The sequence below is a fragment of the Lampetra planeri genome, chromosome 78 (assembly GCF_965212315.1).
Source record: "Lampetra planeri chromosome 78, kcLamPlan1.2.h2, whole genome shotgun sequence".
NCBI lineage: Eukaryota > Metazoa > Chordata > Hyperoartia > Petromyzontiformes > Petromyzontidae > Lampetra > Lampetra planeri.
In genome coordinates, this window is record NC_136183.1 from 1,190,482 (window position 1) to 1,262,570 (window position 72,089).

Genomic DNA, 72,089 nt, shown 5'->3' on the forward strand with positions numbered 1-72,089 from the left:
CATTAAATGGCACTATTAGAAGAATTCGCATTGTTGTCGTCAAGGGACCATTCCCTACTGGTCCACTATGATATGTATGCTCATGATGTGGTAATGGCTACTCACTGGAGTGTGCTACTAAGAGGTGGGACCTTTAATGTTCGACTTAAACAGAACATCTGCCTTGGTATTTCATGTCATTCAACACTCCACCACCTCAACTTTTCATGAGTAATCGGGTAGTTCTGCAGGTAGTGTAGAAGCTCCCATTGTTGGCTACTGTGCTCATGATCAGCTCTGGCTTGGCCACCAAAGACTAATTTCTAATTAGTCGAGGAAAATTACACTGTCTAACAATTTTTTTTTGCTCCTGGGTAGTAAAAATATGCCTCAAAAGTACAGAAAATGGCTATTATTCCCCACAAACTTTGCGTTTGTGACCAGGACAGTGATATTTAGAAATTGACCTATTTTCCAGAACATTCCAGATAGATTACGTGCCGAGTAAACTTGGAGTAACTTGGAAGTGTAAAAGGATGGGAAGCTACCATTCCTGGATGTTTTGATAGAGAAGAGACCTGATGGCTCGTTGGGACATTCGGTCTACAGGAAAGCCACCCAAACGGATGCCTATCTAAAGCTGGACTCCCACCACCATCCAGCCCAGAAGAATTTCCTCATCAAAACACTACACCATAGGGCCCGTTGCATCTCCAACCAGCACCACCTAGCTAGTGAGTTGGAACACGTACACCAAGCCCTCAGGATGAACGGATACTCGGACCGTACAATCTGTAAAGCTGCTTCCCCAGCCATGGGGAGACAACCTTCTGAGGATCCAACCAAAACCATCACTTTGCAATACATAGCAGGGGTTACCAAAAAGATTTCCAAAATCTTAAACAAACACAGGATCCAGGTTCCTTTCAACACAGTACACAAGATCCGTGATTTAATCCCATCTGTAAAGGATGTGATTCCTGATATGCAATACCCTGGTGTCTACAAACTGAGGTGTGGCTGCGGCAGCAGTTACATTGGGGAAACGAAACGATATGTCTCGGACCGCGTTCGTGAACACAAGGCGGATTTGAAACACGATAGGACTAATACCTCTGCCATTGCTGATCATTGTTTTAACGCTGTGGGCTCACACGAAATAGATTTTTCTAAGACGGAGGTACTTTGCAAACCTCCCGACTACCTTCAGAGATTTGTTCATGAAGCCATCCAGATACATAAACACAGACACAACTTCAACCGAGAAGATGGGTACAAACTGAGCAATCACTGGAAGGACGTTATTAACCAGGTAAAGTCTTAACTGACTGATGTTTCCATCCTACCTGCCTACGTCAGCTGTTATTTCCGACTCTCTGTCTCTCTCTCTCTCTTTGGATTGCACTCTCATGGTGCTAATCTCTCATTAACACTGCTGTTTTGCGCATATGCGGGCATGATACTCTTATGCGGTGACTGAAGCTTATTCATGCTAATCTCCCTCTCTCTGTAATCCCTCTCTCCATAAACCCCCATTAACACAACTGAGGTGCTTGCGTCCGGGGTGGAATTCCTTTCCAGCTCAGACCCCGCTTGCTTGCCCATCGTCACATATATAACCTTGTTGTAACTGCTCTCTCGCTAGTTCAGCAGTTCCACTGCTGGATTATATTTTTTCTGCCTGAGGACGACCGCTTGTGTTGTAATGGAAACGTCGTGATTTATTTTATTTTATACCTACGTGACTTTACCAAAAGAACCAAAGAGTATGGATTCCTGCAGTCACGAAAGCTTCAAATCAAGATTGGAGTAACTTCTAGAACATTCTAAAACTTTCCAGTAATATGAATAGCAGTATAAAAACAGGGACCTTAAGCCCACCAGTTCAGTTAAGTTCCAGCTGCCTTAATGGATATATCTGCATTTTTTTAGATGGCATCAAGAGGCTGCAAGCATCCAGCAGACGCATTTTACTATGTCTGCGACCAATTTATCAAGACAAGAGCGAAAACTTACTCTTTGGAAACATCTGCTAAGATGTGTGAGGCTTACATGGCATATTTCTGCATGACTGTTGGGGATTAAGACAAACCCTGGGCACCTCATTTCACCTGCGAGCAATGCAAAAAAACTCTGGAAGGTAAGATGGACAATTGTTGCTTAGAATTTTGTTATAAAATTTGTAAAACAATTTAAAATTGTTAAAGTTTGAATTTTTTTAAATATTTTACAATTTTAATATTGAAAAAATACATCATCTTTGAAAAATGTTGCGAGAATCTCTTTCACATTAGTCATGGGGGAAATAAATGTATTATTGTAGGATGTTACAGAGGGGAAAAGAGAGCCGTGAAGTTCGCTATCCCAAGAATTTGGCAGGAACCCACTGACCTCTCAAGCAACTGTTACGTCTGCATGGTGGACCCTTACAAACGTCGGGCTGGAAAAAATGCACCTGCTACCACGTATCCTTCATCCATCGCCCGGTGCCACACTGCCATGAGCTCCCTGTACCCACTCCTCCGGACATAGAGCAGCCATCTTTACAAGAGAGCAGCAAGTCAGAGAGAAAGCAAGACGTAGATCCAGATGACAATTTTAGAGGTGGAGCTGACGAGAGAAACTACCTCAACCAAAAATACCTCAACGACTTGATCAGAGATCTTGGTCTCACCAAGTCCAATGCCGAGCTTTTGAAGTCTAAGCTCAAGCAGTGGAACTTGTTGGATGAAAGTGTGCAAGTCGCAGATGAGAGGAAGCGTCATCAACCTTTTTGCAGCTTCTTCACCCGTCAATATGGGCTCTGCTTCTGCCACAATGTGACTAGTCTATTCGAAGCAATCCGAGGTCATCGGAGACTTCGCAATGGTGGCATTCCTGATGGGTCTCCAAGGCAGTTTTACCAAGTTTCCCTGCTATCTTTGCCGTTGAGACAGCAGGGACACAAAGGCGCACTACCACAAGCAGGACTGGCCACAGCAGACCGAGTTCTCTGTGGAGAAAAACAACGTCAAGTGGGAGCCACTGGTGGACCCCCGGAAGGTGCTGATGCCACCACTGCACGTCAAATTGGGCCTTATAACAATTTGTCAGAGCTGTAGATAAGGAATTGGCAGCCTTGAAGTACCTTCAAGACTTATTCCCTAAGCTGTCTGAAGCAAATGTCAACACTGGTGTCTTTGTCGAACCAAAGATAAAGAAGATCCTGTAGTGCAATAAATTCTCCAAGAAGCTCACTGGTAACGAGAAAGCTTCTTGGGATAGCTTTGTCGCAGTGGTTCGCGACTTCCTGTGCAATCACAAGGTCGAAAACTACGTGGAGCTGGTTGAGACTGGTGAAAAACTACGGCACAATGGGCTGTAGGATGTCCCTCAAAGTCTATATCCTTGATGCTCATCTTGATAAATTGAAGGAGAACATGGGAGCGTACTCGGAGGGGTAAGGCAACGCTTCCACCAGGATATACTGGACTTTAAACGCCGCTACCAAGGACAGTATGACGAGAATGATGGGAGACTACATTTGGGGGCTGATTCGTAAAAGTGATTTACAATATAATCGTAAATCTCGAAAAACGAATCACTTCTAAATCTTTTGTAGACATTTTTGTAGTACTTTAGTATAAATACCTGTTAATTTTCATTCATATGTTTTTTTCTGACTTTACGTGAACGAAAATACACAAATTAGCTCGTTTTCTCAATGAAGATGGGTACATTTCTAAATATCACTGTCATGGTCACAAAAGCAAAGTTTGTGGGGAATAATAGCCATTTTCTATACTTTTTAGGCACAAGTATTTATGATAAACACTTACTACCCTGAAACAACTTGTGTTACATCGTGTTATCTTTGAGTTGTCTGCATCACACCATTTGGAATATTCCTGAACTGTTGGTCCATACCAAGCTCTGAGTCGTCTTGGCTAGTTGTCTTACCTTGCTTTATGAATGCGAAAGTAGACTGCTTTACATGAGCATTTGGGTTTACTTGGAAAAATAAGACTGGCTTGCCTACAATTCACCCTGGCTTTAACCAGGCTGGTTTGATCAGGTGCTTACAGATCCCTAAAGAGATGAAGACAAATACCCATCAGCCTCTCTGACACGCGGTACTGCGTTGACTGGGTCACGAAGCCTGCATACCAAGATACAGCATGCTCAAGCAGAATCTTTTCATCTAGATAAGCAGTGGCTAAATGAGCGCAGAAACATGAAGAGAATATCTGTGCTAATGCCGTACATGAAACTTTGTAGCAGAGTCTACTTGCCCATGACTGGTATCAGAAGTGTAAACATTTGCCTCTGGTGGAGCCTAATAAAAGATGCTACAGGACAGTTGGAGATATTCACCCTGCCGCAACTATGAGGATGGAGGAGCGATGTTCACATCAATTAGTCGAGCGACTGAGCTAAAGTGCAGTGAGGTGGCACAGTAGGGAGCACAAGTGGTGCATCAGCCAGACATCTCGGTCAGTCAATCCGTAACACCTAGGTCTGTCCAATGACTAGCTGACAAGTGTTAAAACACTTACATGGCCTCAATTTGCACCTACCCTGACACAAGCATTGTGATGTCACCACCTATTAGTGGAATGATGACTGTTATATTTGTTATGTCACTAACCGATGTGAAATGCCTATGTAAGAGTAAGTATGGATGGGGAGCAGTGATGCAGTTGTTAGTGGACTGCATCATGAACCGAATAATTAGTTTTATTATTGCCGACAACAAACCAGACGTGATAGCTAAAAATATTGTGGGCCTTTGCTAGGTTAATTCATCCTCCAACGAATTGGTGACGTGCAGGAACATTAGTTTTGAGCAGATGAAGGTGCCAGTATGTGACAATGTATAGTTGTTTTATTCTAATACGAATATTTTATCATAACCATTTCGCTTTTTGCCTCCCTGGCACTTTTTATCAGCATGGAAACAGTCAGGATAGGAACATGGCACATACCTAGCTGAAGTTACATCTGTTCCTCCGAGCATTCAAACAATTCTAAACCTAGCTTCACACACAAGTTGCGATTGAACATGAATTTGTACATTTCGCAAAATGTGTGCACAGTACTAATAGTTTTATTTTCAACACCCTTTGCTATGTAAGCTGAATTTGGCTTAAATTAACATTCCTTTCATAGCCAGACAACCGAAGTTATATGCTTGGAGTTTTTGGTTCACATAAATATTGAAGATACTAGGGCTACCAGGCATATTTCTCGCCACTTGCCTTCCCATTGTGTGCCTGAACAGCAAGTGTGATAAATTAGGGAAGCTTTTTCAAAATATCATGAATGTATGAATACGTATAGACGTGTAAGTCATGTGTGACTGTGTATATATGCATGCCATGCGTGCTGCTATGCTGACGGAGATGGTGTGGATATTGAAATTATATATACAGTTGATTCTTCCTGTGCCACTTTACTCTGCGGAATTGGTCTGATAGAGGAAAGACACTCAGCACAGCCCAGTACAATAAACAACCAGTGCGACCAGTGTCCTTAAAGCACGGATCACACTGGAAACTTGAAGCAGAACCAGAGAACACACACAGGAGAGAAACCCTTCAAGTGCACTGTGTGCGGCAAGGCGTTTGCATGGCCATCTGTTCTTCAGAGCCACCAGAGAACACACACCGGAGAAAAATTCTTCAAGTGCACTGTGCGGGAAGGCATTTGGACAGTCATCAATTCTTCAGACCCACCAGATAACACACACAGGAAATAAACCCTTCAATTGCAGTGTGTGTGGGAAGTATTTTCAACTTCATCTATTCTTAAACAACACCAGAAAACACACACAGGAGAGAAACATTTCAAGTGCACTGTGTGTGAGAAGGGATTTGCACGGTCATCAGTTTTTCAGAGGTACCAGAGGAGAACACACACAGGAGAGAAACCCTTCAAGTGCACTCAGTGCGGAAAGGCGTTTGCACATCCATCATCACATCTTCAAAGACACCAGAAAACACACAGGCATCAGAAGATCCCCAATGAGCGGAGTCTCAAATCGGCTTATCAAAGTCAAAGGTATCAAGGTGAAATATAATGAGACAAAGGTGAAATGTGAAGTGACAGTGAAGAGCGAAAATGTGAAGGTAAAATGTGAAGATGAAGGTTCAACTACAAAATTAGATCTTCACATCGATGGAGGCAACGTGAAACAAGAGGAGAATTCTTACTCTGAGGCAGAGCGAGGCAACTTCCAGCAGTTTGTGGATGTGGAGGTGTGAGTGGACTTCTTAAGACAATACAAAGTCAAGTGGAGACCCAGTAGATGCGTAATCTCCAATAGATTCACCTTTTTCACAGGCCTTTAATGAAAATAATGTGAAGTTGAAAACTCATTTCCTAGGGTCAACCTGCAGAGTAAGAGCGGCCAGTATTTGTGGACCTATGGGTTGGGTACATGCCTAACCAGGAGCGAGAACCAATAAGCTCCCAAGCATTCACTAAGTTATAAATATAATATTAGCATTTATATGGTGCTAGCTTAATTGCCTCAGCAACTCGGAGTTGGTTATCATATCTCATCACATACACTCGAAGAGCACCCCCAATTGGCAGCTGCCCCTGTGTGGCATAATGTGGCCCTGTACCAGCCTGCATCTGGCCATAAGTCTGTCAGTAGGGGTGACTTTACCGAAAGAACCAAGAAGATGAATCCCTGCAGTCACGAAAGCTTTAAATCGAAATTTACCTATGCATTTTAAATGCCACAATAGTATGTTTTACATCCACTGTTAAACAGACTGCATATTTTGGTTAATGTTACTGGAGTAACCAGGTGTGCCTGTTTGTTTTTAACCTTTAAACTCTGCAATAAATAGAGAATACGCTATCACTTGGCTTCCTTCAATCTGTAGGCTTGCCAGCCTAAATGTTTCGAACCAGTGAAGATGTTCCATTCGTGGGGTCCACGTTTCGCAAGCATAAAGAAGGGAGGGAATGACTCTTGCCGAGACGATCCGAAGCTCCATGCAGAGCAACAGACCAGGTAGTTTCCACACAGCGTTACGCAACCAATGAAAAGACTGATTCGGAGTGACACCTCTGCTGTCAAACCGGAGCCAGTCATGAGCACACTGCCCAGGTATGGGAAACTCCACAACTGCCCCATCACCAATTGGGAGTTGTGTGGGTGGAATGTCCGATGGTACAAAATACCCAGGCAAGTGCTTAGTCTTGGTGGGGCTGATGGTAAGGCCCCACCTCTTCGTGGCAAGCTCCAGGTTCAGCAGCAGCGCCTCCAACTCCTCCTCTGAGTGAGCAGCAATTACCAGATCATCGGCATATATAACATGCTTGATCAATAGGGAGCCATCCCTTGACCGCACCGGGCATCGATCAACCTCCCATTGTATCTGTACTAGATGTAAATTACCCTGGTATAACTATTGAAGGCTTCACGAACTACGTGGTCGAAATAGATGTTAAATAATGTGGGAGCCAGAGATCGGGGACTCCGAAAGCACGAAGAACAATCCAGAGACCATGCCTACTGATGGTATCATAGGCCTTGACCAGGTCAATAAATCAGAGATGTAAACACACACAGTGTACACATACACAGAGTGTACACACACAGTTTTAGGCAAAGGGATCCCAAGACTAGCTGAACACTGTTAAAAGAACACTTACTTATTGTGGCAAGGTGACTTCTATAAACAAAAGGAAGAAGAAGCAATGGGCTCTCCTTTGTCTCCTGTGATAACGGATTTGTACATGGAAGACTTTGAAACAAAAGCAATTGCTTCAATTCTAGATTTGAAGCTTTCGTGACTGCAAGGATTCATACTCTTAGGTTTTTCGGTATAGTCACGTAGGTAAAAAATTAAAATTAATAAAAGTAAAATAAAATAAAAATCACGACGTTTCGGAGGCAACGAAGACAGAGGCTTGTGTTGCCTCCGAAACGTCGTGATTTTTATTTTATTTTTTATTAATTTTAATTTTTTACCTACGTGAGTATACCGAAAAACCTAAGAGTATCAATTGCTTCAAGCACACTAAAACCATCTGCTTGGTTTAGATATATGGATGACACATTGGTGGTCTGGCTACACGGCAAAGATACACTGAACGCATTTCTAAATCATCTCAACTCGCAAAACCTATCCATCCTATTCACCATGGAAGTGGAAGCTGACAGAACTCCACCATTTCTGGATATTCTGCTCCGACAGGGTCGAAATGGTAAAATAACACAGTGTTTACCGAAATAAAACACATACTGACGCCTATCTGAATGCAGTCACACCATCACCCCGCACATAAATCTTCTCTTATCGAGACGCTCATTCATCGAGCTAAGAAAGTGTCAGATGGTGACAGTCTGAGAAGTGAAATTCAACATGTTAAAGCGCTGCAAATTAACGTTTACAATTATGCACAACTCAACAGGGCATTGAATTCCAAAACCAAATCAAATAATAAGAGCATTGAAACTGCTCAAGTAATTAAAACGATAAAAGACCGTATATTGCACGAGTAACTGATAAACTAGCCAGATGTTTGGAAAAACAAAACATCCGAGTCAGATTTGGCACGGTACATAAAATACAGAAATTTATATCTGGTACAAAAAATTTATTATCGAAGCTATCTACAGAAGATGTGCACAGGATTAACTGCACGTGTGGTAAATGTTATGCTGGGCAAACAGGACGAATGATCAGCACGAGACTAAAAGAACATGAGAGACTCTATAAAATTATTCCAAATACAACTGTCAGTAGTAGCAGAACACGCTTGCCAACAAGGACACTCAATTGATTTTCATAAAGTTTAAATTTTGTGCAAAACTAGCTACTACTGGCCAAGACTATTTAGAAAATCTATCTAAATTGAAGGAAATAAAAATAACTTTAACCGTTTGGATAGCTACCGCCTTAGCGCTGCGTGGAAGCGAATCATCAAATAATACATTATCTAAATGCATGCCTACAAAGGGCAGTGTACTTCAATAGGGAATACCGTTGGTAGGGCTATTTTAATAAACACAATAGAAAGGAAGGACAAGTTCAAATTGCTCACATAATGAGCATGCATAATGTACCTTGCCTCAGTAATCCCCCCCTCCCCACATTGTGCAAGAGCGCAAAAGCGTGTCCACCACATCTACGCCTCTATTTAAGGAACTAAACAGTAAGACTTCTCCACAAATCTGGCTGTCGCCTGATGAAGCTACTTGTAATTACTGGCGAAACATCGTATTCAGATTTTAAATGTGACTTGGCTCTCCAACACACCGATGTGCTGTGTGGGGGCCGGCGTCCACCCCACCCCCTCGCTGGGCAGGTGGGGGGCGACGTCCGCCCCATCCACTCCCTCCTCCACCGTGTCGATCAGCTCCCGCCGGGGCCCCGCCGACCGGATGATCGGCCACCCCGCGCTAGCACCCTCTCTAATCCACACGGGATTACTCCACACAAGTCCGCGTACACACCACCACTAATGCTAACGCGGCAGCGAGCACGCGCGCGCACCTGCAGGCGATTATACCCTACCACGCACACACACCACAGCGCTCAAGCAGGGGTTGCGAACACGCCCTCCTGCTGGCAATTATATCTTACCACGCACACATACCACAGTTAATGCTCAAGCAACTAAATTCTAATATTATATTGGATTCTTTCGGTAAAGTCACGTCGGTATAAAATAAAATAAATCACTAAGTTTCAGGCGCAACACAAGCGTCCCTCATCAGGTGGGAAAGCAAGGTCTGCTGCTGGGCAGACTGTTTTAAAAAGGTTTGAAATGGGTGTAGCCTAAGAGTCATAAAGAAGTGACGGGGCTAGTTATGTTAATGTGAGAAATTAGCATGTAACTGTAAGATAGGAGAGCGGCCTCCTAGACGAGGGCACGGAAGTGGCTATGTTAATGTGAGAGATTAGCATATTAATGTAAAATCAAAGAGTGGGGCAATCCAAAGGCATGAGTGCAACCCAACGGGTGCAATCCAAAGGGCATGTGAGTATGAGAGTGCAATCCAAAGGACATGTGAGCATGAGAGTGAAATCCAAAGGCATGAGAGTGCAATGCAATGGACATGTGAGCATGAGAGAGGCATCGAGAAAGAGACACATAGAGTCGAAATAACAGCTGACATGGGCAGGTAGGATGGAAACATCACAATCAGTTAAGACTTTACCTGGTTAATAACGTCCTTCCAATGATTGCTCAGTTTATACCCATCCTCTCGGTTGAAGTTGTGTCTGTGTTTATATATCTGGATGGATTCATGAACAAATCTCTGAAGGTAGCCGGTAGGTTACAGAGTACCTCCGTCTAAGAAAAATACATTTCATGTGAGCCCACAGTGTTAAAACAATGATCGGCAATGGCAAATGTATTGGTCCTACCGTGTTTCAGATCTGCCTTGTGTTCACGGATGCGGTCTGACACATGCCGCAACCACAGCTCAGTTTGTAGACACCAGGGAATTGCATGTCAGGAATCGCATCTTTTACAGCTGGGATTAAATCACAGATTTTGTGTACTGTATTGAAACGAACCTGGATATTGTGTTTGTTTAAGATTTTGGATATCTTTTTGGTAACCCCTGCTATGTACGGTAAAGTGATGGTTTTGGTTGGATCCTCAGAATGTTGTCTCCGCATGGTTGGGTATACAGCTTTGCGTATTGTACGGTCCGAGTATCCGTTCATCCTGAGGGTTTGGTGTACGTGCTCCAACTAACTGGCTAGGTGGTGCTGGTCGGAGATGCAATGGGCCCTATGGTGTAGTGTTTTGATGAGGGAATTATTCTTGGCTGGATGGTGGTGGGAGTCAGGCTTTAGATAGGCATCTGTGTGGGTGGCTTTCCTGTAGACCGAATGTCCCAACGAGCCATCAAGTTTCTTCTCGATCAAAACATCCAGGAATGGTAGCTTGCTATCCTTTTCCACTTCCATGGTGAATTTAATAGACGGGTGTATGGAATTGATGTGGTTGAAAAATTGGTTCAGTGCTGGCAGACCATGTGGCCAGATGACAAACGTGTCATCTACGTATCTCTTCCACAAGGAAGGACGTTGGGTGGATGTCTGGATGGCATCTGTCTCAAATTTCTCCATGAAAACATTCTGTAGAAGGTACCATTCCAGGTGAAGTATGTGTTGGTAAGACAGTGCCTTACCAAAGTTGGTATATCTGGATTCAGTCTTTGTTGGACCAAGTCTTCAATGATTGCAATGGTGCCAAGTACAGGTACATTGGTGAACAGAGAGAGTACATAAAAACTGACAAGCAAATCATCCGGAGACAGTGAGATGTCCTTGATTAAAGAAACCAAGTGAGCTGAGTTAAGTACAGTTGAGGTGGTCTTGCCCGTGAAAGGAAGCAGGGTCTCAGACAGAAATCGGGCCAGTTTGTAGGTGGGTGAGTTAATGGATTTGAATACGGCAAAACTAACTCCTCAGCCGTTGCCGACCATTGCTATAATGCTGTGGGCTCTCGTGATATTGTTTTTTCCGAGACCAAGATGCTCTGCAAACCTTCTGGCTACTATGAAACGTTTGTTCATGAAGCCATCCAGATATATAAACATAACTTCAACTGAGAAGATGGATACAAATTGAGCAACCACTGGAATGATGTTATCAACCAGGTAAAGCCTTAACTGGTCGTGATTATTTCCAAGTTAAATGTCTTTACATTAGCAGACTATATCCCTCTGGCTAGCTCTCCCGTCGCCGCCGCAGATCTTACTCTGCCCCACCCCATCTCTAGCCCCGCCCATGTACCCTACCTATATAGTCTACTAGCAGGAAGTACCAGGCATTGCCCGGGGGAAAATATATTTCAAAACCTCTCTTAAAAACCTTACATATACATACACAGATACTAAGGTATTGTGAAAGCCCGGTGGGCCGTTTGTCCATTTCTCCACCAACAAAATTATAAGAGGCTTGCACAAGTCCAAAAAATTATTGAAAGTGTGGGGTAAATAGTTGATGTAAAAGGTTTCCAAAAATTATGGACCCCCTGCCTCAAAAAAGTATCTTTACCCCCGCGTAGGTATATATACCTACACACCCTACATACAACAGAGGAATTAGTATCTACTGACTCTGTAGTTGTATCTATGGACTGTGCAGTAGTATCTACTGAGCCAGTAGTAGCTACAGACTGTGTAGTAGTATTTAGTGACTGTAGTAACTACTGGCCGTAGTCGTATCTACTGGCCCTACAGTCGTATCTACCGACTCGATAGTAGTGTAATAAAGGACTTTGCTGACACACTGCTTGGTCTCCATTACTCTTTATTCTGGTTGACACTCGCACCCCGCTGGACCCGACAGCGGACCAGTTGCTCTTCGCGTGCGCCCCGCATGCGCTCTCCCGTCAGTGGCTCCGCTCCTCCGCCCCGCACACCGCTGGCCAACGGTGTGCCCGAAGCTCCTCCAGCCACGTGGCTGATGGCGCGGATCCCCTCCGGCCACCCAACGTGGTCCAGCTTCGTGACTCTACCAACTGACCCGGAGCCCTTCCGGGCTCCCACCTATATTCCCTTCACCACGTGATCCTGTCTCCTCCCAGATCCGGCCTCTGCATAGCGCCTTGCTGGCTCCGCCTTTAGGTTGGCCTCTGCTCACCTCGCATCTGATTGGACCCGAGGTGAGCGACGGACCTTCACATACGCCCCCATACTGGGCCCAGCCCCCCAATACCCTGGGCCGTATGATTGGCCCAGAGCCGAGCAGCGAGCCCCGCTTACGCTCGCATTACAATAGTAACGACTAACTGTAAAGTAGTATCTGCTGACTCTATAGTAGTATCCACTGACTATAGTAGTAACTACTAACTCTATAGCAGTATCTACTCACTCTATAGTAGTATCTACTGACTCTAGTAGCTACTCACCGTAGTAGTATGTACTGACTGTATAGTACTATATACTGACTGTAGCAGTATTGACTGACTGTAGTGGTATATACTGACTGTTTTAGTATCTACTAACTCTATATAGCAGTATCTAACAACTCGATAGCAGTATCTACTATCACTGCAGCAGTGCATACCGACTGAGGTGGTACCTGCTATCACTACAACAGTGCATACTGACAGTGGTGGCACCTGCTATGACTACAGCAGTGCATACCGACTTTGGTGGTACCTGCTTTCACTACAGCAGTGCATACTGACTGTGGTGGTACATGCTATGATAACAGCAGTGCATACTGTGGTGGAACCTGCTTTCACTACAGCAGTGTATACTGTGGTGGTACCTGCTATGATTACAGCAGTGGATACTGACTGTGGTGGTATCCTATGACTACCGCTGTGCATACTGACTGTGGTGGTACCTGCTTTCACGAAAGCAGTGCATACTGACTGTGGTGGTTCCTGCTATGATTACAACAGTGCATCTTCTGGTGGTACCTGCCAAGATTACAGCAGTGCATATTGTGGTGGTACCTGCTATGATTACAACAGTGCATACTGCTGTGGTGGTATGTTGTATATGTTGTAATTATTAAGTCCGAAAAATGCGCAAATCGCATGAATGATGTTAATGTATGTAATTATATGCATACATTATGATAATCACGGAGATAATTGTAGTAATTTATGCGGATGCTTGCGATTATGTTAATGTGTGCAGTTATGATAATTAGGCTTAGCTTCGTTATCCAGAGTTGTATCAATCGGGATAAAACGATTATCTTTGATTGAACATTTACTGATTATCTTAGTGTGTTTATGTAATGTTAGGTCTCTAATTTCATATCTCATCGCAGGATACAGTTCTTAGGAATAAGACAGTTTTGCATGGACTGGGAAAGAAGCACTCGAACACTTGGTGTTAAGCAATTTTTATTCTAAACAAACATATGACCTCTAAGATGCAAAGGCAAAGTATACGTCAGTAGATTCATCGGCAAGATTATGCAATTAACGAAAATAAATGACTAAAACATTTCTTATTCCTGTAACTCGACGGCAGCAACTGCTTTGCACGATCAGTTGATTATTGAACGCACCACCTTGAAATGGCAACCCTTTTTGAAACGCAAGATAACTTTTTGAAAGTCTTATTCGTGTGCGTGTTGTGTATGCGTTGTCCCTTTGTAAAATTAATTACATTTTTCTTAGAGCCGGGAGTTATGTCTTTAGCTTGTGGGGTGGGGGAGATACAACCAGCTCTTTAGAGGTTCCTCTCGCTTGGGCGTGGCCACAGCGAGCCCGTGCTGTCTCCCTTTCTCCACTGCTCGATTGAGCGGCGTTGGCACGATGTCCGCCATCGTGGTGCGCGATGATTCCGTAGTCGGATAGCGCGCAGCTCCTCCACGAGTCGGCACGACGCTTGATGACGCCCGAGTCGTGCTGCTCGTGCGCTTTCTCTCTCTCTACTGCTAGATGAGTGGCGTCGCACGATGCTCGCCGTCGTGGTGCGCGATGATATCGTCGTCACTCTCTCCTTGATCGCTGCCCGCTTCACACGGACACTCGCCCTTACTTCAGGCTGTGTTGGCTCAGGCTCTGGACGACGCGGCTGTGCGTGCTCACTGGCTTGGAGCGCTCTGGCGATGAACGATGGCTCTTGTTGCTCATCCGCTGCTGCTCGTCCTTTGCGATGCTCGCTTGGTTGACGCTTGGCGATCTCCGCCCTTTGTACAGGTTGTTCGCTGGTCGTCACTCTGGCGATGAACGATGCTTCGTTCATTGTTGGGTGGACGTTGGGTGTCTTTGTTGGCTCGAGAGTGATAGCTGGAATCTCCGTCAGCTTCACTCGCAGCTCGGCGACTCAGGGTAGCAATTCTTCTTAGGTGGTGCAGACCTCAGCTTGTCGATGCACGTCGCTACCCCACGAACATCGTCATTCTGGATGACGGAAGAGCTTCTTCATTGTCGGCGTTGAGATGAGATGGGGCCGTAGCCCTGGAGATCTCTGGTGGGGGCCGTAGCCCCGGAGACGAGATGTCTTGAATGGATTTTGCCTCGGCTTATATTGAGAAAATCCACTCGGTTTCCCGAGTTGTTCAAAGGCCGGGTCATATATCTTTTGTGGGGGCGAACACATCTGCGTCCGTGTGTGTCGTGTGCGTGTCCGTCCGTATGTGTTGCGTGTGTTTATTAGCTTTAAAGACACAGCTGTGTAATCATTCTGGAAGGAGGGGTGGGGGCTTCTTCACGAACTGGTGCCCCACACGAGTTATCCATTAAACCAGACCGACGATTCGCGTTCGCACCGAGGTTACATCATCACAATCATAATACACGTTTTTGATTGTGAATAATATTTGTCGCGAAAACCTACGCGTTAAGCGAGCTTAATGATCCCCTCCCTCGCTCTGGGCGTTATATCCTTTGTCTCACACAGCTTAAGTTGTTTTTGGTTTGGAAGTTAAAATGCGACTCATTTGGCTGTTTAGTATTATTGTGATTTGATTGTAAGTGACTCAAGGCGTGCCGTAACCGTGTTCACTGTATTTCATCGTGGTTTGATCTCCCTACGGGGAAGTGTTATTTGCTCGCGTGTGTTTAACTCAAAAACGTGAACACCCTCTCCTCTCTCAGCGTCTCTTGTGAGAGGAAAAACAAACAAGAGAAACAGATGCCCTAGGAATGTCAGGCACAGACCCCCCCCCTCGCGACCCTTTGACTCCCTCCTTGCTCCCCCTGCGTGGGTCATCCCGAGGCCAGACCCCGCCATACGTACTTTATGGCATGCGTGTGTTTGTGCCAAACCGCGTTTAATGGCCCTCCCCGTTTCACAGATTCCTGGTGTGCTTGTGAGGAGTAGTGGGTTGTTTTCATTATTTAATTTAAATATATATAGATATAAAAAAAAACATTTTTTTATTGTTCTTAATATTAATAAAAAAAAGGGGTATAGACACAACAGGTACCTGCTATTATAGCAGTGCATACTGTTGTGGTGGTACCTGCTATGATTACAGCAGTGCATAGTGCTGTGGTGGTACCTGCTATTACAGCTGTGCATATTGTGGTGGTACTTGCTTTCACTACAGCAGTGCATACCGACTGTGGTGGGACCTGGTTTCACTACAGCAGTGCATACCGACTGTGGCGGTACCTGCTATGATTACAGCAGTGCATATTGTGGTGGTACCTGCTATGATATGTACTGACTTATAGTAGTATATACTGACTGTAGCAGTATAGACTGACTGTAGTGGTATATACTGACTGTTTTAGTATCTACTAACTCTATATAACAGTATCTACCAACTCGATAGCAGTATCTACTATCACTACAGCAGTGCATACCCACTGAGGTGGTATCTGCTATCACTACAGCAGTGTATACTGACAGTGGTGGCACCTGTTATGACTACAGCAGTGCATAACGACTTTGGTGGTACCTGCTTTCACAACAGCAGTGCATACTGACTGTGGTGGTACGTGCTATGATAACAGCAGTGCATACTGTGGTGGAACCTGCTTTCACTACAGCAGTGTATACTGTGGTGGTACGTGCTATGATTACAGCAGTGCATACTGACTGGTGGTACCTGCTATGATTACAGCAGTGCATACTGACTGTGGTGATATCCTATGACTACCGCTGTGCATACTGACTGTGGTGGTACCTGCTTTCACGACAGCAGTGCATACTGACTGTGGTGGTTCCTGTTATGATTACAGCAGTGCATATTGTGGTGGTACCTGCTATGATGACAACAGTGCATACTGTTGTGGTGGTACCTGCTATGATTACAGCAGTGCATACTGACTGTGGTGGTACCTGCTATGATTACAGCAGTGCATATTGTGGTGGTACCTGCAATGATTACAGCAGTGGATACCGACTGTGGTGGTACCTGCTTACACTACAGTAGTACATCCTGACTCTATCTATCTTATACATAAAAGGCAAATTTTTAAATGTGTGTTTGTTCGAAATGTTTAGCATACCGTGATGGCGGGTTGAGGCCGTGATGGCGTGGAGGATGCCGTGATACACTCACGCATCTTACACTGACTCACTCACACATCATACACTGACTCACTCACACATCATACACTCACTCACACATCATACACTTACTCACTCATCATACGCTGACTCACTCACTCATCATACACTCACTCACACAACCACTGACCCATTGACTCATCATACTCACTCATCATACGCTGACTCACTCATCATACACTGAGTCACTCACACATCATACACTCACTCACTCACACATCATACACGGACTCACTCATCATACGCTGACTCACTCACACATCATACACTCACACAACCACTGACCCATTCACTCATCATATACAAATTCATTCATCATACACTAACTCATCATACGTTGACTCACTCGTCATACGCTGACCCATTCACTCATCATACACTAATTCACTCATCATACGCTGACTGACTCATACTTAAACTCTTATCCCGCTCTCTGACGTCACCACTGCATTACCTAATCGGCGTTAGACTCGAGGGGGAGGTGTACCCCGCTAGTGACTTCATGTCACCTGCTGCTGCCGCGTGACGTCATGAGATACCAGGAAGCTGCCGATCCTCGCGCGCGCTCACTGAGATCCGAGGTGAGAAGTTCACATCGTGATTGTTGTCGTGGTGGTTGTTGTTGTTTACCCAGGTAGAGCCTCGCTCCTTCTCCCCCTTGTAGGGATATCAATTGAGTAGCAGCGAGTATGGAAACCATGTCCAGGTTGGAACATTACGACGCGGGGCCTAGCCATGCGGGGCCTTGCCTCCTGCTTTCGCCTGATTGAATTTGCTTTAATTCTCGGCTTAAGTTTAATTTGTCTTCACCTGGCTCACTACTTTGAAACTTTTTTTCTTTAAAATATTAATAAAATTTGTTTTATCTTACCAGGCAAAGCCCACTTGAGCTACACCGCTCTTTTTCAGAAGCGACCTGCCCACAACAAAGTGGCTTATCAACGTGTGGAAATGTATATCCGTCAAATACTCTAAACGCGTGGTGATGTTGACTCTAAATGTGGAGGGAAAAACCGGAAGACCCAGAAGAAAATCCACGCGACCACGGGGAGAAAGACACGCAAACTATAAATATACATCCTTAATTCAGGTTTGTTTGGGTTAGATCGCGTACATATATAAAGTTAAATCTGCCACCACCCAACAGAGCCAATTAGTAAGGTTTGTTAAGTAAACAACGTGGCCAAATCGTCACTAGTACAGCACACCGGTTGTGTGTTGGAGAGCCAAGCCACAACATTACAATCTGAGTAAGACGTTGGCCAGTATTTACAACCAGCTTTATCAGGCGACAGCCAAATGTTGTGGCTTGGCTCTGGGAATATAAATCAGGTCGCTGGGTTTATAGTGCAGCACGCGAACCATTGCACTGCCACTTTTCACTCATGCACAAACATCATCGGAAGTATTGTATTCAGTAATAACTAAGTTACCCGGCTTCGCACAAGTCTGAGTAATTAAACGTTACGAGTAATGTTTTGCAATGCTGGCTTTGTTAGAATTATTGGAATATGCCAATGAGGTCTGTAAATATGTGTATTGTCACGGTGTTTTGGTTGTGTTATACAATCGCAGGGCTTGTTTGTTTAATAATTAAGACAGCTTTTAAATTCGTTGCCCTTGAAGAGCTTCAGGATAGACAATGTTGGATGTTTTGCCATCTAGTGGGTTTAATCGAATGAAGCTTCTATTTTGGCATAAATGTCGACAGAAAATTGGTGGAAGAGCTCTTTGCATCTTAAGAAGAGATTGAAGCTGCCTTTTCGCACCATGATCCTGAAGGCAAAGAAGTCTCTATATAAGGAACGAAACAGTAAGATTCTTGATTTGAAGCTTTCGTGAATGCAGGCATCCATACTCTTTGGTTCTTTTGGTAAAGTCACGTATGTGAACCAAAGAGTATGAAACAGTAAGACTTCACCACAAATCTGGCTGTCGCCTGATGAAGCTAGTTGTAATTACTGGCGAAATGTCGTACTCAGTTGGTAAATGTTGTGGCTTGGCTCTCCAACACACAACCGGTGTGCTGTACTAGTGAGGAATTGGCCACGTTCTGTTTACGTGACAAACCTTACTAGATGGCTACGTCGGGTGGTGGCGGGTTTTAACGACGCATATTTACGCGATCTAACCCAAAAACCTCTTATGAACGAAGTAATTGTTTGTAGCGCTTGATGTAGGTATTCATAGTATGTGAGTGGTGGTGCGTGTACTTGTATAATTATTTTAACGCTAGTGCGTGTATTTTCATGCTTTTTATTCCTTACCAGGCGATGTAGATTTGATGTATTTAGTCGTAGCTGTTGTTTCGCATCTATGTTGTGTCGAAGGAGGTCTGTAGTGATAGTAGGTTTTTACCCTTTTAACTGGTACAAAACTGACACCTTTATTCAAGGCATCATGTTTGCAATGACCACAACACAAGTAGTCAAAAAAGCAAACAAAAAGAAGCAACTCTGATAAGGATGATAATATGCACTGTCCTTGAAGTTGATTGGCCCACACCCGAGACGGCTTTCTTTAGAGCCTAGTCCCCATTGGTGTAGGGCCAGATGACACCAGAAGGCGTACAACTCAAACACAGTGCAATATCAGAGTATTGAGAGCTCGGGGCAAGCATTTACACTATGAGATCTCTTTTACCAGTGGCAAAATATAATAGTAGGTTTTTACCCTTTTAACTGGTACAAAACTGACACCTTTATTCAAGGCATCATGTTTGCAATGACCACAACACAAGTAGTCAAAAAAGCAAACAAAAAGAAGCAACTCTGATAAGGATGATAATATGCACTGTCCTTGAAGTTGATTGGCCCACACCCGAGACGGCTTTCTTTAGAGCCTAGTCCCCATTGGTGTAGGGCCAGATGACACCAGAAGGCGTACAACTCAAACACAGTGCAATATCAGAGTATTGAGAGCTCGGGGTAAGCATTTACACTATGAGATCTCTTTTACCAGTGGCAAAATATAATAGTAGGTTTTTACCCTTTTAACTGGTACAAAACTGACACCTTTATTCAAGGCATCATGTTTGCAATGACCACAACACAAGTAGTCAAAAAAGCAAACAAAAAGAAGCAACTCTGATAAGGATGATAATATGCACTGTCCTTGAAGTTGATTGGCCCACACCCGAGACGGCTTTCTTTAGAGCCTAGTCCCCATTGGTGTAGGGCCAGATGACACCAGAAGGCGTACAACTCAAACACAGTGCAATATCAGAGTATTGAGAGCTCGGGGTAAGCATTTACACTATGAGATCTCTTTTACCAGTGGCAAAATATAATAGTAGGTTTTTACCCATTTAACTGGTACAAAACTGACACCTTTATTCAAGGCATCATGTTTGCAATGACCACAACACAAGTAGTCAAAAAAGCAAACAAAAAGAAGCAACTCTGATAAGGATAATATGCACTGTCCTTGAAGTTGATTGGCCCACACCCGAGACGGCTTTCTTTAGAGCCTAGTCCCCATTGGTGTAGGGCCAGATGACACCAGAAGGCGTACAACTCAAACACAGTGCAATATCAGAGTATTGAGAGCTCGGGGTAAGCATTTACACTATGAGATCTCTTTTACCAGTGGCAAAATATAAGGGTAAAAACCTACTATTATATTTTGCCACTGGTAAAAGAGATCTCATAGTGTAAATGCTTACCCCGAGCTCTCAATACTCTGATATTGCACTGTGTTTGAGTTGTACGCCTTCTGGTGTCATCTGGCCCTACACCAATGGGGACTAGGCTCTAAAGAAAGCCGTCTCGGGTGTGGGCCAATCAACTTCAAGGACAGTGCATATTATCATCCTTATCAGAGTTGCTTCTTTTTGTTTGCTTTTTTGACTACTTGTGTTGTGGTCATTGCAAACATGATGCCTTGAATAAAGGTGTCAGTTTTGTACCAGTTAAAAGGGTAAAAACCTACTATTATATTTTGCCACTGGTAAAAGAGATCTCATAGTGTAAATGCTTACCCCGAGCTCTCAATACTCTGATATTGCACTGTGTTTGAGTTGTACGCCTTCTGGTGTCATCTGGCCCTACACCAATGGGGACTAGGCTCTAAAGAAAGCCGTCTCGGGTGTGGGCCAATCAACTTCAAGGACAGTGCATATTATCATCCTTATCAGAGTTGCTTCTTTTTGTTTGCTTTTTTGACTACTTGTGTTGTGGTCATTGCAAACATGATGCCTTGAATAAAGGTGTCAGTTTTGTACCAGTTAAAAGGGTAAAAACCTACTATTATATTTTGCCACTGGTAAAAGAGATCTCATAGTGTGAGGTCTGTAGTGTTGGCACATAGATGTAAACATTTTAGAATAGTACGTTTTTTATAAAAATATTGCTGTGTGTTAGAGATGAGCCGTGCACGTGCAGAGAGGACAGTAAGAAGCCAGAAGGGGATGAATTTGGCGGCAAAAACGCAGGGCTGATAATAGGGAAGGATAACCTGGTAAATATGAGATCAAGTATAGCAGTGCAGTGGAGACACTCATGTTATGGTGAGTGCTTGGAATTGTAGTATATGAAATGTCATAATGTGTTTACATGTGTGGCAAACCGGAAGTAGTGAGAATGTCCAGGGGAGGTGAGGAGCGTGGGGTGTGTGCAGGTGGTACAGATGTAGGTGTTTAGTTAAGATTAAAATTAGTGTGAACAACACACTAACACACCCGTGAGTATGCATGGAAAGTTTGGAGTGTGTTAGCACAATTTGGTTCGCTAAAAAATATACACAAGCGCCAAGTCTGCTTTATCTTTATAGATTTATACTATTTTTTGTCTGGGAATATTTTTTGTGTTTGGTTTCTCCATGTTTATTTCAATTTTTAGTTTATTTGGAATACAGTACAGTACTTATTTCAATTGTGATGTTGTAAATTTTAGTTGACGTTTACCCAACACCATTACTTAGGAAAGGCTTAAGTATTGAATATCGCGCTTTTAGCTTTCGCGCGGCAATTTCCAAGAATGTACCCTCCGCGATATGCAAGCAGCTGCTGTATTTTTTGTCTATTGACTACAGCAGAGGCGTATGTATTTTCAACAGAAATTAGATCTCTGCATTCTTGATTTAATTAAGCCCTATAGTACCATGAAGAGGCTTGGGGCTTTGGATTGTTATTTGTTTTCAAATCTATGCCTCTTCTCACATTATTTGAGGATTTGTATGATTTTGGGCAGGATGATCTTAAGCTGTGTGACCAGGAGTCGGAGCCATATCCTGTTCATCTTGGCTTGTGACCGAAATTCACTCTGGCCCCATGCATTACATTACATAGCATCTTCAATAAATATGTAGTTTGAGAAGCTCCCAATGGTCATATAAAAACTATTGCATTTGTTACGGTTACAATGATACGCTAATTGATGCCTGGTTATAGTTCAAGGATCGTTCCATGCTGGTCGACCATGTTACATCTGCTGATGATCTGGTAATGGCTACTTAAGGAGATGGAATTAGGGAATCTTGTTCTGTGGCTTGATAATTCCAATCATGAAATGGGGCCTTGAAAATGTTCCACAAAAATAAATCACCTGCCTGGGAATTTAATGTCATACAACACTGCACCTGCTCAACTCTCCATGAATAATAAGGCAGTTCTACAAGTGGTGGAGGAGCTCCCATACCTGTTTAATTAATTCATGACCAGCTCTGGTTTGGCAGCCAAAATCTCACTTAAAATTAGTCGGGCAGCATTCCTTCATTAGACTGTGTAACTCTGTGTGCAAGGTGCCTGGACTTTTGCTCTATACAAAGCTGTGAGTGTCCATCGCGTAGGTCGAGTCCATATGAGACCATCCCTCTCCCTGCCATACTGGCATCGCACCCGCCCCTCACCCTTAATCCTGCGGATGTTCAGTGCACAGGATGGTACCACGTAGCCATTTCGAGCTGGCCCGACTGGGTTACATGGGTCACGCGGCCACGAGTCGCTTGTTGGCAAACACAACCCCTGGACCTGGCTCTAGCGGTGATATCAATATAGAATATATGTAAGGATGCACCCCAATAGACTCCCCCTGGAACTGTACCATGCACGTCCCACTGGGCAAAGACCTTGGGGCTGGCCCAAGACACGTTGGCCTGTGAACGCTTTGGAATTCCCCAGGTTGAGCTAGTCTGTCGCCAGGGAAAGGGAGGCCTGGACCGCCCGAATCTGTGTGCTGCCCCCACGAGCATCACCAGGACAAGCGTTTTTAGAAACGAACGAACAAACCTGTGATTCTTCTTGGCCACAGATATTACTCTGTGGATGCAAAATATGAACTTATTTAAATGACCATCTGTGCTGGCTTCTACAATGAAGGCTGGCCTGCCTATGATTCATCCTTAATTCAACCAGACTATTTTGTATTCGAAGCTCTACAGATCCTTAATATATCAATATAGAATACTAGCTGCACTACCCGGCTTCGCCCGGGACTTGTATCCACCACGCCCGGCCGCCTTTGTCTCCCCAGTGGCGATGTTAATACGCCACACCAGTTACTCGTTTTGAGGCTGAATCCCTCCCTCACCACTCTCCCTCCCTCACCACTCTCCCTCCTTCACCACTCTCCCTCCCTCACCACTCTCCCTCCCTCACCACTCTCCCTCCCTCACCACTCTCCCTCCCTCACCACTCTCCCTCCCTCACCACTCTCCCTCCCTCAGCACTCTCCCTCCCTCAGCACTCTCCCTCCCTCAGCACTCTCCCTCCCTCACCACTCTCCCTCCCTCACCACTCTCCCTCCCTCACCACTCTCCCTCCCTCACCACTCTCCCTCCCTCAGCACTCTCCCTCAGCACTCTCCCTCCCTCACCACTCTCCCTCCCTCACCACTCTCCCTCCCTCAGCACTCTCCCTCCCTCAGCACTCTCCCTCCCTCAGCACTCTCCCTCCCTCAGCACTCTCCCTCCCTCACCACTCTCCCTCCCTCACCACTCTCCCTCCCTCACCACTCTCCCTCCCTCACCACTCTCCTTCCCTCAGCACTCTCCCTCCCTCAGCACTCTCCCTCCCTCACCACTCTCCCTCCCTCACCACTCTCCCTCCCTCAGCACTCTCCCTCCCTCACCACTCTCCCTCCCTCACCACTCTCCCTCCCTCACCACTCTCCCTCCCTCACCACTCTCCCTCCCTCACCACTCTCCCTCCCTCACCACTCTGTAGAGGACGTGAAACTTTGATGAATTTACCTCAGAGTCGCGTGGTGGGTGTCGAGGCCTAGTACCGTGCAGAGCCTCCGGCCTCGCCTGATTTTCCCACCCGGCTGACGCTGGGTACGGGTGCCGTTTCCCCCCCCGCGCTACAATAATACTGTCTAATCGCTATAATTTTATAATCGACCGACGCTATAATAGTAATTGCACACATTGTGGTGGGGGGGGGGGAGTGAAGAGGACTTGAAACTTTGATGAATTTACCTCAGAGTCGCGTGTTAATGCGTGCGCCTATTTTTAACGGGAATTAAAAATGGCGTCCACCCCGCCGGGAAGGCGTCGCTACCCGTTGCAAGGGGGCAACCGCCGTCCAATGAAAGCGGCGAAGGCGTCGCTACCCGTTGCCAGGGGCAACCGCCGTCCAATGAAACTGCGTATGGTCCGGCGACCCACAGACAGACAGACAGACAGATTCGCGATTTTATATATATAGATAATGAGTCTCTTTGACAGGCGAGGCTGCATTGGTTCATTCGTGAATCCTGCATTTCCAGTTACCACATGCTCAGGCAGCTTCTGTTAGTCCAGATATTAGGGGCTAAACAGGTGTGGCATTGGCGAGAGAAGAGATTGTAGGATGTGGCGGTGATCGTCACGGCCGATGACTGGTATAAGTAGTGTCAATATTGGCCTCTCGAGGAGGCCCGTTATCTATGCTGCAGGGCATTTAAGAGATTATTGCTCTGGAACAACGATTAGGTCAGAGGAGCGACACTCACATGAATGGGTGGAATGCTGGGTTCCTAAAACCCAGTAAGACAGTGGGGTGTGCAGCTGGTTCATCTGTCAGTCATCCCTTGACACCTGGATCATTCCCAATACATTCTGACAAGGAATCCACACGTACATGGCCTGGAATTGCAGCTATCATGGCATTACCACTGCGATAAGGTTACTTCCAATTCGTCATGAATGGTGGATGTTTTGTTTATACAATGTTAATGATCCTTGTGAAATGTATGTGTATTTAAGAGTTTATCTTTGTGGGGAGCTGTGGCGTAGTTATTTCACTGCATTTTGAACTCAACAATTAGTTTGATTATTGCCGACAGCAAACATGATTGATAAATGAAAGCTGAACTTATTGTGGGCCTCTGCTATGTTGATTGATCTTAAATGAATTACATGGTGAAGTGAGGAAGCATTAATACTGAGCAGATGAAGGTGGCCAGGCATGGTTCTGGACACACCACCACCACCTTTATACCATGCGGGTGTGTGACAGTGTCATGTTTGTATTTTCAGTAAAGCATATTAACAATTGAACATGGAGGTTAAATCAAAACAATAGTTTATTTTAGTTTTCCTCTGGAACTTTTTATAAGAATGGAAACAGTAAGGAAAGCATCTCAACACATGCAGCTGAAGTTAGATCTGTTCATCCGAGCATTCAAGCAAATCAGAGCCTGGCTTCACTTGTAAGTTTTGATCTTGATTTGAAGCTTTCGTGACTGCAGGAATCCATACTCTTTGGTTCTTTTGGTAAAGTCAAGTAGGTATAAAATAAAATAAATCACGACGTTTCCATTACAACACAAGCGGTCGTCCTCAGGCAGAAAAAATATAATCCAGCAGTGCTTTATTTAATTTTATACCTTCGTGACTTTACCGAAAAAACCAAAGAGTATCTAAGTTTTCATTGAACATTAATGTATGCATTTCTGCATAATACAAATAGTATATTCAACACACTTTGCTATGTTGGCTGAATTTTACTGAAATAAATATTCCTTTCATACCTAAACAGCCGAAAGTGTGTGCTTGGAGTTTTGGTTAAACATTAATTTTGAAGATACTAGGGAATCCATTCATATTTTTGACCATTTGCCCTCTCATTGTGTGGCTTAACAGCCCGTGTGCTGAATTGGGGAATCTTTTTCACTATATCTTGAATATATGAATAAGTATAGACGTGTAAGTCATGTGTGACTGCGTATATATTCATTCTTCTGTGCCTCGATACTGACGTAGATGGTGTGGATATGTTTTTCTGTCTGCAGCTGATGCTTCCGCTGACGCTTTCTCTGCAGAATTGGTCTGATGGAGCAAAGGCACTCAGCGCAGCTCGGTACAAAAATGAAACAATGCGACCATTATGCAAACAGCACGGATCGTACTGGAAATTTGACACAGCACCAGAGAACGCAAACAGGAGAGAAACCCTTCAAGTGCACTGTATGTGAGAAGGCATTTGCATGGTCATCATATCTTAAAAAACACCAGAGAACGCACACAGGAGAGAAACCTTTCAAGTGCACTGTGTGTGAGAAGGCATTTGCACAGTCATCAGATCTTCAGAACCACCAGAGAACACACACGGGAGAGAAACCCTTCAGGTGCCCTCTGTGCGGGAAGGCATTTGCACAGTCATCAGATCTTCAGAGCCACCAGAGAACACACACGGGAGAGAAACCCTTCAAGTGCAGTGTGTGTGAAAAGGCATTTGCACAGTCATCAAATCTTAAAAAACACCAGAGAACACACATGGGAGAGACACCCTTCAAGTGCAGTGTGTGTGCAAAGGCATTTGCACAGTCAGCAAATCTTAAAAAACACCAGAGAACACACAGGAGAGAAACCTTTCAAGTGCACTGTGTGTGAGAAGGCATTTGCACAGTCATCACATCTTAAAAAAACACCAGAGAACGCACACAGGAGACAAACCCTTCAAGTGCAGTGTGTGCGGGAAGGCATTTTCAAGTGCATTTTATCTTAAAATACACCAGAGAACACACACAGGAGAGAAACCTTTCAAGTGTACTGTGTGCGGGAAGGCCTTTGCACGGTCATCACTTCTTCAAAAGCACCAGAGAAAACATACAGGAGAGAAACCCTTCAAGTGCACTGTGTGTGGGAAGGCATTTGCACAGTCACCATATCTTCATAGACACCAGAGAACACACAGGCATCAGAAGATCCCCAAGGAGTGTAGTCTGAAATCGACTTGTGGAAGTCAAAGTGCTGTAATGAGCTTATGCCTCCTGAAAAAAGAGCCAGAAGTAAATTCCAGCTTGGACACTACGAAATGTATCAAAGTGAAATGTGAAGAGGTGAAAGTGAAATTTGAAGAGGCGACAGTGAAGAGCAAAGAAGTGAAGGTAAAATGTGAAGATGAAGATTCAACTACAAAATCGAACCTTCACATCAGTGGAGGAAACGTGAAGCAGGAGGACAATTCTGACTATGAGGCAGAGCGAGGCAACTCCCAGAAGTTTGTTGAAGTGGAGGTGTGGGTGGACTTCTTAAACAATACAAAGTCAAATAGAGACCCGGTAGATGTGTAGGCTTGAGATGGTGAAGCTCCATTATTAAAGGCCTGTAACACAGGTCTTGTATCTATACCCTTTTTTTATTCATATTAAGAATAATTCTGCCAATACTATATTTCTTTTTAACAGCCACCGGTGGCAACTTGGGAGCAAACAAAGACGAGCGAAAAACCCGTTTCCCAAATCCACAGCAGATGCGTGCACACCTCGCTTCAAAGGCCAGAAAGCATGAAAGAGACAGCCATCAAATGTCATAAAACCTCCCCGACTTTCACACGAGAGGAAAAGGGGGGGGGTCGCAAGAGGGTGTTAGAATAACACCAACACTTCCAAAAGCCCCCCTCACAATACAAGAACAGGCGCCACGAGCAATATATAATTATATTCTTGACGGCTAAAAAAAATATAGAATTAGGCCGTAAGGTGAACAAGGAAAAAGTGGCTAGAAAATGATTTTCGTTCCCACACCTGGGAACTACTTTTTAAATGAATTTTTTCATAGACAAAACCATTTTCGACTTTATGTTAAAAGTTCTCCACAAAATACCCTGCAGTTTTTTTTCAAAATCCATAAATGTATATAATTGTGAATTGGAAAAAACGAAAATCTTATGCTGCTGGTTTTGTTTGTAACTTTATATACATTTTAGCAACACCAAATATCTCTCAAACTGACACTTATACATGTACCTAAACACTTGAGACAGGTTTTGGTGCATTATATACTTATGTGTGAATGTAGACCATGAAATATGGCAAATTTGTAGAAAATATGCTTCAACTTCACAGATTGGCACTAAGCAAAATTAAACAAACATTTTAAATTTAGCAAAACTGTGATGTTTTGTACATCAAAATTTTCAGTAGGTACTGTGTAATCACAGAAAGATACAAATATAAGCACACTTTGGCCCAAGTTGGCTGAAATGACTCGAAATGCTACACTGTCCCCTTGTTTTGGAATGCTGCCAAAAAAAATTACAATTCTACCACAGATTCTTTACAGCTCAAAATCACATTAAATTATAACACAGCGCATATTTACTCATCGGTATCATCCCTATCACTATCAGAGCCATCATCCCATGTAGGTCTTCTGTTTCCTGTGAAACATTTGCACAATTTTGGCACCGACATAAATCAGTACAAGACAGTCTTGCAGACATACAGGAACATCTTCCAGTCTCACATTTGCTATGCTTGCAACTGCAGTGGACTGCCTGCAACACACTTTCAGGGGCAGGATTTCTAGTCATCCAGGTAACTGTTAACTCACCATCCTCGAGGTGCCATCCATTGCCGACGGGTGAAGGGGCACACATTATACCTTTCAGAGAATGTCTCATTATGGCTGCTTGGTAGTTTGCCCTTTTGCAGTGTTGGTACAGGGCGTCACTTGTAAGGGGCATGGATAGTTCTGGAAAAGCTGACCATGCCATACAGAATGCTTTGTATCTTGTATCGTTCACATTTTCGGCAGATGACTGGCCATACAGGTGGCACACATATGTGCAAAGTAGCTCAAAGGTAGACTGGTCTAGGTTAAAACTGCTACCCAGATTTGTAAAAGCAGTCATATATTCCTCTTTCTCACAAGCAACAGAAAATGCCTTTCTTTTGCCTTTGCCATAAAAGGCACTTGTAAAGTCACAACCTGAGAAGGTATGGATCCCAATAAGTGCCAAACAGACACTTGTGCCAAGAGCTGACGACACCTTAGCTAAGTCAATGAGCCTTGTTTTGTTGCCAACCCCCGTGAAAAAATACAACCTACATGGTAAATCTGGCTGCAGACTTAAAGCAATCACTGCCACATCAGTATCAGGGATCTTGATGACTACAGTTTGATGTTCCTGTGCAGCATGTTGTGCATGTAAAAACACCCTGGTGTCACATTCCTCATGATCACATGTCAGATCTTCAACAGCACTGAGAGTATGTAAATCCTCCATTACAGTCACGCAGTGACACAGGTCTCCATGTGCTATGTACAAGCTTAAGTCCTTTCCCACAGTGGTAAGATCAGCCTCTCGCCACACAACATAGAGGAATTCTGCCAGTGCTTCTTTGTTTGTTCCATCTGATATACACTTTTTCCATTGTGTTGATGTCTTATGATCCTGTCCATAAATTTTCACCAGTTGTGTACCACCACCAGCTCTACGTGACCGTTCTAGGTTTTTAATACTCATTTTTGGATACTGGTCAATCACAAAGTCTATCCGTGTACAGTTTGTTTCAGAGAAAGTTTGACTATGTACTGCAGTATGGTCTCTGCCAGCTCTCCAAAGGTACTTGGTATTGACCGAATGGCTTGAATGACTGCCATGCCATCAAAGAAAATAGCTCTACTGATCACTCCATTGATGGATCCTGGGGCAACAACTTTGGACTCGATGAGTATGTCTTGCAGTCCTGCATCTCCAAACCTTTTTCCTAGAATGCTCAGGTAGGACATGCATGTGTGAAATTCACCTAGTCTAATCACTTTACGCTGAGTAAAGTCATCATCTTTCCAGCAGATTTGCTGAGCTTTGGCATATATAGCTTTGTCAAAAACTAACACTATATGGTCCAGTTCTAACTGATTATGAATTTGGACACTTCGCTTCAGAATTGTGTTTACTGTTGACATCTCTGTCGGTGAAGCCTCAATGACTGGAAGATAATACAGTGCTGACTTTTGCAGAGTGCCATCACCTTGAAGTAATGTATGTAAACCTGTCCAGCTTGGTATTGTGCATCTTTCAGCATCTATGGACTTTACAAAAACATATGCCAGTTCAGTTTGTACAGCAGACACCGTGTTCAATTTGTATGTGTCCGCCTGTAATGGAACACTTTCCTGATGAAACAAGTTATGTGGTCCTTGTCTATTAGACTGATGGTACTGTTCGACAGGGATGCTAGGGGGTACTTTCAATGAGGTTTTTCCCTTCTGTAGTGGTTGTCTGTTTGTTGTTGACACAGGTTCAACTACAGAACTTTTCAGCATAATCCCATTTGTGTGGTGGGTAGTTCTACGACCTGACTGTCTCCTCCCCAAAGTCAATATTGTCCCACACAAGTACTGTAGGAACCTTCTTTGAGAATCCCTTTGGTATTTTGTCTCTGCCCTCTATTAGTTGAAGTTGGGCAAGGCTAGTGTCTAGACTGACAACTGTGTCCCATGCTGCACAATGTCCTAGTCTATTTAGAAGTGACACAATTTGTGATGAACCTGTTAAATGGCGAACCGTTAGACCAAGACAATGATTTAGGGGTCTGCCCCCAACCCTTAGATGCAAGATACACAATGTCTTGACAGATACATATCACTTTTAGGTTCAAATCATCTGGAATATCAACATAATGGGCCAGTGTTGGTTCCTCAGTTGCACCAATAATCCAGGAAATCGGATTGTACAGTTCAATTGGAACGACAGATTTTGCCTCGCTCACATTTAGATCATCTGATGTGGGTGGCCACGGGCATTTCATACCGGGAGAGTCACACAGAAGCATATTTAATATTAATGCCGCACTGTAAAGTGTCCTCGTGTCCTCTGAAATATTGTTGGAGGCCATTGAACTTGGTCTTTGTGGACCAGCTTTTGCACTAGCCCTGTTTTCACAGTCACTTTCGCTAGTTACCTCAGTTGACTGTTGTTTCTGTACCTGATGGATGAGGTAGCCTGTCTATCAGCTTATCTGCAGACAATGTCTCAACGAAAACCATCTCACTTATGTTGCGCTTCTTGGGGTAGTGAAACACCAGCTGGGGGAAATTACGGGCCAACCTCCTACTTTTGAAATGTGAAAATGTGAGGGAATTATTAATTAATATTTATTAATATAAAATATTGCTAACTCACTGTTCTTCTGAGGTCACAGTAACTGATGCACTAGACTTTGTCAAGAACCTGGTGTACTGTCTATAACAGGCCTTGTGGTATCGCACCTCCAGAGACAGTCTTTCTCTCGAATATGCACAAGAATGCTAGTGTCTTCCTTCATCTCAGCAGCTTTCAGCAAATTGCCTGTAAATAAATAAATACTAATTAAACTAATAAAAAACTGTGTTAAGAGTTAAACAATAATGAGTGTTCTGGCTGTAGCTGTATGCAAAACAATGCAAATCTGTCTCTGACTAAAATAAACATTACATAAATTATGTAATTGTAATTGAAAGTTAGCCATGGTACCCAGCATAAGGGAATACAAGTTCAAACGTGTGTGTTTGTGTGTGTTTTGTTTTTACCTACGTGCTGACGTTTCTGCCTGTGAAAGATGGTCCTTCTGGCGTTTGCCTCCCACAGTAATGTACTTGTCCGTTTTCTTACAAATTATGCACAAGGCAGAAAGCACAGGACCAGCAGAAGCTACTGGCAGGCCGGTCCTGGACCTAAGTTTTTTTGCGGGACAATCAACTGCAGCGATACTAACGTTACTACCCGATGGCACAGACTGGCCTTGATCTTGAGCTTCAGGACGCTGTGGCCCGTTTCTCGGCCGCATCCAAGCGCTTTTTAAATCCTTTATATTAAGTTCGCTTGCTTGCTTGCGTGCGTGCTTGCTTGCTTTCTTAGGACCGTGCAAATCTTTCGGTCGTTTTTTAACCCACTTCCCGTGATCCAATCAAGCTGACATTTTCCACACAGACTCGTTGTGCCAGACAATTATTGTTCGTGAAAAAAAATTCCCAAAATTTTACACTTTTTAGGCAAAAAAATGTATTTTACATATATTCAAATAGAACTCATTCATGGCTTTGGCTGAACGTCAGAGTGTAAGAGCCCAGAGCGTAACCTCTCCACAAGCCGTGGCGGAGTAGCGCAGTTGGAGCGCCCTCGCTTCCCATGCCAAAGGTCGCGGGATCGATCCCCGCGTCCTCCACAGGCGAATATATTTTTAAATCCTTTATATTAAGTTTGCTTGCTTGCTTAGGACCGTGCAAATCTTTCGCTCGTTTTTAACCCACTTCTCTTGATCCAATCGAGCTGACATTTTCCACACAGACTCGTTGTGTGTGACAATTAATTTTCGTGAAAAAAAAATCCCAAATTTTACACTGTTTAGGGAAAACAAATTAAATATTTAATTACCAATTGCTTAATGGTGGCAGACAATCATCTGACCCATAGGTGGCAGCCATCTCAAGCCAGAGGACGAGAGGACTCTAGCCGCCACGCATATAAAGGATTTATAGTGAAAACTTTGTTTTTACGGGTTTACTTGTCAATGAAACGCCTGTAGCAAGTGGAGTGAAACCCAGCGTCTTCAGGAACATTGTCAAACTCGATTTCTAGACAATGTTTGTATGTTTCTGCTATTCTCCGATTCTCACCTTGCAAAAAAAGCCACCGTTTGACGCAGTTTCTGAATGTATCTCACCGTGTGCGTGTAAAATCCTTTGCTTCTTTCTTTATGGACGTATGTAGCATTGTTTAAAATACTATTTACAGACTTTTGAAGGAGGTCTGGCCGTAATTTTCTCCTCTTCACTACTCGATATTGACAACAAGGGCGCAGACATCTTGGACTAATGTTTACCTCTCGTCCCAAAAAAGCGGCCACCTTATTGGTCTAGCGGGAAGCACGTGACGCAAAGCCTCATCACTGACGATCAAAATATGATTACGCGAGGAAAGAAATATTGCCGACTTTAAACAGTAATAAAAAATAAACTGCAGGATTAGACATGGAGAACTTTTATTTTCACGGCCAAAAGCAATAGATCTTTTTATTAGAATGAAAAGAATGTAGTGGCCCATATATGGGAACGGGATTAAGCGTAAAATGTCTTCACCTTACGGCCTAAATTGTCAACAAGAAGCAAACAAGACGGGTTTTAAACGAAGTTACCAACTTAACCATGAAGATTAAGCAAACATTATCGATCCTCGCTCCAATTGGAAACCAGACTACAGTCTGCACCAGGGTCGTGAATCCTCATTTGTTAATTTAATACTGACATTATTTACCTTTAATAATTTCTACGCGGCATGACCGAAGCATCAAAGAATAATTATGGCAGTCAAGGTCGCTCCTAAGCAAAAAAAAAACATTCCCTAGCCCCGGGATATCAGATAAAATAATAACAGGCTAAGTCAAATAATAAGTACGAAATTAGAGTGGATCTCCTAGGAGAGTTAAGGGCAGAGAAGTCTATCATAATTAACCAACATGCAACACTCCAGGGTAAGCGAGCAGCTCACAGCCGTCTTTGTCTCCCCGCAGCACGGACAGCAAGATTTGCACACGCGAGCAAATAACATTTCCCCATAGGGAGATCAAACCAGATGGAAATACCGTGAACACGGCTACGGCATACCTTGAGTCGCTTGCAATCAAAGCAGCAAAGTGAGTCTCATGTTTTACTTCCAAACCAAACGAACAACTTACAAGGGATGAACGCCCAGAGCGAGGGAAGGGATTATAGAGCTCGCTTAACGCGTAGGCTTTCGCGACCAATATTTATAATCAAAACCCAAAACGTGGATTATAATTTTGCAACCTCGGTGGGAACGCGAGTCGTCGGTCTGGTTTGGTTTGTGTGGCGCCGGTTCGCGAAAACATGGCCTGCTGCTGATGCAGACTGTTTCTACAGTGCATCAGCAGCAGGCCATGCTTTCCCACCTGATGACGGACGCTTGTGTTGCGCCCGAAACGTGATTTATCTTATTTTATACCTAAGTGACTTTACCGACGGAGACTTGTGTTGCCTCCGAAACGTCGTGATTTATAATTTTATTTCTATAATTTATTTTTACCTACGTGACTTTACCGAAAAAACCTAAGAGTATTTACCGAAAGAACCAAAGAATATACACACAATAATGTTAACGTTGTTGTTGAGCTCACGCACCCAAGGGGTCTCTGCTCAAGAGAGGGAGTAATGGAAAAGGAATCTAAATTAACTTAAACTCAAACCCCGCGCTCTCTCGCTCCGCATTACCTCATCGGTGGAGACGCCTGGGGGAGGTGTACCCCTCTAGTGACGTCATGTCACCAAAGTATTCCCCCTCCCCAATCGCTGCTCCACAGCGCTTTGATCGTGACGTCACATCCGGTTGGTCTGCCGATTCTGTTCCAATAAAAATCTTTATTTGGGCAAAGCTACGCACAGTCACTGGCTACAATTAACATAATTAATGCATAAATACTGTCTCGTTCATTGCGACTGGTTCAGCATCCGCGCCCCATCACCCGACATAGGCCTGATTCATTAACATAATTTATTCAGTTACACTGCCGCTCGTTGGGGGAGGGGATTGTGTGTTGAACCCCGCAAGTGACGTCATGTCACCTCTTGCGGCCGCGTGACGTCACGAGATACCAGGAAGCTGCCGCTCCGCGCGCGCTCACTGAGATCCGAGGTGAGAAGTTCACATCGTCGTTGTTGTTGTTGTTGTGGTGGTGGTTGTTGTTGTTGTTTACCCAGGTAGAGCCTCGCTCCTCTCTCTCTCGTAGGGATATCAATTGAGTAGCAATGAGTATGGAATCGATGTCCAGGTTGGAACATTACAACGCGGGGCCTTGCCTCCTGCCCTTGCCTGATTGCATTTGCTTTAATGCTCTCCTTAAGTTTAATTTGTCTTCATCTGGCTCACTACTTTGAAACTTTGTTTCTTTTAAATATTTATACAGTTTTTTATCTTACCAGGCCAAGCCCACTTGAACTATACCGATCTTTTTCAGAGGCGACCTGCCCACAGCAAAGTGGCTTATCAACGTGTGGAAATGTATATCGGTCAAATACTCTAAACGCGTGGTGATGTTGACTCTTAATGTGGAGGAAAAACCCCTGAGGATCCGGAGGAAAATCCACGCGACCACGGGGAGAGAGAGACAGAGACAGGCAAACTTCAAATATACATCCATAATACAGGTTTGTTTGGGTTAGATCGCGTAAATCACTCGATTCAAGAGCCGAATGCTTCACAGGGCTTTACCACATAAATGGAACTCAAAAGAAATAAATAAAACATGTGTCAAACACAAGGCCCGCGGGCCGAATCCGGCCCGCCAGGCCATTTTATGTAGCCCTCGCAGAGGTGCTGGCTGGGGAGATCCCTGCACCAGCTCTCTCTATACTTACAAGTAAGCAGGCGCGCCGCTCGCGCTACCTGCAGTTAGGAGCATCGGGGGTCACGTCTACACTGTCACTGTTTGAAAAATAAACAGTGAAGTCCCGCCGCTCCTCTCTCCAGAGCCGGCCCCTAGAATGTGTTTTTTTTTACCGCGCTAAGTCCCGGCACTCAAAGTGAAACCGTCGCGGGACACAGATGAAAATTTTGCTGATTTGTGTGGGTCGTTCCTTCGCCATATTCAAATAGAAAAAGTTTGGATTCATCTGCTACCAAAATAGTGGTATGTTTAAGGAGTTGTATTGTCTGTCAATATTCTGTCAATATTGTGTATATCTCTGAGTGAGTGTGTCTTTGAGTGTGTGTCAGTGAGTGTGTGTCTGTGTGGGGAGCGGTAGTGTAGCGGTTAGCGCGCTGCGCTATGAACCTGGCGACCCGGGTTCGATTCCCGCTCACGGCCAACACCCAGTGACGATTATCTGAACCGGTCCCGGGCCTCCCCTAGGTCGACTCAGCCTCAAATGAGTACCTGGTGCGGTGTGTAAACATCGCCACTAGGGAGACAAAGGCGGTCGGGCGTGGTGCTGGCCACCCCCTCGTGTACCGTTCCGGCCTTCATAGGTGCTCGCTAACAGCACTTGCCCCTACAGTCTGTTAAGGTTATACGGGGGGATCTTTGTGTGTCTGTGAGTGACTGTGTGTGTATGAGTGTGTGTGTCTGTGAGTGACTGTATGAGTGTGTATCTGTGAGATAGTGTGTGTCTTAACTCCATCAAAAAAGTAACCTGCAGCACCACACCTATTACCATCATTAGGAGAAAAAACGGTGATCCAATCTCTGACCCCCAGGAACAGGTTTGCAGATTTGCTGAACATTTCTGTGAGGTCCTGGGGGAGGGGAAATCCTTCAGCCAGAAAAACAAAGTGGGGATGACCCTGCTGAGGCTGCGGTGCCTCAAATATTGGAAGAAGAAGTCACCTCCTGTGAGTGGCTGGCAGAGGTGCCATCTGTTGAGAAAGGACTGAAGGCGATCCAGAGTCTGAGACCAGGAAAGGCACCAGGCAGAGATGATCTCCCAAGCAAAATGCGGAGGGAGGGTGGCTTTTGTGCACAGACTGCCCTACATGACATCATAACAACAGTCTGGACCACTGGATGGGTTCCGCAGGATTGGAACGATGCCCTGGTGGTCCTCTTTAAGAAGGGGGACTGCTCAGACTGTAACAACTACAGGGGCATCTCACTCCTCAGTGTGCTGGGAAAGGTCCTGGCAAGGATTATTCAACATCGCCTTGCTAGGCACGCTGATGAGAGGCTTGCGGAGCTCCAATGCGGTTTCAAAAAAGGGTGGTCTTGCACAGATGCCATATTTTCTGTCCATCTGTTAAAGCAGAGGTGTAGGGAATTCCAACAAGACCTACAACTCTGCTTTATTGACCTGGTCAAGGCCTATGATACCCAGGTAAAACTATGTAGCCGGGAGAGCCATTCCCTGTACACCTTGGGGTGCGACAGGGATGTTCTCTGGCTCCCACATTATTTAACATATTTTGACCATGTAGTTTGTGAAGCCTTCAATACCTGTACTGGGGACATTTTCATTTGGTACAGATATACTGGGAGGCTGATCGATGCCCGGGTGCGGTCAAAGGATGGCTCCCTATTGGTCAACCACGTTATGTATGCCGATGATTTTGTAATTTCTGCTCGTTCAGAGAAGGAGTTAGAGACGCTTCTGCTGAAACTGGAGGGTGCCATTAAGAGGTGTGGCCTTACCATCAGCCCCACCAAAACTAAGCACCTGTCTGGGTATTTTGTACCATCGGACACTCCACCCCCACAACTCCCAATCGGTGATGGGGCAGTTGTGGAGAGAGTCGAGAGTTTCCCATACCTGGGCAGTGTGCTCATGACCGGCTCCGGTTTGGCAGCGGAGGTCTCACTCCGAATCAGTCGAGCGGCAATATCTTTTCATCAGTTGCATAACGCTGTGTGGAAGCTGCCTGGTCTGTCGCTCTGCACGAAGCTTCAGGTCTTCTCGGCCACAGTCATTCCCTCCCTTCTCTACGCTTGCGAAATGTGGACCCCCCTAATAGAGCATCTTCGCTGGTTAGAAACATTTAGTCTGGCCTGCCTACGATCCATCCTGGGTTTAACCAGGCTGGATTGTGTGAGGAGCTCACAAATCCTTGAAAGATCTGGGCAAAGTCCCATCGGTGAGCTCCTCCGGCAGGCAAGGCTGCGTTGGCTGGGTCATGTAGCTCGCATGCCCAGCCAACGCATGCCTAAACAGCTTTTGTTCGGCCGGATCAAGGAGGCTAAACGGGCGCAGCACGGGCTGGAGAAGAGATGGAGTGATGTGGTACAGGAGGACGTGGAGCAGAGTGGACTTGCCGATGACTGGTACCAGCGGTGTCAAGATCGGCCTCAGTGGAGGAGGCTCGTGAAGGACGCTACTGGGCACTTGGAGGCAGTCGCCCTCCAACAACAACGGAGGGCGGAGGAGCGACGCTCAACAACGAGCGGAGCGCCGGGTGGCTAAAGCACAGCAAGTTGGCATAGTAGGGGGCACAGGTGGTGGATCAGCTAGTCATCTCGGTCATCTCAGTCAGTCGACCCGTGGCACCTGGGTCTGCCCCGTGATCTCCTGCCAGCGGGCGTTCGACACTTCACGTGGCCTCAAGGTACACATGGCCTGGCACAAGCGTCGTGGTGACGTCACCGCCACTTATTGGCGAATGGCGGTTGTTGTTGTGGTTGTGTGTATTAGTGAGCGGGTATTAGTGTGTGTTTGTGTGTGTGTATTAGTGTGAGTTTGTGTGTTAGTGACATAGTGATATACACACAACACAACAACTGCCATTCGCCACTAAGTGGTGGTGACGTCACCACGACACTTGTGCCAGGCCATGTGCACCTTGAGGCCACATGAAGTATCAAACGCCCGCTGGCAGGAGGTCACGGGGCAGACCCAGGTGCCACGGGTCGACTGACTGAGATGACCGAGATGACTGGCTGATGCACCATCTGTGCCCCCTACTGTACCAATTTGCTGTGCTTTAGCCACCCGGCGCTCCGCTCATTGTTGTGAGCGTCGCTCCTCCGCCCTCTGTTGTTGTTGGAGGGCGACTGCCTCCAACTGCCCAGTAGCGTCCTTCACGAGCCTTCTCCACAGAGGCCGATCTTGACACCGCTGGTACCAGTCATCGGCAAGTCCACTCAGCTCCACGTCCTCTTGTACCACATCACTCCATCTCTTCTCTTTAGCCCGTGCCGCGCCTGTTTAGCCTCCTCGATCCAGCCGAACAAAAGCTGTTTAGGCATGCGGTGGCTGGGCATGCGGGCTACGTGACCCAGCCAATGCAGCCTTTCCTGCTTGAGGAGCTCACCGATGGGACTTTGCCCACACACAAACACACACACTAATACACGCTCACTAATACATATGCACAAACACATTCACAACGCTCACTAATACACACACTAATACACACATACAGTGGCGTAACTACCATGGTTGCTACTGGTGCTGTGGATGTATGGCATGTGGTGGTTGCACGTGGTTGCCTGGTAGTTTAGGGTGGCCCAGTGGTGTCTAGTTACACCTCTGGTCACATCACGTGACCTCCCGGCGCTCAGGTACCGTGACATGTGCGGTGACGTGCAGGAGCATGGCTGCACGAAATAGAGAGTCTGAGAGCAGCTCTGTCCTATCCTGTCTAGGAGAAGACATCAGGAGACGGTGGATGAAGTACACATAAAGCATAGAAAAAGTAAGTGCTGCTGCATATAAAAAAAGTCATTAAAAATGTGCTGGGAGCCTTGGCAGTCCTGGGATGCATTGGCACGTCTGATGGTCAGATTGATAAGTCTGGGAATGTATTGGCAAGTCTGGGGGTGATGGTTACATTCCACGGCAGGTGGATCGGTACACATTGGATATACTGACCTATTCTGTCACTTTACAGAGGTATAGGGACCATAAACTACGATCAAACAGCCCCAAAATGTCCAAGAAAAGAAAAGTTGATGCAGAGGGAAGACAATTTAATGAGAGATGGGAAAGCAAATACATGTTTGTGCTTAATGAAGACAAGCCAGTATGTCTTATTTGCTACGAGGCAGTGGCAGTGATGAAGGAATATAATTTACGTCGGCACTTTGAGACCAAACACGGAGCCAAGTATGCTAACCTTAACCACCAAGAAAAGCAACAAAAAGTCCAAGAATTAAAAGGCAGCCTGCATTCTCAACAGAATATTTCTGCAAACATTACAGCAAAAAATGATGCAGCAGTGAAAGCCAGCTTTGTTGTGGCTGAAGAAATCGCCCGAGCTTCAAAGTGCTTTTCAGAAGGTGCATTTGTAAAGCAGTGTATGCTGAAGGTATGCGAACTGGTGTGCCCTGAGCAGAGACAGGCTTTTAACAATATCAGCTTGTCAAGAAACACTATCACAGACCGAGTCAGGGAACTAGCAGGTAATCTGACAACACAGCTGGCTGAAGAAGCCCGCAGTTATCTCGCGTTTTCATTAGCTGTTGACGAAAGCACTGACAATACTGATACAGCTCATCTATCCATTTTTGTAAGAGGCGTGAAGGCAGACTTGTCTATCAGTGAGGAGTTCTTGGATGTGGTCGCCATGCACGGGAAAACAACTGGGAGGGACATATTCAATGCAGTGGAGGAGTCTGTAAGTAAAATAAAATTACCCTGGGAAAAGTTGGTGGGGCTTACTACTGATGGCGCACCTGCAATGTGTGAAGAGAGAACTGGCTTGGTTGGACTGTTGAAAAATAAAATGCAAAAACCGCTAATAACTTACCATTGCATTATCCACCAAGAAGTTCTGTGTGGCAAGATTCTGGAACTGGATAACATAATGGCCACAGTCACAAAAGCTGTGAACTTCCTTCGTGCACGGGGCCTGAATTATCGTCAATTCCAACTATTTTTGAAGGAGGTGGGCACGGAACATACGGTCGTGCCATACCATACAGAAGTAAGGTGGCTGAGTAGGAGCACCATTCTCAAGCAATTTTTTGAGCTTTTGGAAGAAATTGCTCTTTTCACGCAAAGTAAAGGGAAGCCCTTGCCCGAACTTTCAGATCCAAACTGGCTGTGCGATTTTGCCATGTTGTGTGATATAACAGAGCATCTCGCCCAACTGAATCAGAGGCTGCAGGGCCGCCAACAAGTCATAACGGCCATGTACGACGCAATCACAGCTTTTCAGGAGAAACTGCGCTTATGGAAGTCCCAGCTTGAACAAGACAGTCTTGCCCACTTTCCTATCTGTCAGAGCATCTCAGCCTCATTCCCGGGTGCTTTTTCATGTGCTCGATTGGCTACCAAAGTGAATCGGCTGATTAATGAATTCGATCGGCGCTTCTCTGACTTTAAAGAACAGCATTTAACTTTTACCAACTTTGCCAATCCTTTCACTATTGATGCTGACAGTGCACCACATCACCTTCAGATGGAATTAATAGAGCTTCAGTGCAACAGTAGCCTGAGAGCAAAGTTCCAGGATACTTCAGTCGAGGACTTTTACCGTCTCATCCCCCCTGCTTTGATGCCACAGCTCCGACTTCAAGCTGCCCGTGTTCTGTCCATGTTTGGAAGCACCTACCTATGCGAACAGATGTTTTCAGTTATGAATCTGAACAAGACCAAGCACAGATCACGCATCACCGATGACAACCTCCACGCTGTTTTACGGATTGCTACTGCACAAGACCTAAAGCCAGACATCGACGGACTGACCTCAGGAAAACGGTGTCCGCTTTCCAAACAGAAAACAAATAAGTAAGTATTTTTTTTTTCAATATCACAAAATATATTTCAATCAAGAATATGTACAATGTGACAATGTTTGCATTCTAATGGTCACTCTTTCATTTAGTTTGTTTTGTGTTTGTTATATGCAGAAATTGATCAATGGATGAGGAAGGTGTTTGATATGGTGTCTCAAGGTGAGGTGGGATCTACCTGATCTGTACAGGGCCAGACAACATCACCTTATCAACTTTATATGCCACAGATTGCACATTAGATCAGAGCACAATTATTTGTTTTGCGACAGTTCTGCCTGTCTCAACTGGGACCAAAAAGTTTAGCAAAGTTAATGTAACAAACAGTGCTTGTTAATATTTGTCTGTTTAAAAGAAATAACTTTCTGTTACCAAAACTAATTTTTCAATCAATTGTACAATAGTTGTACACTTGAATAGTTTGCTGATCTTTAAAGGTGTATTTAAAAAAAATTGATACTACGACTGGATACTCCTGCTGTGATGGAGTGACTCATGCAGCCAGCTATGGCTGCAAAGTTTGGTCGTACATGTTATCTTTATCGTTTATTGTTAAATTTGAATCACAGTTCCTATGATCACTGTTACATTTCGATTTAAAGCTTTCGTGACTGCAGGGATTCATCTTCTTGGTTCTTTCGGTAAAGTCACGTAGAATGGAAATAATAAAATAATAAAAATAAAACATAAAATAATTCTCACGACGTTTCGGCCACAACGCAAGCAGCCGTCCTCAGGTGGAGAACACGTCTGTCGAGGAGACAGAGTCTGAATGACACGCCCCAGGCTTGGAGCGACTATTTAAGCTGGGATGGAGGGGCGAAGAGCGCCTTGACAAAATAATTTGCATATGGGAAATGCAGATATGCGATTAGTACTACTTGTGAAATGCGTAGGAGATTTGGCGAGGGGTTTAAAGTCATTATGCCCGTGCATTATGCAGGATTAGCAGCATCAAAGGAGGGAATAGGGGTAACATTAATAAAGGGAAGGAATGTTAATAGTATGTAGCTGCAGTAAATAAACCACCACGTAAACAACTAAAGTATAAACTACATAGTATCATCAGTATACTAAATATACTCTCCCATTGACATATTTCGTTGCTTCCTTTCACGCGACGGTCAATGGTATATTGTATAGCTGATTGTATAATAATAAATAGTATACAATTGTAATGTTTTATACAATGTAAAAAGTAATATATAGTATCGTAATTGTATAGTGAATATACAGCAGTGTGATATAGAGTAGGGTAGGTAGAATAATACATAGTGTAATATTACAATGTATAAGGTTTATAGCAATACAGTATATAATTTAATGTTGGGTTTGTCTATGGCAGTATATAGTACGGGGTTTCCCGTGTGATGTAAGAGAATAAAGTTTAGCTGGAAGCACATATTTTTTGCGACGTAGAATTGTAATGTATTACTTACTGTTAGTAGCTCAGCTTATTGGAGAGTATATTTAGTATACTGATGATACTATGTAGTTAATACTTTAGTTGTTTACGTGGTGGTTTATTTACTGCAGCTACATGCTATTAACATTCCTTCCCTTTATTAATGTTACCTCTATCCCCTCCCGTTGATGCTGCTAATCCTGCATAATGCACGGGCATAATGACTTTAAACCCCTCGCCAAATCTCCTACGCATTTCACAAGTAGTACTAATCTCATATCTGCATTTCCCATAAATATGCTAAATTTCTCTTGATATGCAAATTATTTTGTCAAAGTGCTCTTCGCCCCTCCATGTGTTCTCCACCTGAGGACGGCTGCTTGTGTTGTGGCCGAAACGTCGTGAGAATTATTTTATTACTAGCGGTTAGTACACGGCGTTGCCCGAGCGAAAAAGACAGACACATGTAGTTACACACGCAAATCCATTGATACACACACATAGAGTTACATGCACAAATGGACTCACATACAGACATAGACTGAACAACACCATTCGCCACTAAGTGGCGGTGACATCACAACAACGCTTCTGCCAGGCTATGTGCACCTTGAGGGCACGTGAAGTGTCGAACGACCGCTGGCAAGAGGTCACGGGGCAAACCCAGATGGCACAGGTCGACTGACTGAGACGACTGGCTGATGCACCACCTGTGGCCCCTACTGTGGCAACTTTCTGTGCTTTAGCCACCCGGCACTCTGCTCATTGTTGTGAGCGTCGCTCCTCCGCCCTTCAGGATGCTACTGGCCAGTAGCGTCCTTCAGCAGCCTCCTCCACAGAGGCCGATCTTGACACGGCTGGTACCAGTCATCCGCAAGTGGACTCAGCTCCAAGTCCTCCTGTAGCACATCACTCCATGTCTTCTCCAGCCCGTGCCGTGCCCGTTTAGCCCCCTCGATGCGGCGGAACAAAAGCTGTTTAGGCATGCGGTGGCTGGCCATGCGGGCTACATGACTCGGGCAACGCAGCCTTGCCTGCCGGAGGTCACCGATGGGACTTTGTCCACATCTTTCAAGGATTTGTGAGCTCCTCACACAATGCAGCCTGGTTAAACCCAGGATGGATTGTAGGCAGGCCAGCCTAAATGTTTCTAACCGGCGAAGATGTTCCATTAGGGGGGTCCAAGTTTCGCAAGCGTAGAGAAGGGAGGGAATGACCGTGGCCGATAAGACCTGAAGCTTAGTACGGAGTGATAGACGAGGTAGCTTCCACACAGCGTTACGCAGCCAATGAAAAGATACTGCAGCTCGACTGATTCGGAGTGAGACCTCTGCTGTTAAACCGGAGCCGGTCATTAGCACACTGCCCAGGGAAACTCTCTCCACAACCACGCCATCACCAATTTTGGGAGTTGTGGGGGTGGAGTGTTCGATGGTACAAAATAGCGAGGAAGGTGCTTAGCTTTGGTTGGGCTGATGGTAAGGCCCCACCTGTTGGTGGCAAGCTCCAGGTTCAGCAGCAGCACCTCGAACTCTTCCTCCGAGTAAGCAGCCATTAGCAGATCATCGGCATACATAACGTGGTTGAGCAATAGGGAGCCATCCCTTGGCCGCACCCGGGCATCGATCAGCCTCCCATTGTATCTGTAGCAGATGGGAATTCTTCCGGTACAGGCATTGAAGGCTCGAGGAACTACGTGGTCCAATGTGGGAGCCAGAGGACATCCCTGTTGCACCCCAAGGTGTAAAGGGAATGGCTCTGACTCACGGCCACGTAGTTAAGACGCGGGGCCGCTGACCATCATGAAGGTCCTTAAGGATGGTGATGAGTGGGTTCGGGACTCGGAAAGCACAAAGAGCAACCCAGAGGCCAGGCCTACTGATGGTATCATAGGCATTGACCAGGTCAATAAAGCACACGCATGGACTAAGATGCACACATGGACCTACAGACACGCAAAGAAATGGAGTTACACTGACTAACATGGAGCCATGCTCACACAGCGACTAACACACACACAGATGGACTGAGACACACACACATATGGACTGACACACACAAACACATCGACTTACAGACACACACACATATGGACTCACACAGACATGCACTTGAGATACGCACACATGGAGTTACACAAACATATCGACGTACACATACAGCGACACACATACATAGAGTGACACACACATTGCCGTACACACACATAGACATGTGGACTGGCACACAGACATCCACTTGAGATATACACACATTGAGTTGCACACGCATATATGGACGTACACACATACAGCGACTCACACACACACACCGACTCGCACACAGCAATACGTGGACTAAAACACACATTGACGTAAACACACATGTACTTACACACACACATATGGACTAAGACACACACACATGAACTTAGACATACATAGACTGACACACACATAGCCCTACACACACATACACATATGGACTGTGAAACACAGATATGTACTTTAGATACACAGACATGGATTAACACACATATGGACTCACACACAGACGCATTGACTTACACACACACACATCGAGTGACACACATGTATAGACTTACACACACATGTGGACTAACACACACACATATGGACTGACATACACATCGACGTACACGCACACAGATCGACTGACACACACACACATTGCCTAACACACACACATAAACACTTTGACGTTGTCCGTTCGAAAAAGACACCCACATGGAGTTAAAGACACGCATGGCTCTACACGCACACACACACATGGACTCACACACACACACATCGACGGGCACAGCAATCCCCGATGATGGCACAGCTATCAGTATCGCAGTACTACGTATGAGTAAATAGCGTGACGCGAGCAATGGAAACAATAGAAATGCATTGAAGAAATAAGCAGAAATCACAGACTGGCAGTAGACTGTGGCAGCGTTATAAAAGCGCAGCAAAAAAAGGGGAAATTGAGCAACCCAAAAATCCAAAAAGAGTTTTGTGTACACAAACATAATTATTGTAACATGTCAACTTGTTTCATAATGGTAAACAATGAACCTGAGTTGTTATCTGCACACAAACATTATTATTGTAATGTTTGTCAACTAATGTGTTTAACAATAGTAAACAATGGGCTTGAGTTGTTAGCGTAAGAAGCAAGGAAATTTTCTCTTAGCATAGGCGTGTTGAGGCCTTGTGCCATGCGTAGCCTCCCGTCCTGGCCTACATTGGCGAGGCGGCGGAGTTGGCACGTTGGCAGGCTAGGGGCTGGGCCGCTACCCCCCCCCCTCCCCAGCATTCCCTGCCCTTGCAAGAATAATGCTATGTAAGCAGTAAAATATTATTATCTACGGAGTCTGTAGTAGAAACTGGACGCATCTTGTTGGGGGGGGGGGCGAAGAGGACATGACACAGTGAAGAAATGTCCGCAGCGTTGTGTGTATGTGTTGGCTGTAAAACGCGTAAAATAAAATGTCCCCGTGAGCTCGAGTGAACGCGCAGCACTTGGTAGGGTCCGTCCCCCCCACGCAATTGGCGACACTTGGTACGGTCGACATCACGCAATAAGTAAATAATGAATAATAGAAACGGCACAAATGTGTTAATTAAACTACTTTAAAGTTTACGGATGGGAAAACGGAATAGCCTATTCCCACCACGGGGCTTAGGGCATGCCGCCTGGCAAATTATTTCGGTCTTAAACCCCACCGTCCGAGAGCCAAATCCCCCGCAAGCGCGAGCGCATGGAGACTTTTATATATAAGATGTTATTTTTATTATTTTATTATTTCCATTCTACGTGACTTTACACTGTTACATTGTTTTTATAGCTTTAGGTCATTTTGAAAACGTTTTGATTTAGCCATGTTTGTTTGTTGGAGTACAGAGTTAGCCTGATAACTTTAATCTAAATTGTATTATGGTTATTGTTTGACTTGCATCCCACTGGGATTTTTGCACACAGTGTTGATATACGGTGTTTTTTCTGGAAGACTTTGCTGTTTTATCCTGGATTTTTGTGTTGCGTGAAGTCACATTAAGATATTCCTTGTTCATGTTTTTGTTTGTTGCGGTTGCACCCGCGTCAAGAGCCGCATAGCTCACAGGGTTATACCTAATAAATGAAACTGAAAACTGAAATGAAAAAAAAGAATATCTGCTTGCCATTATTTTTCCTAGACTTCTACTTTCAGAGTTAGTTATTACTTAAGTTATTACTAAAACCAGAAATTATCGAATGCAGAGGCAATTATTTAATATGATAAAGAGTAGATACATTTAAATAGTCTTACAGATACAACCGGCCCTTTGAGGGCACCCATAATGACGATGCGGCCCAAGATGAATTTGAGTTAGACACCCCTGGCGTAAATATACAAAGGTTTCGTTAAACCTGCCACCACCGACACAGCAAATTATGTTTGTTATGTAAAAAGAACGTGGCCAATTCATCACAAGTACAGCACATCGGTTGTGTGTTGGAGAGCCAAGCCATAACATTTACAATCTTGAGTACGACGTTTCGCCAGTAATTACAACCAGCTTCATCAGGTGACAACCAAATTTTGTGGCTTGGCTCTGTGGGAATATGAATCGGGTCGCTGGGTTTATAGCGTAGCACGCTAACCATTGCACTACACTACCGTTCCCCACTCATGCACAAACATTATCATCGGAACTATAGTATTTATTTATTACTAGCTAAGTTACCTGGCTTCGCACGGGTCTCAGTAATCAAACACTAAGAGTAATGTCCTGCCATGCTGGTTTTATTAGAATAATTGAATTCTGCCAAAGAAGTCTGAATGTGTGTGTTTTGTCACGGTTTTTTGGTTGTGTTATACAATCACGGCTCGTTTGTTTTATGACAGCTTTTATATTCATTACCCTTGGAGAGCTTCAGGATAGACAATGTTGGATGTGTTTCCATCAGGTGGGTTTCATCGAATGATGCTTCAATTTTGGCATACATGTCGACAGCAAATTGGTGGAAAAGCTCTTTGCATCTCAAGAAGAAATTGAAGCTGCTGTTTCGCACCATGATCCTGAAGGCAAATAAGTCCATGGCGGAAATCTTCGTTTGTGTTGGCAAGCCTGTTGCTGGGTCAGTTTGGCGAAGTAGGAAATGGTAGCCATCATCACCTTGCAGGATTTGCACCTTGGTGTTGGTGACATTGTTGCAGTGCTGTTGAGCCTGTCACTTATTGTCAGACTTGAATGCAGATCTGTGGTAATGTAGGTAGGTCATTAGGTAGTGGCAGCAGACTGCCAATGCGAGTATGTACCTGGCCCTGCACTTTAAATGTGGGCATGTAGCCAGATGTCGGGATGAGTTGCTTGGTGTCAAAACATGTGCTTTGGAAGCACGAGTTCTATCTTCCATTGTTGTTTCAGAATTGGCTTGCATAGGCAGTTTTGGCAGGTATCAATACATGAATAGGCTCGGGATGGTCATTCATTGTGGGGAGCTGAACCATGGTACTGTTGCAGCATAGCCCTCGAGGGTCTCCTTTCAATGTCATTGTATGGCAGCAGCGGCAAGAAATAGACATGGAACCAATGGATCAGAAGTGCAAATGAAGTGAGGGATGTATGGAAAAGAAGACTTTTCCTTTTGGGGCCATCCATAAATGATAACACGCACCTGGGGGGGGGGGAGGGTTAGACATTTGTGACGATGTGTGATGAGGGGGGGGGGTGAGAAATGTGACATCACATCAAAATGCGCAACTTTAAATAAATATAGACAACACATTATACTTAATTAAATATACTTTTTAATAAATGTTTTATCGTACAACATCAGAGTGCAGTGCCACATTAAATACGCACTATAATGACAATAGTTTAAAGCGATTTGAAGCATGGTTTTTTTTGGGGGGGTAGAGCTTTGTGACGTCATATTTGAGGGGGGAGTCTGCCTTTTTGTGCCGAATGGGGGGGGGTCAAAAATCGTCCAAAATCGCGTGACGTCATTTATGGACGGCCCCTTTGGCTGCAGAGTAGGCACCTGTTTGCAACCATTGTGCTGTTTTCAAGCTGCCTAGCTTGTTGGTGGACTGGAGTTTGATTAGTTGTGGCGGCAGCCATTTGTTCTGTGTTAGTATTCTGTGTATCTCATTGCTGTTGACTTGCATTCGATGTAGGTGCAGGCAAAGCAGCACTGGTCACAACATGTATTGCTTCCTGCTGTACTGGAGTTTTATAAGCTGTAGGTGCAGCCATCGCAGAACTTGTACGAATGGCATAAATTATTATCGCGTTTGGTGAAGAGAAATGCACGTTTTCCGCAAGGCACATTTTCGGTGGAGGTAAAAGTTAGTAAGCAGAAAAAATGAGTAAATAGTGTGTGAGTGAATGATGTGTTGAGATTGTGTGTAATCATTGTATGAATGTGAATACATAGCCACAAAGGAGCAAAGTATAAAGGATGTAAGTTGTTGGTGGGAGTAATTTTTTGTATTGTTTCAAGTGGGTATGAATAGTATTTCTGTGGTGGTGTGTGTACATGTATAATTATGTAAACGCGAGTGTGTATGTTCATGCTTTGTATTACTTACCAGGCGATGTAGACTTGATGTATTTAGTTGTAGCTGTTTATAGCGTCTGTTGTGTAGAAGGAGGTTGGTAGTGCTGGTACTTAGATGTAGACATTTCCGAATAGTACATGTTTTTTTAAATATACACATTGCAGTATATTAGAGGTGTGCAGAGAGGACAGTAAGGAGTCAGAAGTGGATGAATTTTGTGGCATGAGAAAAAAATATGGCAGTGCAGGGCAGACACTTATATTATGGTGAGTGCGTGGAATTGTAGTATATAAAATGTCACAATGTGTTTGCGTGTGTGGGAAACCGGAAGTAGTCAGAATGCCTTGTTGCTTTAACACATTATGAGAGAAAGAGAGGGGGGGGGGTGTGTGCAGGTGTTACAGGTGTTGAAGGTGAGCAGGTGTAATAAAGGACTTCGCCAACACACTGCTTGGTCTTCGTCACTCTTTATTCCCGTTGACGCTCGCACTCCGCTGGTCCCGACAGCGGACCAGCTGCTCCTCGCGCGCGCCCCGCATGCGCTCTCCCGTCAGTCACTCCGCTCCCCCGCTCCCGCACACCGCTGACCGACGGTGTGCTCGAAGCTCCTCCAGCCACGTGGCTGATGGTGTGGATCCCCTCCGGCCACCCAACGTGGTCCAGCTTCGTGACTCTACCAACTGACCCGGAGCCCTTCCGGGATCCCACCTATATTCCCTTCACCACGTGATCCTGTCTCCTCCCTCTCACCATGCCCTTCACCGAACCTTCCAGATCCGGCCTCCGCATAGCGTCTTGCTGGCTCCGCCTTTAGGTTCCGCCCCTTCTCACCTCGCATCCGATTGGACCCGAGGTGAGTGGCGGACCTTCACATACACCCCCATACTGGGCCCCGCCCCCCAATACCCTGGGCCGTATGATTGGCCCAGAACCGAGCAGTGAACCCCGCTTACGCTCGCATTACATGACCTGATGTAAAGGACCAGCCGTCCCGGCTGAATCAGGATGAACATAATGCGAGCGACGGCAACACCCCCATGAACCACAACAGACACAACGGAGAAGACAACAACGACAAATACAATCAACGAAAGAGAAGGGATCTGGAACGAGTGCGGGCCGCCGGCCCGTCCTTCACGAGAACCGGCGCCCTCGGAGACCGCAGTCCGGGCGGGGTTGAAGGAGCGACGGAACCGGAATCATCCGCCGCTGGTGGAGGCCCATCCGTTGCAGAAACCCGCGCATCAGAGAGGCCCGAAATCGGAGCTCCTTCCAGCCACAACCTCGGCGGGGTTTGAGGGGCAGCGGAAGCAGGTACTCCCATCGCCGTAGTAGGCCCACCCGGTGCAGAAATCCCTGTGTCCGGTAGGATCACCGTCGGCCCGTCTACAAGAGGCACGACAGGCGCGCTTGCAGGTTGAACAGGCAAGGGCAGTGGCACGTCGGACGCGACAGACACTAACAAGGCAACGTTAGAAGATGACGCATCGACACGAGGGGCAACGTAGGGCTTCAATCGGGACGTGTGGACATACCAACGGCGCGACCCGACACGAATGCGTGCGGACTGGGGACTAGGAACTTCAGTCAGCACCACTGGGCCTTGCCAGGGTTTGTGCAATTTAGAGGAGGTCCCCACCGGCACCTGTGGGCAGTGGAGCCAGGCCATGTCCCCCACACGCCAAGGGGATGCACGATGAGAGCGCCGGGTGCACCGTTCGTTCTGGGCCTGGGTCTTGGCCGTAGCCAATCGGGCCGCATCCCGCGCTTCCGCTACGCGCTGAACGGACTCGCGAATATAATTGGGTAGGGTTTAATAGGACCCTTCGCACGCGTGTTAAGCTGCACCTCCACAGGCTGCACATTCTCGACCCCGACCAACAAAAATTTGTTCCCCCGAGCGGACGGGGGAAAGGACCCCAGAATGTCCAATGCCACCAATTCGTTAACCCGCGTCACTTTAATCGATTGCACTGGGGGAACATACGGCTGTTTGGGGGGCTTCCGCCGGGCACAGTCGGAGCACGCACGAATGTGCCCGACAACGTCAGTCATCATGCCGTGCCAAAAATAATCACGTAACGTCAACAAGGTTTTCTGCACCCCGAGATGTAACAACTTCTCAGCGTGTAGAATCCGAATCAACTCATATCGCAATGACAACGGAATGACAAGGCGCCAGCGACCCCACAAGTCCTCTCTCCACATCAACAATCCGTCCCGGAGAGCTGCTCCCGGCATCCCATCAGATGACGGATACCCCTTTGACTGTGCAGCCTGACTCCGCAAGGCCGCAAGCGAGTCATCGAGCAATTGTTCACGAACCCACACGGAACACGGCAAATTCAAAACCCCATCAGCCGGCTCCGGACAGGTGGAGTCCGCGGGATTATCCACAGCGGACATGACAGGCCGAGGGGGCTGTGGAACCCGCGTGCCCCTAAGCTTGCCCGAGGCACACGCGCGGGCGGACTCATGTGGCAGTCGGGAGAGCGCGTCCGCATTAGCGTGACGAGAACCCTTACGGTATTGAATGTCAAACGAGAACTTCTGTAAAGTTTCCAGCCATCGTGCCAAATATTCCGGGGATGCTAGTCCCATACATATGAATCCGCATCGGTTGAGCCCTTTGGAGAGAGATCACGTTCGCGGTGCGGTGGATGATATGCTGGCCGCTGACATTATCTCTCCGTCTAACAGCCCATGGGGTGCTCCGGTTGTTCTGGTAAAGAAGAAGGATGGTAGCCTGCGTTTTTGTGTTGATTTTCGGAGGCTAAATAAAGTGTCGGTTGCAGACGCGTACCCCCTGCCGCGTATGGATGATTCCCTCGATGCCTTGTCTGGGGCGAATTTATTTTTCGACCCTCGAACTCTCCTCGGGGTTCTGGCAGCTCCCCCTTGACGAGTCGTTGAGGGAAAAAATGGCTTTCCGTACGCCGCAGGGGCTTTTTCAGTTTAATTGTCTCCCCATGGGATTGAACGTCGCCCTTGCTACGTTCCAAAGGTTAATGGAACTCGTGTTGACCGGCCTGCAGTGGGACACATACCTGATATATTTGGACGACGTCATTGTTTTCAGCCGCACGTTCGAGGAGCATCTTCAGAGATTGGATGCTGTTTTTGCTAGGGTGCATTCCGCTAATTTGAAATTTAAGCCCAAGAAGTGTCACCTTTTACAACACTCCGTGCGCTATTTGGGTCACATTAACAGCCCTAATGGGGTGGCCACAGACCCGGACAAAACGGCGTGCGTTCGGGACTGGCCAACTCTGGCCACGGTGGGGGACGTACGTCGATTTGTCGGGTTCGCTTTCTATTACCGCAGATTTGTACCAAATTTTGCTTCGATCGCTAGGCCGCTGCATCTCCTTACGGCGAAGAATCAGAGGTTCAAATGGGGGCCGGAGGAGGAGATGGCATTTCGCGGCCTACGTGATCGATTGGCGTCAGCACCGACGCTGAATTACCCTGATTTCGCTTTGCCTTTCATTTTGGATACCGACGCTAGTGACACGGGTATTGGCGCCGTCCTATCGCAGTGTAAGGGTGGCATCGAACACATTGTGGCTTACGGGAGTCGCGTTCTCTCTCCGACTAAGACACGCTATTGCGTCACCCGGCGGGAATTGTTGGCTATCGTGCATTTTGTCCGCCAATACTGCCCGTATCTGTATGCAGAAAATTCATTGTGCGCCCAACGGCGCAAGTTAAACTGAAGCGCGGACCGCTGGTACTCAGTCAGGGACGTGTTTTCCTGACACAACCCGGCGATCCATCGATCGTCCGGCGACTTAGAAGCCGAAACCCCCGCCACGAGACCCTGCCGATCCGCTTCAGCATGGGCTGTGAAAGCGGTAGTGGCATGGGCCAAGACCGTACCGGCCGGCACCACAACATTGTCCGCGCCTCCCTTCAAAACTTGCAAAAACGGAGGCTGACCAGCGCCTGGACGCCGGTAACAGCGTTGGACGGCGACAGCAACCCACCCGCCGCCCCCTCAACCCCAAACACGGGTTTACGATAGCGCAGCGGAATGAGCATCTGCGAGCCCGGAGGAATGTCGACCGAGACGTCGGCCAGCACCTGCACCGGGAGGTCCGGGGTGGAACGGCCCAATGGCGATGGCAGAAAAAAAATCTTACGGCCCGCCGGCAACTCAATGCAACCCTGATCCACCCTTATTTTAATTGGCATCTTTGCCAGGAAATCGGTCCCCAATAAGCAAGGCACAGCGAGGGACCCTGAGATCAACACCGGCCCCGAAGCCAACACGTCCCCAACGGAAATGTGTGCTTCCACCTGGCCTACGATGCTCATACTCCCCCCGTTAGCAGCAACACACGCATCGAAAACCGGACGTACCCGCGACGCCGGAATGGATAGAAGATGGAAAATGACATCCGAGACGATAGTGGTGGACACGCCCGAATCAACTAAAATCTGCACATCAACCCCTTGTATAGAGCCCGGCACGGTTGAAGACCCTGTGGCGGCCGCAACGACTCTGCGAGCCAGTTTCAGCCACTGCGTCACCATCCGATGCGGATCAGCTAGAGTCCCCCCGTTAGAACAGGCACCCAGAACGCACTCCGATAACGATGAATGAGGTGACAGGCCTTGCCGGGTGTCTGATGCGTACCGAGTTGCCTGACACGGGTCACCGTCCGACGTCGATGGCGCGTCCTTAGGCGGGGACTCCGGGAGAAGAGGTGGACGAGGTCGACCCCGACAGTCACGCGTGAAGTGTCCGAGACGGCCGCAGCGATAACACGCCATGTCGGCCCGCCGCCCGGCCCCCACAGCGTCCCAGCGATCCGCCGACGAGGGCACTGAGCGTGGCACCATTCCCCTTCGTGGGACCCACTGGCCTGCCGCCGCAGTGAGATCGCCAGGCCCCGCATCGTCCAGGACGAAGACGACCTTCGATGGCGTCCAACCAATGGGTTTCCCATCAATGGCCAGATCGCCCGTCCTGGTGGCCATCTGCGCCCAACGGCGCAAGTTAAACTGCACGTCGAGGCACTTGGCAGCCAACCGGGAGGTTAGCTGCTTGTGGCCGCACACGGGCAGTGGGATGCCTAGGTCCTTGGACAACTCCAACATCTTCCCCAGTATCAAGGGTTCCAACAAGTCGAGCTCGGTCTCGGGGTACGCGGCCATGGCCAGCGCAATCAAAGCGCCACGGAAGGCCACGGGTGATTCCTCCGGCGCCCGTTGTCTTTGGACAAATCAACGGTGAGCGTCGTCCGGTGGCTCGTATGCTTCCGCCATCTCGTCGAAAGCTCCCTTTAGCGTTGCCTTCTTTGCAGCTGGGATGGAGTGGAAAAACTTTAAAGATGCGTCATCGAGGAGCGTTGGCAGGACCTCCAAGGCCTCTCCACTTGGCGGAGCGGACAGCCGATTCAAAACGCCAAGCGAATGCGCTCCAATTCCTGCCATCGGCAAATTCCTTTATAGATGTCAGACGGTGGCTGCGAGCCCCCCCGCTGCTCCCACCCGAAGCGGCCGCCCCACGCGGCGGTGACAAAATGGCGGCTTTCCGCCAGTCAGTAATGACCGCGCCCAAGATGGCGGCGTCCTGCCGCGTGTCGGGGAAGGCGGGAAGCCTCGCAGAGGACGCAATGAAGGACGGCTCGGGCCCACCCGAAGTCTCCCCCCGCAGAGGTCCGACACGTAGTTGTCCCGGCGCCGGCGCGACCAGAGTGACCAAGTCCAGCATAACGGCCCGCAGCATGTCAATTTGCTCCGCTACGTGCCGCCAGCCGTCCTCGGCGACCGAAAACGTAGACGGCCCGGCTCCCGCGACGATATCTTGCACTCCCGCAGTGTCGCTTGCCGCCGTCCCGAATATTGGAAGAGGTCACCCCCTGTGAGTGGCTGGCTGAGGTGCCATCTGCTGATGAAGTACTGAAGGCGATCCAGAGTCTGAGACCAGGAAAGGCACCGGGCAGAGATGATCTCCCAAGCGAAATGCTCAGGGAGGGTGGCGTTTGTGCACAGACTGCCCTATATGACATCATAACAACAGTCTGGACCACTGGACGGGTTCCGCAGGATTGGAAGGATGCCCTGGTGATCCGCCTCTTTTAGAAGGGGGACCGCACAGACTGTAACAACTACAGGGGCATATCACTCCTCAGTGTGCCGGGAAAGGTCCCGGCAATGATTATTCAACATCGCCTTGCTAGGCACGCTGAGGAGAGGCTTGCGGAGCCCCAATGCGGTTTCAGGAAAGGGCGGTCCTGCACAGATGCCATATTTTCTGTCCGTCTGCTACAGCAGAGGTGTAGGGAATTCCAACAAGACCTACATCTCTGCTTTATTGACCTGGTCAAGGCCTATGATACCATCAGTAGCAGAGGGTCAGGGACTGATGATCATTAAGGACCTTCATGATGGTGAGCGGGCCCGGGTAAAACTACGTGGCCGGGAGTCAGAGCCTTTCCTTGTGTAATGCGAGCGTAAGCGAGGTTTGGGGGCGTGGCCCAGTAAGGTGGGCGTATGGAGAGGTCCGCCGCCTACCTACGGTCGAATCGGATGATCAAGGGCGGAGCCTAGGGGCGGAGCCGGGGGGGGGGCTAAGTGAAGGGCGTGATCTGGAAGGTTCGGAAAGGGCGTGGTGGAAGGTGGAGATGGGATAACGAGAGACGGGAATATAAGGGGGATCCGGAAGAGACTCGGGGCAGTTGACATAGACTCGAAGTGGGACCACGTCGAGCCGTGGAAGGACTCCAGCGCCATCGGCCACGTGGCTGGAGACGGCTCCAAGCACACCGTCAGCCAACGGTGTGCGGGAGTGCAACTGACGGAAAGAGCGCACGGGGCGCGCTAGTGGAACAGCCGGTCCACGGTCGGGACCAGCGGAGTGTGAGCGGTATAACAAGAATAAAGACAGAGACCAAGCTGTGTGTCGTTAGAGTCATTTATTACACCTGTACACCTTGGGGTGCGACAGGGATGTCCTCTGGCTCCCACATTATTTAACATCTATTTTGACCACGTAGTTCGTGAAGCCTTCAATAGCTGTACCGGGGGAATTTCCATTTTGTACAAATGGGAGGCTGATCGATGCCTGGGTGTGATCAAGGGATGGCTCCCTATTGGTCAACCACGTTATGTATGCCGATGATTTGGTAATAGCTGCTCATTCAAAGGAGGAGTTGGAGACGCTGCTGCTGAGACTGGAGCATGTCACTAAGAGGTGGGACCTTACCATAAGCCCCACCAAAACTAAGCACCTGCCTGGGTATTTTGTACCATCGGACACTCCGCACCCACAACTCCCAATCGGTGATGGGGCAGTAGTGGAGAGAGTGGAGAGTTTCCCATACCTGGGCAGTGTGCTTATGACCGGCTCCAGTTTAACAGCAGAGGTCTCACTCCGAATCAGTCAAGCGGAAATATCTTTTCATCGGTTGCGTAACGCTGTGTGGAAGCTACCTGGTGTGTCGCTCCGCACGAAGCTTCAGGTCTTCTCGGCCACAGTCATTAGTCATTCCCTCCCTTCTCTAGTCTTGCGAAAAGTTACGATCCATCCTGGGTTTAACCAGGCTGGATTGTGTGAGGAGCTCACAAATCCTTGAAAGATCTGGGCAAAGTCCCATCGGTGAGCTCTTCCGGTAGGCAAGGCTACGTTGGCTGGGTCATGTAGCCCGCATGCCCAGCCACCGCATGCCTAAACAGCTTTTGTTCGGCCGGATCGAGGGGGCAAAACAGGCGCGGCACGGGCTAGAGAAGAGATGGAGTGATGTGGTACAGGAGGACGTGGAGCTGAGTGGACTTGCCGATGACTGGTACCAGCGGTGTCAAGATCGGCCTCAGTGGAGGAGGCTCGTGAAGGACACTACTGGGCAGTTGGAGGCAGTCGCCCTCCAACAACAACAGAGGGCGGAGGAGCGACGCTCACAACAACGAGTGGAGCGCCGGGTGGCGAAAGCACAGCAAGTTGGTACCGTAGGGGGCACAGGTGGTGCATCAGCCAGTCATCTCGATCATCTCAGTCGACCCGTGGCACCTGGGTCTGCCCCGTGACCTCCTGCCAGCGGGCGTTCGACACTTCACGTGGCCTCAAGGTGCACATGGCCTGGCACAAGTGTCGTGGTGACGTCACCGCCACTTCGTGGCGAATGGCGGTTGTTGTTGTTGTTGTGTGTGGCTCGATGTGTTTGTGTGTGTGTGGGTCAATGTGAGTGTCTTTTTTGCTTGGGCAACGCCGGGTACTTCCCGTTAGTATATGAATAAGTATAGATGTGTAAGTCACGTGTGACTGTGTATATATTCATTCCTCGTTGCCTCGATACTGACGTAGATGGTGTGAATATGTTTTTCTGTCTGCAGCTGACGCTTCCTCTGACGCTTCTTTTGCAGAATTGGTCTGATGGAGCAAAGGCACTCAGCGCAGCTCGGTACAAAAAGGAATGCGACCAGTATGCAAACAGCACAGATTGTCCTGAAAATTTGACACAGCACCAGAAAACTCACGCGGTGGAGATACCCTTCAAGTGCAGTGTGTGCGATAAAGCGTTTCCAAAGTCCTCGCAACTTAAAGGACACCAGAGAACACACACGGGAGAGAAACCTTTCAAGTGCACGCTGTCTGAGAAGGCATTTGTAGAGTCATCAGGTCTTCAAACCTACCAGAGAACACACAGGAGAGAAACCCTTCAAGTGCAGTGGCTGTGAGAAGTCATTTTCAAAGGCATTTACTCTTAAAAGACACCAGAGAACACACACAAGAGAGAAACCTTTCAGGTGCACTCTCTGCGGGAAGCCGTTTACAGTGTCATCATCTCTTTAAAAACACCAGAGAACACACACGGGAGTGAAACCTTTCAAGTGCAGTGTGTGTGGGAATACATTTTCAGATTCATCAAATCTTCAAAGGCACCAGAGAACACACAGTCATCAGAAGATCCCCAATGAGCAGAGTCTGAAACCGGCTTGTGAAAGTCAAACTGCTGCATTGTGTCTATCCTTAATGATTAAAGAGCCACGAGAGAATCTCAGTTTGGACACTTTAAAAGGCATCAAGGCGAAATATGAAGAGGTGAAATGTGAAGAAGTAACAGTGAAGAGCGAAGAAGTGAAGGTAAAATGTGAAGATGAAAATTATACTCCAAAATCAGACCTTCACATCGATGGAGACAACGTGAAGCAGGAGGAGAATTGTGACTGAGGAAGAGCGAGGCAACTTCCAGCAGTTTGTGGAAGTGGAGGTGTGAGTGGACTTCTTAGATAGAGACCTGGTAGATGTATAAGCTTGAGACACTGAAGGTCCAATAGATTCACCTGTGTCACAGGCTTTTAACGAAAATAATATTGAAGTTGAACACTCAATTCCTCAGTTCAACCTGGAGAGTAAGAGCGGCCAGTATTTGTGAACCTGTGGGTTGGGTAGATGTCTAACCAGGAGTGAGAGCCAATAAGCTCCCAAGCATTCACTATATTATGATAATAATGTTTGCATTTATATTTTGCTTCATTTCCCATAATGGGGTTTTTTTTTGGGTTCGATCGCGTAAATATCAATGTTTCGTGAAACCCGCCACTAGGCCTCGGCAAGGTAGGGTAAAAGTTAAAAGGTAAAAACAACGAGCCTACCTTGACCCTACCTTTTACCTTACCACAATACAATCACTCTACCCTTACCTTTTACCCTTTAGCAGGTAAGGTATGTTGTATTTATCCCCCTTTTTCCAAAAAATTATATTAAGAATAATTAGGCCAATTTTGTTTTTTAATTAAATAATGAAAACAACCCGCTACTCATAGCACCAAGCATCTGGAAAACGTGGAATGCCATTAAACAGCAAACCTCAGGACCTCCCCGGCCACCTTTGTCTTCCAATGGTTCGGCACAAACACATGCCAGCCATAAATACGTATGGCGGGGTCTGGCCTCGAGATGACCCACTCAGAGGGAGTGGGGGGGTCAGGGCGGTTGCGAGGAGAGTTCGGGAGGGTGTCTGTTTTTTTTTTCTCTCGCAAGAGATGCGCAAGGAGGGTGTGAGGGGGTTTCACGTTTTTGGGTTTAAGCACAAACACACATCACGCAGTTCTGTCTGGGTCGAGGCTGGGTTTCAGCCGGTGTCCGGCTGGCGGTGCCGTTGCGAGGGAGCAAACACCGATACCGATGGCCGGTGTCGCTTCTCGCAGAACGAAGTGAACCTGAACCAGCGCAGCCCTGAAGTGAGGGCTGGAGGGGCATCAGCAGGTGCCCGTGTGAAGCTGTCAGCTGCACGCCAAAGGCAAAAGCAAGGAGAGAGAACGGAGCAGTAGAAAGAGCCTGACCGGCCACCCGTGAGGAAGAGGAGAGCGCCTTCGAATGCGCCGTGTGTTTAATACACACACATCGACCAGCACCCGCTGAGAACAGACAAGACATCCAGCAGCGGAGGAGCTGCACGCTATTCGACGATGGAATCATCGCGCACCACGACGGCGAGCATCGTGCCGACTCGTCATCCGGCTGTGGTCAAACAGCTGCAACGGCCATAGAGCACAAAGGTGCCAGCCACCAGCGCACAAGTGCACGAGTGCAGCCAGCCGCCAGCGGACGAGTGCACGAGCAGCACCACCCGGGCGCCACCGAGCGTCAAGCGACCCAACCTCTTCAAGGACAACATCGGGCCAACGCCGCTCAATCTAGCTGCGGAGAGAGAAAGCCGGCGACGGGCTCGCTACTGCCACGCCCGAGAGAGGGAGCAGGGTGTGAAGCCTCTGGTTGTATACCCCTCCCCACCCCGCAAGCTCACGACACAACTCCCGGCTCCAAAAAAAAAATTTTTAACAAGGGGATAACACACACACACAACACGCACATCGGGACGAATAAGATTAGAACAATAGTTATCTTTGTGTTTCGAAAAGGGTTGCCATTTCAAGGTGGTGCGTTCAATATCAACTGATCGTGAAAAGCAGTTGCTCCCTGTCGAGTTACATGAATACGGTTGTTAGAAGTGTTTCAGTCATTCATTTTCGTTAATTGCATAATCTTGCCGATGAATCTATTGACGTATACTTTTGCCTTCGGGATATAATAATTTGCTTATCGCCTTTCATATGAAATCATTGCATGCATGCTTAAGGACTTTTTCCTATCACCGTATATGGTCGCGTTACTCTGGAATTAACTGATTGCCATGATTACCCAGTTTGACAACATGGTCACTGAGGGTAAATGTGCAGATCAAGAAGAAATCTTCAGGAGTACTGTGTTAACAATTCCCAGCATGAGAGTTCGCATATTAGAGTGTCATATTTTTGTTTAGAATTAAAATTGCATAACAAAGAAGTGTTGAGTGTTTCTTTCCAAGTCCATGCATAACCATCTTAATTATAAGAACTGTATCCTGCGTTGAGATATGAATTTGGAGACCTAACATAACAAACACACTAAGATAATCAATAAATGTTTAATCAAAGATAATTGTTTTATCCCGATTGATACAATTATCTTTGATTTAAAGCCTAATTATCATAACTGCCCACATTAACATAAGCGCAAGCATTTGCATAAATTAATACGATGATTATCATAATTTATGCATATAATTATATAGTATAATTTCCACGATTTACACATTTTTATTAATTTTTATTATTTTCATCAAAATTTCATAACCCGACATATACAACAGGTAAAAGGTTAAAGGTAAAAAGCAACTAGCCTACCTTTTACCCTACCTTTTACCCTTACCCCATGCAAATTACCTGATTACAGGGTCATTACTGGGGTACTACTACACATGACAAAGGTTTATAATGGTAAATACTAGGTAGAGTGCTTTATTCATATAGAATACTCTCGATTTCAATTTTACACGCTTGTCGTCGTCGTATCCTCAAATTTTGTAACTCAATTTTAACCCACTTCCTAATGTGGTATCGACTGCAAACTTGGTATACTTATGTCATACTGATGACAATACTATATTCTATCATAAAATATATATTTTTTAAACATTCTTTTTTATATGTTATGTTTCGGCTTGGGTCTAATTGTCCACGCTCAATTGACGTTGGCTGTAATTGGCCACGGTGCCTTACATTATGGCAAGCTTCGGGGCCACTTCCTGGAGGCGTGGAGTTCTGCCATTACTAGTACATTTAATAAAAGCTTGTTTTTAAAAAAGTTTTTTTAAATATTACTTATTCAATGGAGGCCACGGACTGCGCCACGGAGCTTTTAGCGGTAAACAATGCACCGTATTTACCGGGTAACACTTCGCGCTACCTTTACCCTACCGGGTAATTCTTCCGAGCTACCTTTACCCTACCCTTTAGCTTACCCCTTGGCATGTCGACACCTTTACCCTTTTACCCGGTAAAAAGGGTAAATTACCTTACCTTGCCACCACACGATTTGTTCTCCAACACACCGGTGTTCTGTACTAGTGTAGTGTAATAACGCGACTGTTGTCCAACAACGGTAACTGCGGTGGACAAATAGGACACACGCCAGTGAGCATATACACGGGTGTATCGGCAGGGCAGAGGAACTGGGGCAATGGTCACGGAAGATCCCATCTGGAAGCCCCTGAAACCTGCTCGTTGATTCGAGACGAAAGGTGTGACCAGGGCAAAGCCAGGCCACGCTGGGTAGCATAAATGCAGCTGAGAGCGGGAGCTCAGGGCTGCCGGTTCCGGAAGTGGAGCTGTGGCATCAAAGCAGGGGGGATGAGACGGTAAAAGTCTTCGACTGCAGTATCCTGGAACTTTGCTCTCAGGCTACTGTTGCACTGAAGTTCTATTAATTCCATCTGAAGGTGATGTGGTGCACTGTCAACACCAATATAAGGATTGGGAAAGTTGGTAAAGGTTAAATGCTGTTCTTTAAATTAATTAATCAGCCGATTCACTTTGGTAGCCAATCTCCGCAGTGAGTGTTCGAACATCCCACGTGGCCACACGTAGTGGCTTTTTATTGTTTCTGGAGGAGCCCCGAGGGTAAAGATCAATCTCCTGGCTCCGCCAGATGGGGTTTGGCCAGGAGACGTCATAGACGCCTGTACCCCCGGAGCTTCGGGCACAAGCTTATTCGATATTTTTCACAAAGTTTAGTTGTAATTTATTGAAGGTGGAGGGGTTACCAGCCCCTCGCACCCGTCCAGAGCCCCAATTTAGCCAATGTGGTGGTGTCGTGCGATTGTGTGAGGATGGATGAGACATCCGCTACACATGTATGGTGAACTTTTTTCACAACTTACGCAGCCAACCCTTCTAATCGGAGTAGTGTATAGCGTTGTGTACAGTGGTGTAGAGTATAGTGTATAAGGGTAGTATATATATATGTGGAACTTTTTTCACACCGTTTGTAGCCAAATTTGCTATTCGGAGTATTGTATCATGTTGTGTATATTGATGGAGTGTGTTGTATAGTGTAGTATATATGTAACGGTGTTTGGCAAAGATGCGCTGTTCCCATGCAGTTGCCTGCAGCAATGGCTACACGCCGATAGGGGGCAATCAAGGGGCTGAGGTCCAGTATGAGAGACGATGGGCCTTGAGACCCAACGGTTACTCTATGGATCGTTTATGGTTAAGGGTCAGACCGTAGACCCCAGGAGGGGGGCTGGGGGATGACATCACTACCAGATCCTTCTCGAAGGTTCGGAAGGAAGGCGTGGCTAGGGCGGAGCGAGCCACGGGCCAAGGATAAAAGCCGGACCCTGAACGGACCGAGTCAGTCGTCGTCCAGCGGAAGACAAGAAGCTCCTGAAGATTGAAGAGCCCAAGGGCAGAGCCGTACCTCTGGCAAGGGACAGCTCAGTTTATATACCAGTGAAGATCCAAGCTTCACTCAAAGAGGACTTATAGATTAGCCAGTGAGATATATATATTCTTAGGTTTTCGGTAAAGTCACGTAGGTAAAAAATTAAAATTAATAAAAGTAAAATAAAATAAAAATCACGACGTTTCGGAGGCAACACAAGCTTCCGTCTTCAGGTGGAACCATCACAGCACTATAGCTGTATCAAGTAAATGAGATATTACAAGAGATACTACCACGTATATATACTGGTTGAGGGGTGGGGGGGTGGGCCAGGAACGGCCCACTTTTTATTAGTATGGTTAAGGTGCGGCTTGAGACTACGGTTAGTCTACATAACAAAGGACTGAGCCTTTATTATGGTAAGGTGCGGCTTGACACTACGGTTAGTCTACATAACAAAGGAATGAGCCTGAGAGGAGGGGGGGGTGCCAGAGTTGTTCAAAGTGCAACTGCTGCTAATGAGACCGAGCCTCTGCCATGTAGATGGTAAAAGCACAAAAGCAGGTCAGGAAGAAACGGCCTCCTGCTATGTTGTTTGGTGGGTAAAACTTATAGCAGGAAATCAGTGTGTGAAAAATTAAGCTAAACATGGTAAAACAAAACTGGCTGTCTATCAGTAACCTGTACAGTAACTCAAGAATAGTTGTCTGTCAAATAAGATGGTCCAAATATGTGTAGTTAAATCTTTTTTGCATGGTTAATCACATCTTTCCAATGATTACTCAGTTTGTAACCATCATCACGGTTGAAATTATGTTTGTGTTTGTATATTTGTATGGCTTCGTGTACAAACCTCTCATGGTAGCCAGGAGGTTTGCAGAGCACCCTGGTCTCGGAAAAGACAATCTCATGAGAGCCCACAGAGTTGTAGCAATGATCGGCAACGGCCGAAGAATCAGTTCTGCCGTGTTTCAGATCTGACTTGTGCTCGCGGACACGATCAGAGACATGACGTTTTGTTTCTCCAATGTAGCAATCACCACAGCTGCAACTCAGTTTATAGACTACAGGGTATTGCAAGTCAGGGATGACATCCTTCACAGATGGAATTAGATCACGGATTTTATGTACTGTACTGAATCGGACTTGGATCTTATGTTTGTTCAGAATTTTGGAGATCTTTTTGGTCACGCCTGCTATGTATGGTAACGTGACAGTTTTGATCGGAGTTTCAAGTGACTGTTTCTGTATGGTGGGAGACACAGCTTGGCGGATGGTGCGTTCAGAGTATCCGTTCATCCTGAGGGCCCGATGTACGTGTCTTAATTCACTGGCCAGGTGGTGTTGGTCAGAAATGCCATGAGCTCTGTGGTATAGCGTTTTGATGAGAGAGTTCTTTTGAGATGGGTGGTGGTGGGAATCCGGTTTCAAGTAGGAATCTGTGTGGGTGGCTTTCCTGTAGACAGAATGTCCCAAGGATCCGTCAGGTCTCCTCTCAAACAGAATATCTAAGAATGGTAGTTTGCCATCTTTCTCCACTTCCATGGTGAATCTGATGGATGGGTGTCTGGAATTGATGTGGTCCAAGACGTGGTTCAATGCTGGGAGGCCATGTGGCCAAATGATGAAAGTGTCACCCACATACCTCTTCCACAGGGAAGGACGCAGGGTGGATGTCTGGATGGCGTCTGATTCAAACTTTTCCATGAACATGTTGGCTATCACTGGTGACAAGGGGGAGCCCATAGGGGTACCCTCATTCTGTTTGTAGAAGGTGCCATTCCAGGTAAAATAAGTGTTGGTGAGGCAATGCCTAACCAGCTCAGGTACATCCGAATTCAATCCATGTTGGACTAAGTCCTCAATTATTGTTAGGGTGTCCGGTACTGGGACTTTTGTAAACAGAGATACTACATCAAAACTGACGAGGATGTCATCAGGAGATAGTACCATGTCCTTGACAATAGAGACTAATTGGGTTGAGTTGAGTACTGCCGAAGAGGTCTTGCCTGTGAAGGGAAGCAGAGTATCTGATAGAAACCGGGCTAGTTTGTAGGTAGAGATTGTCTTTTCCGAGACCAGGGTGCTCTGCAAACCTGGCTACCATCAGAGGTTTGTACACGAAGCCATACAAATATACAGACACAGACATAATTTCAACCGTGATGATGGTTACAAACTGAGTAGTCATTGGAAAGATGTGATTAACCATGCAAAAAAGATTTAACTACACATATTTGGACCATCTTATTTGACAGACAACTATTCTTGAGTTACTGTACAGGTTACTGATAGACACCCAGTTTTGTTTTACCATGTTTAGCTTCTTTTTTTACACACTGGTTTCCTGCTATAAGTTTTACCCACCAAACAACATAGCAGGAGGCCGTTTCTTCCTGACCTGCTTTTGTGCTTTTACCATCTACATGGCAGAGGCTCGGTCTCATTGGCAGCAGTTGCACTTTGAACAACTCTGGAACCCTCCCCCCCTCTCAGGCTCAGTCCTTTGTTATGTAGACTAACCGTAGTGTCAAGCCGCACCTTACCATAATAAAGGCTCAGTCCTTTGTTATGTAGACTAACCATAGTCTCAAGCCGCACCTTAACCATAATAAAGGCTCAGTCCTTTGTTATGTAGACTAGCCGTAGTCTCAAGCCGCACCTTACCATAATAATAAAAAGTGGGCCGTTCCTGGCCCATCCCCCCCCCCCTCAACCAGTATATATACGTGGTTATATCTCTTGTAATCTCTCATTTACTTGATACAGCTATCGTGCTGTGACGGTTCCACCTGAAGACGGAAGCTTGTGTTGCCTCTGAAACGTCGTGATTTTTTTTACTTTTATTTAATTTAAATTTTTTACCTACGTGACTTTACCTAAAACCTAAGAATATGAATACTTGCAGTCACGAAAGCTTCAAATCTAGAATTAGCCAGTGAGAGGCGTATTAGTCTGAAGGGTACACTCTCCATAGTGTATCGGGTATGAGGGGCCGTACCCCTCTGTGTTAACTGTTGTTAAAATAAACCTGTGTTGCCTCAGATAAGTTTCCTCTCTGTCATTGAACCCACTACATATATTTAAGAGTGTTTTTGCACCGTACATAGCCAATCGTGCAAATCAGAGGTGCACGGTAATGCATTTGCCCTCATATGGAGCCTTCTCTTCACGAGTCCCGGGCACAGAAATATATCTTCCAAAATACGTTCAGTAGAATAGCACAATCACCCTCCTGAGGGAAATTGTCTAAACGTCTGAGCAGGTGGCTTTGGTGATACTTGTGGTGTGCGCCCATTGGCCAGTTGATCCCATGGAGGGACTGGAAAAGACTATACAAGGGACCAGCACTTGTGAAATGGAGTCTAGACAGATTTGTAATCAGGAGTGTAAGAATGCGGTTGTATAGAATTCAGGTTATTCACAGGCTTCACTCATGACATGAATGCATACGGGCTTGGCATCATCCAATCAGAGAAGAGCTTGCTGTACATATGAAGTATTGAGTGCAGAAGTGTAATAGTTGCAATGCAAAGTATTTTGCTGCCTTTACAAATATATATATTTAGGATCGTGTTTTAATGGGGACATTTGAAATTACATAGTAAAATGTCAATTGTTGTACATTGCTTTAACAGTGGCTGTCAGGTATGACGGCGCCTCTCTGTATGCTCTCAAGATGTTTTTAGAATAGTTTTTTGTAACGCACTTTCTTTATTAAATCAATGGAACATTTATATTAGGCGGGGCTTAAGGTGGAATTTGCATGTTAATGTAAGATCGGTTATTGTACCTCGACGACGCAGCTATGGAGGTGGCCATTGTATTGTGAGAGATTAGCATGTCATTTGTACCTGATGATGATTGCTTGTGTTGCAATCGAAACGTCGTATTCTATTATTTTATTTTATTTCTTTCTACGTGACTTTACCGAAAGAACCAAGGAGTAGTACGTGCTCCAGTTTACTGTCTAGGTGGTGATGGTCGGAAATACAATGAGCTCTATGGTGTAGAGTTTTGATGAGGGAATTCTTCTGGGATGGATGGTGGTGGGAGTCAGGTTTTAGGTAGGCATCTGTATGGGTGGCTTTCCTGTAGACTGAGTGTCCCATTGAGCCATCCTTTTCCACCTCCATGGTGAATTTGATGGCTGGGTGTATGGAATTGATGTGGTTGAAAAATTGGCCCAGCGCTGATAGGCCATGTGGCCAGATAACAAACGTGTCATCTACGTATTTCTTCCACAAGGAAGGACGTAGTGTGGATGCCTGGATCGCATGTCTCAAAATTTTCCATGAAAACATTGGCTACAACTGGAGATAAGGGAAACCCCATTGGGGTACCTTCAACTTGTTTGTAGAATGTTCCATTCCAGGTGAAGTAAGTGTTGGTGAGGCAGTGTCTATCCAGGGCCAGTACATCAGCATTCAGTCCTTGTTGGACCAAATCTTCAATGATTGCAATGGTGTCAGGCACAGGGACTTTGGTAAGCAAAGAAACTACATCGAAACTCACAAGCAAATCACCTGAAGATAGTGAGAAGTCCCTAATTAGCGATACCAAGTGAGCTGAGTTAAGTACATCTGAGGTCTTACCAGAAGCTCTCTCGCTATAATTTTTCACCTGATGAAGATTGCTTGTGTTGCGATCGAAACGTCGTGATAACTTTATTATTTTTCTATCTACATGGCTTTACCCAAAGACCCAAAGAATATGAATTCCTGCAGTCACGAAAGCTTTTAGTCAAGATTTAACCGCCTCTACGGGGAGGGTTTCCACACAACTATTAGATATTTTAACAGACTTCGAGACAAGAAGGCTCATCTGTCTTCTTGGTTCTTTCGGTAAAGTCACGTAGAAGGGAAGTAATAAAATAATAAAAATAAAACATAATAAAACAATTCTCACGACGTTTCGGCTACAACGCAAGCAGCCGTCTTCAGGTGAAGAATGAGACACTGCCAAGCTAGGAGCTTATATATAAGCTGAGTTGGAGGTGGAAGAAGAAGAGAGCCTTAACAAAAGAATGTGCATATCAAGAGGAATTTAGCATATTCATGGGAAATGCGTAGGAGGTGGGCGGGGGGGTTTTCAAAGTCATATTATGACCATGCATTATGCAGGATCAGCAGCACCAAAGGGAGGGGGGGGTAGCATTAACAAAGGGAGGGCATGTTAATAGTATGTAGAAGCAATGACACATGTGAATGGGAAAACGGTGGCAGGAGATCCGCAGCGGAGCAAATAATGCATTCCCTGTGGAGAACACAAGATACAACGTTAATGCCAGTGAGTGGACTGCGGTCTGAAAGTCACCATAAACGTGAACAACAATCAGTTAAGATCCGAAGTGGTTTATTACGTCCTTCAAATGATTGCTGAGCCAGAATCCATCTTCTCGGTTGAAATTGTCTCTGTGTTTGTATATGTGGATCGCCTCATGAACGAATCTCTCATGGTAGCCAGATGGCTTGCAGAGAACCTCTGTCTTGGAGAAGTCAATGTCATGTGAACCCACTGAATTGTAACAGTGATCTGCCACGGCTGAGGTGTTTGTCCTGCCGTGTTTCAGGTCAGCTTTATGTTCACGGATGCGGTCCGAGACATGTCGTTTGGTTTCTCCAATGTAACTGCTACCACAGAGGCAACTTAGTTTGTAGACGCCAGGGTACTGTATGTCTGGAACCACGTCTTTTACAGACGGAACCAGATCACGGATTTTATGTACTGTGTTGAATCGTACCTGAATCTTGTGTTTAATCAGGATTTTGGAGATCTTTTTTGTGACCCCAGCAATGTAGGGTAAGGTGATGGTTTTGAAAGGCTCCTCAGCAAGATCCTTCTTGACATTGCTGGGGTCACAAAAAAGATCTCCAAAATCCTGATTAAACACAAGATTCAGGTACGATTCAACACAGTACATAAAATCCGTGATCTGGTTCCGTCTGTAAAAGACGTGGTTCCAGACATACAGTACCCTGGCGTCTACAAACTAAGTTGCCTTTGTGGTAGCAGTTACATTGGAGAAACCAAACGACATGTCTCGGACCGCATCCGTGAACATAAAGCTGACCTGAAACACGGTAGGACAAACACCTCAGCCGTGGCAGATCACTGTTACAATTCAGTGGGTTCACATGACATTGACTTCTCCAAGACAGAGGTTCTCTGCAAGCCATCTGGCTACCATGAGAGATTCGTTCATGAGGCGATCCACATATACAAACACAGAGACAATTTCAACCGAGAAGATGGATTCTGGCTCAGCAATCATTGGAAGGACGTAATAAACCACTTCGGATCTTAACTGATTGTTGTTCACGTTTATGGTGACTTTCAGACCGCAGTCCACTCACTGGCATTAACGTTGTATCTTGTGTTCTCCACAGGGAATGCATTATTTGCTCCGCTGCGGATCTCCTGCCACCGTTTTCCCATTCACATGTGTCATTGCTTCTACATACTATTAACATGCCCTCCCTTTGTTAATGCTACCCCCCCCTCCCTTTGGTGCTGCTGATCCTGCATAATGCATGGTCATAATATGACTTTGAAAACCCCCCCGCCCACCTCCTACGCATTTCCCATGAATATGCTAAATTCCTCTTGATATGCACATTCTTTTGTTAAGGCTCTCTTCTTCTTCCACCTCCAACTCAGCTTATATATAAGCTCCTAGCTTGGCAGTGTCTCATTCTTCACCTGAAGACGGCTGCTTGCGTTGTAGCCGAAACGTCGTGAGAATTGTTTTATTATGTTTTATTATTATTATTTTATTACTTCCCTTCTACGTGACTTTACCGAAAGAACCAAGAAGATGAATCCCTGCAGTCACGAAAGCTTTAAATCGAAATTTAAGGCTCATCTGATCGAGTCGCTCACTTTTCTGAAGAAATGCCGCGACACTAAGGTAATACCAATCAACTTTACACTGACATCTGCTACTGTCACTTATCCTAATGCTAAACGAAGCTTGTTCAGGGCCGGCTTAGCCCTGATCTCAGAGATAATAAGATTTCTCCGATTTGAACAAGACAATTTAGACAAGACTCTCTTGCAATCACACTTAACATTGACAGAACAATTTCTACATCAGATTCGGACCATGTAGATAGCATGACAACTTCTTCAGCCGCCTCAATGTCAGATAAATGCAAAGATAACCTGATTTGCAAGTTCAACCTCCTGTCCAAGAATAAGCCAGATCCACATATTAAAAAGTTAGATGGTGACAAGGTTAAATCTTGACTTAAAGCTTTCGTAACTGCAGGAATTCATATTCTTTGGGTCTTTCGGTAAAGTCACATAGATAGAAAAAAATAATACAAAATAATAAACATCACGACGTTTCGATCGCAACACAAGCATTCATCATCAAGTGAGAAATATCGCGGGAGAGCTGCTGAGATTATATGGTGGGAGCACTGCTATGGTAAAGAGTTATAAAGGTTAGGGATGGGTGTAGCCCAAGGGTCAGTGGGAGGGGCTAGAGATGAAATTTGCATGCAAATGTAAGATCGGGTATATGTTGACAAACGAAGCTGTGGGGGTGGCCATTGTATTGTGAGGGATTAGCATGTCAATGTAAGAGATTTGCATGTAAATGTAAGCTCGGAGAGAGCTCGGCAAGAGCATCGCCACATGGAGGTGGAAATGGATGGCAAGCCGCCATTTACTAATACAGCTAACGGTGGCTGTGTTAATGAATTTAACTCAGAGAGTTGGAAATAACTACTAACATGGGTAAGTAGGGAGGGAACATCACAGCCAGTTATGACATAAACGGGTTAATAACGTCCTTCCAATGATTGCTCAGTTTGTACCCATCTTCTCGGTTGAAATCGTGTCTGTGTTTTGATATATATCTGGATGGCTTCATGAACGAATTTTGCTGATAGCCAGTGGGCTTGCAGAGTACCCTCGTCTTGGCAAAATCAATTTCGTGTGTCCACAGCGTTAAAATAATGATCAGGCACAGCTGAGGTATTGGTCCTACCGTGTTTCAGATCTGCCTTATGTTCACGAACCCGGTCCGAGACATGTCGCTTAGTTTCCGCAATGTAATAGCTGCTGCAGACATAGCTTAGTTTATTGACACCGGAGTATTGCATGTCAGGGATCACATCCTTCACAGATGGGATGAAATCATGAATGTTATGTACTGTGTTGTACTTAACTCAGCTCACTTGATATCTTCAATTAAAGACATCTCACTATCTCCAGGTGATTTGTGTGTCAGATTCGATGTGGTATTTCTGTTTACCAAAGTTCCTGTGCCTGACACCATTGCAATCATTTAAGATTTGGTCCAACAAGGACTGAATGCTGATGTACCGGCCCTGGATAGACACTGCCTCACCAACACTTACTTCACCTGGAATGGAACATTCTACAAACAAGTTGAAGGTACCCCAATGAGTTATCATTTATCTCCAGTTCAAGCCAATGTTTTCATGGAGAAATTTGAGACAGATGCCATCCAGGCATCCACCCTCCGTCCTTCCTTGTGGAAGAGATACGTAGATGATACGTTCGTCATCTGGCCACATGGCCTACCAGCTCTGGACCAATTCTTCATCCACATAAATTCCATACACCCAGCCATCACATTCACCATGGAGGTGGAAAAGGATGGCAAGTTACCATTCTTGGATGTGTTAATCGAAAAAAGAGCAGATGTCTCAATGGGACACTCTGTCTACAGGAAAGCCAACCATACGGATGCCTACCTAAAACCTGACTCCCACCACCATCCATCCCTTCATCAAAACTCTACACCATAGAGCTCGTTGTATTTCCGACCATCACCACCGAGCCAGTGAACTGGAACACGTACACCAAGCCCTCAAGATGAATGGATATTCAGACTACACAATCCTTAAAGCTATCACCCAAACCGTTGGGAAAGAACCATCTGAGGACCCAATCAAAACCATCACCTTGCCATACATAGCAGGTGTTACCAAAAAGATTTCCAAAATCATGAGCAAACACAAGATCCAGGTTCGATTCAACACAGTACATAAAATGCGTGATATGATCCCATCTGTGAAGGATGTGATCCCTGGCAGGCAATACAAACTAAGCTGTGGCTGCGGCAGTAGATACATTGGGGAAACTAAGCGACATATGTC

The 72,089-nt window shown here is 46.0% G+C and overlaps 1 protein-coding gene across 14 annotated transcripts; it reads left to right on the forward strand.

The window, feature by feature from the left end:
- Positions 1-17,428: 17,428 nt before the first annotated feature.
- Positions 17,429-60,531, forward strand: LOC144738188 (uncharacterized). 14 transcript variants are annotated; one of them, XM_078621195.1, is made up of 5 exons: positions 17,440-17,520; positions 26,152-34,778; positions 39,214-39,263; positions 41,422-41,466; positions 57,609-60,531. In XM_078621195.1, the coding sequence occupies exon 2, from the start codon at positions 26,192-26,194 to the stop codon at positions 26,750-26,752; it is 561 nt and encodes a 186-aa protein (XP_078477321.1). In that variant the 5' UTR covers positions 17,440-17,520; positions 26,152-26,191; the 3' UTR covers positions 26,753-34,778; positions 39,214-39,263; positions 41,422-41,466; positions 57,609-60,531. The 14 variants fall into 14 exon arrangements, 8 of the variants coding, with proteins under 8 accessions (XP_078477321.1, XP_078477322.1, XP_078477315.1 ...); XM_078621190.1 differs by lacking the exons at positions 41,422-41,466; positions 57,609-60,531 and adding exons at positions 17,814-18,029; positions 39,459-39,528 and having other exon boundaries at positions 17,492-17,520; XR_013589161.1 differs by lacking the exons at positions 17,440-17,520; positions 26,152-34,778 and adding exons at positions 34,785-35,290; positions 39,459-41,299.
- Positions 60,532-72,089: the final 11,558 nt, after the last annotated feature.

Excerpts from the sequence above, each read along its gene's own strand:
- LOC144738188 (XM_078621195.1), top strand. The coding sequence starts at position 26,192 with ATGGAGCAAAGGCACTCAGCGCAGCTCGGTACAAAAATGAAACAATGC.